This window comes from Teleopsis dalmanni, chromosome X (assembly GCF_002237135.1).
Source record: "Teleopsis dalmanni isolate 2A chromosome X, ASM223713v2, whole genome shotgun sequence".
Taxonomy (NCBI): domain Eukaryota; kingdom Metazoa; phylum Arthropoda; class Insecta; order Diptera; family Diopsidae; genus Teleopsis; species Teleopsis dalmanni.
Genome location: NC_051848.1, coordinates 37,946,554 through 38,018,642, shown reverse-complemented (window position 1 = coordinate 38,018,642; position 72,089 = coordinate 37,946,554). Strand labels below are relative to the sequence as shown.

The window sequence follows — 72,089 nt, the reverse complement described above, 5'->3', positions numbered from 1 at the left end:
AATACACATTTCATTTATAAAAATCTTACTATATATCCTTATCTTATGCAAGTTGCTTTGGTTAACAGTACTATATTAATGTATAATATTAATTATTTAATAAAAGACCAGGTAGGTGAAAATTCAATTAATTATTATTTATTATATATCTTTAATTCAATGAAATCGTAGACTTTTTTTGAAGAGAGTTTCTCTTTTGGTTATCAACGGATATAATGAATGATTGACTGGTGGAAGGAAGCACATACAATATTTAAAAGCAATTACAATGAAAGCATATACCTATATACATGTATATATACATGTGTGAAAATTTATAGTACAAATCTATAATGAAAGTGAGTAGTACATATATGGTATATCGAAATCTTCATATTATGCATATGATTTCTTTTGTATTCCCTAGAAATAACCCCAAAAGAATTACTTTAATTAAAACTCTCAAGTGGATCAAAGTAAATCTGTTGAAATCAATTAAGCATATCACTTAAGATATGTGTAAGAAAATATTAATATATCTGATTTGATGAAAAATTATATTATAACTTATGAATTTCAGATACCTGATGATTTTACAGGATTTATTTAAGCGATCTTTTATGGGATCATTACTTAATTTGTGTTAATTAACTAATTAATATTAGTTTCATTTGATCATGATAAAAACTTTCTGAAAAATAAATTTAAAATAGATATACGTATATTTGTCAATTGTTTTACTTTGATTTTTATAATATGGTGGTTATCCCGTATAGATTTGCATTTTTAGGTCCTGATATTGCTAATTTGAGAAGACACTTGTTTTGGATTCTGCGACACCAAAAATTGTATGCTTTTCTGATACCATGATATTTACTATATTATAGTTGTCTACTGTTTTTATAAATATTTGATTAGAAAAAAAATTTCTTGGCTTTAAAATTCAATCCATCCGATGAAGAATAATGTAGGAGATGCAATTTCAAACTCACCAGTGATGAAATAATGAGTATACTAGTATTAATTCAGTTACGATTAACTCTAACCACAACAAAGCAATATTATTGTCTATTAACAAACTAGTCAATTTACCAGTTCCAGAACTCTAAAATCGAACACGTATAAAGTAGGTTACGAAGAACCTAGTATTATAGACTGTCAAACTAGTAAAAAATTTACATTGATTTTAATGTAATAGCAATACTACACGATTAAGTGATTACGAGTATGAAGTTTAAAATAAAGCTTTATAATCTTTACATATATTGCGTGAAAAGGGCACATTAACTACTGACGACATTGATGTGGAATGTAGAACAATATGAAGTCAAGAACTCTCTAGATATCTGAAGAAAAACTAAAATCAGATTGAGGTTTTAAAATATGTTAATCACAACAAGAAGAAGGTTTATTTAAGGATAAATAATAAATCATTTAGATCGAAAAGAATAATTATATAGTAATCAAAGTAGACATAAATTTAAAGAAACTGACTAGTAAAATTAAAAAATAAAAATTTTTGTTTTTTCTAAAAATTCTAGCGTTAACTTCAAAATTTCTTGTTGTATCAATCTTGGTCGTATTGGACACTAGGACACTTGGACATTAAAATGTAGCATCCAAATAATTATAACAATTAAGTTTGTTATATATATTATATTTCTGTTGATTTGAACACATCTCACATCATCACAAATTTTAAAAATAAGGTGAGTAGGAAATTATTTCAGAGTTGCGTGGTTAGTTGCGTACTCAATACGAGTACAACGGTTTAAATATATATATCAGATTTTTTATTATCAAAATCTATATCCACTTCTTTTTAAACTTTTTTCAAGGAGGCACCATTCTATCCATCCGTGCCAAAAGAATAGGAAAACTATACCTCAATTTTAAACCATATATAAACTTTCATATAAACTAAGTTAAGAAAGAGGTGAGTGAGATTATTAGATTATCTTACACAAATTAATTCCAAAGATTTCATTAAATTATAATAGCATTTCGATTTAAGATTCTTTCTCTATAAAATTTCTTTACACTGGATAAAAATTTCCACATATTAAAATGGAGTGAAGTTAAGGATACGTGTTGTTTCATTATACACTACTATAGATAATGATTCCTTCGACTTCGTAAATTTTTATAATACACATTTCATTTATAAAAATCTTACTATATATCCTTATCTTATGCAAGTTGCTTTGGTTAACAGTACTATATTAATGTATAATATTAATTATTTAATAAAAGACCAGGTAGGTGAAAATTCAATTAATTATTATTTATTATATATCTTTAATTCAATGAAATCGTAGACTTTTTTTGAAGAGAGTTTCTCTTTTGGTTATCAACGGATATAATGAATGATTGACTGGTGGAAGGAAGCACATACAATATTTAAAAGCAATTACAATGAAAGCATATACCTATATACATGTATATATACATGTGTGAAAATTTATAGTACAAATCTATAATGAAAGTGAGTAGTACATATATGGTATATCGAAATCTTCATATTATGCATATGATTTCTTTTGTATTCCCTAGAAATAACCCCAAAAGAATTACTTTAATTAAAACTCTCAAGTGGATCAAAGTAAATCTGTTGAAATCAATTAAGCATATCACTTAAGATATGTGTAAGAAAATATTAATATATCTGATTTGATGAAAAATTATATTATAACTTATGAATTTCAGATACCTGATGATTTTACAGGATTTATTTAAGCGATCTTTTATGGGATCATTACTTAATTTGTGTTAATTAACTAATTAATATTAGTTTCATTTGATCATGATAAAAACTTTCTGAAAAATAAATTTAAAATAGATATACGTATATTTGTCAATTGTTTTACTTTGATTTTTATAATATGGTGGTTATCCCGTATAGATTTGCATTTTTAGGTCCTGATATTGCTAATTTGAGAAGACACTTGTTTTGGATTCTGCGACACCAAAAATTGTATGCTTTTCTGATACCATGATATTTACTATATTATAGTTGTCTACTGTTTTTATAAATATTTGATTAGAAAAAAAATTTCTTGGCCTTAAAATTCAATCCATCCGATGAAGAATAATGTAGGAGATGCAATTTCAAACTCACCAGTGATGAAATAATGAGTATACTAGTATTAATTCAGTTACGATTAACTCTAACCACAACAAAGCAATATTATTGTCTATTAACAAACTAGTCAATTTACCAGTTCCAGAACTCTAAAATCGAACACGTATAAAGTAGGTTACGAAGAACCTAGTATTATAGACTGTCAAACTAGTAAAAAATTTACATTGATTTTAATGTAATAGCAATACTACACGATTAAGTGATTACGAGTATGAAGTTTAAAATAAAGCTTTATAATCTTTACATATATTGCGTGAAAAGGGCACATTAACTACTGACGACATTGATGTGGAATGTAGAACAATATGAAGTCAAGAACTCTCTAGATATCTGAAGAAAAACTAAAATCAGATTGAGGTTTTAAAATATGTTAATCACAACAAGAAGAAGGTTTATTTAAGGATAAATAATAAATCATTTAGATCGAAAAGAATAATTATATAGTAATCAAAGTAGACATAAATTTAAAGAAACTGACTAGTAAAATTAAAAAATAAAAATTTTTGTTTTTTCTAAAAATTCTAGCGTTAACTTCAAAATTTCTTGTTGTATCAATCTTGGTCGTATTGGACACTAGGACACTTGGACATTAAAATGTAGCATCCAAATAATTATAACAATTAAGTTTGTTATATATATTATATTTCTGTTGATTTGAACACATCTCACATCATCACAAATTTTAAAAATAAGGTGAGTAGGAAATTATTTCAGAGTTGCGTGGTTAGTTGCGTACTCAATACGAGTACAACGGTTTAAATATATATATCAGATTTTTTATTATCAAAATCTATATCCACTTCTTTTTAAACTTTTTTCAAGGAGGCACCATTCTATCCATCCGTGCCAAAAGAATAGGAAAACTATACCTCAATTTTAAACCATATATAAACTTTCATATAAACTAAGTTAAGAAAGAGGTGAGTGAGATTATTAGATTATCTTACACAAATTAATTCCAAAGATTTCATTAAATTATAATAGCATTTCGATTTAAGATTCTTTCTCTATAAAATTTCTTTACACTGGATAAAAATTTCCACATATTATTAAAATGGAGTGAAGTTAAGGATACGTGTTGTTTCATCATTTATTATAATATTAGAAAGACTAACTAAAACGAAAACTATTAGAACTATTATGCTTTTAACCTTATCAAAATCTTATATCCACTTCTTTTTAAACTTTTTTCAAGGAGGCACCATCCAATCCATCCGTGGCAAAAAAATATGTTAGGAAAACTATGTCTCAATTTTAAACCATATATAAACTTTCATATAAACTAAGTTAAGAAAGAGGTGAGTGAGATTATTAGATTATCTTACACAAATTAATTCCAAAGATTTCATTAAATTATAATAGCATTTCGATTTAAGATTCTTTCTCTATAAAATTTCTTTACACTGGATAAAAATTTCCACATATTAAAATGGAGTGAAGTTAAGGATACGTGTTGTTTCATTATACACTACTATAGATAATGATTCCTTCGACTTCGTAAATTTTTATAATACACATTTCATTTATAAAAATCTTACTATATATCCTTATCTTATGCAAGTTGCTTTGGTTAACAGTACTATATTAATGTATAATATTAATTATTTAATAAAAGACCAGGTAGGTGAAAATTCAATTAATTATTATTTATTATATATCTTTAATTCAATGAAATCGTAGACTTTTTTTGAAGAGAGTTTCTCTTTTGGTTATCAACGGATATAATGAATGATTGACTGGTGGAAGGAAGCACATACAATATTTAAAAGCAATTACAATGAAAGCATATACCTATATACATGTATATATACATGTGTGAAAATTTATAGTACAAATCTATAATGAAAGTGAGTAGTACATATATGGTATATCGAAATCTTCATATTATGCATATGATTTCTTTTGTATTCCCTAGAAATAACCCCAAAAGAATTACTTTAATTAAAACTCTCAAGTGGATCAAAGTAAATCTGTTGAAATCAATTAAGCATATCACTTAAGATATGTGTAAGAAAATATTAATATATCTGATTTGATGAAAAATTATATTATAACTTATGAATTTCAGATACCTGATGATTTTACAGGATTTATTTAAGCGATCTTTTATGGGATCATTACTTAATTTGTGTTAATTAACTAATTAATATTAGTTTCATTTGATCATGATAAAAACTTTCTGAAAAATAAATTTAAAATAGATATACGTATATTTGTCAATTGTTTTACTTTGATTTTTATAATATGGTGGTTATCCCGTATAGATTTGCATTTTTAGGTCCTGATATTGCTAATTTGAGAAGACACTTGTTTTGGATTCTGCGACACCAAAAATTGTATGCTTTTCTGATACCATGATATTTACTATATTATAGTTGTCTACTGTTTTTATAAATATTTGATTAGAAAAAAAATTTCTTGGCCTTAAAATTCAATCCATCCGATGAAGAATAATGTAGGAGATGCAATTTCAAACTCACCAGTGATGAAATAATGAGTATACTAGTATTAATTCAGTTACGATTAACTCTAACCACAACAAAGCAATATTATTGTCTATTAACAAACTAGTCAATTTACCAGTTCCAGAACTCTAAAATCGAACACGTATAAAGTAGGTTACGAAGAACCTAGTATTATAGACTGTCAAACTAGTAAAAAATTTACATTGATTTTAATGTAATAGCAATACTACACGATTAAGTGATTACGAGTATGAAGTTTAAAATAAAGCTTTATAATCTTTACATATATTGCGTGAAAAGGGCACATTAACTACTGACGACATTGATGTGGAATGTAGAACAATATGAAGTCAAGAACTCTCTAGATATCTGAAGAAAAACTAAAATCAGATTGAGGTTTTAAAATATGTTAATCACAACAAGAAGAAGGTTTATTTAAGGATAAATAATAAATCATTTAGATCGAAAAGAATAATTATATAGTAATCAAAGTAGACATAAATTTAAAGAAACTGACTAGTAAAATTAAAAAATAAAAATTTTTGTTTTTTCTAAAAATTCTAGCGTTAACTTCAAAATTTCTTGTTGTATCAATCTTGGTCGTATTGGACACTAGGACACTTGGACATTAAAATGTAGCATCCAAATAATTATAACAATTAAGTTTGTTATATATATTATATTTCTGTTGATTTGAACACATCTCACATCATCACAAATTTTAAAAATAAGGTGAGTAGGAAATTATTTCAGAGTTGCGTGGTTAGTTGCGTACTCAATACGAGTACAACTATTTAAATATATATATCAGATTTTTTATTATAATATTAGAAAGACTAACTAAAACGAAAACTATTAGAACTATTATGCTTCTAACCTTATCAAAATCTTATATCAACTTCTTTTTAAGCTTTTTTCAAGGAGGCACCATCCAATCCATCCGAGGCAAAAGAATAGGAAAACTATGTCTCAATTTTAAACCATATATAAACTTTCATATAAACTAAGTTAAGAAAGAGGTGAGTGAGATTATTAGATTATCTTACACAAATTAATTCCAAAGATTTCATTAAATTATAATAACATTTCGATTTAAGATTCTTTCTCTATAAAATTTCTTTACCCTGGATAAAAATGTCCACATATTAAAATGGAGTGAAGTTAAGGATACGTGTTGTTTCATTATACACTACTATAGATAATGATTCCTTCGACTTCGTAAATTTTTATAATACACATTTCATTTATAAAAATCTTACTATATATCCTTATCTTATGCAAGTTGCTTTGGTTAACAGTACTATATTAATGTATAATATTCATTATTTAATGAGAGACCAGGTAGGTGAAACTTCAATTAATTATTATTTATTATATATCTTTAATTCAATGAAATCGTAGATTTTTTTTGAAGAGAGTTTCTCTTTGGTTATCAACGGATATAATGAATGATTGATTGGTGGAAGGAAGCACATACAATATTTAAAAGCAATTACAATGAAAGCATATACCTATATACATGTATATATACATGTGTGAAAATTTATAGTACAAATCTATAATGAAAGTGAGTAGTACATATATGGTATATCGAAATCTTCATATTATGCATATGATTTCTTTTGTATTCCCTAGAAATAACCCTAAAAGAATTACTTAATTAAAACTCTCAAGTGGATCAAAGTAAATCTGTTGAAATCAAATAAGCATATCACTTGAGATATGTGTAAGAAAATATTAATATATCTGATTTGATGGAAAATTATATTATAACTTATGAATTTCAGATACCTGATGATTTTACAGGATTTATTTAAGCGATCTTTTATGGGATCATTACTTAATTTGTGTTAATTAACTAATTAATATTAGTTTCATTTGATCATGATAAAAACTTTCTGAAAAATAAATTTAAAATAGATATACGTATATTTGTCAATTGTTTTACTTTGATTTTTATAATATGGTGGTTACCCCGTATAGATTTGCATTTTTAGGTCCTGATATTGCTAATTTGAGAAGAAACTTGTTTTCGTTTTATTCTTTTTTAATATCATACTATTTATTAATTTACTCATCATGAAGTGTGCTGTAGATTTATATTTCAGTTTTTTGCAAGAAAATATCTCTGTGCTGGAATTAAAATGAAGTAGTGTGATTTAAAAATATAATTTTCATTAACTTTAATAACAATGATGTATATGGTTGAGATTTTAAATTGGTATTAATGTAATGTTTAATATAAAAATTTTTCATCCGTATAGTTTAATTATAATCTCATATGCGTAACATTTTTACACTAATAAAATCAATCAATTTACTTATTATGAATGCAACTTAATTCAATCTTCCAAATAATATGGGATTAAACTGTCTACATCATCCGATAATACGATAATATATGAAATCCTCGCTGTGTTTTGAAACTGTTTTTTACATTTTGAGCTTTGTGTAACATATACATATAATGCTTTACGTTAAAGAGATAGTAATGGAGCTATTACGTAGAGTATTTACGTGTTGTTTTATTGTATATTGTTATTCATACCGAGTGTGTTTTAGGTAATGTGGTAATTAGGGACTTATAAGAAGGAGATGTTGTGAAAATAATTTGGGCCAGTCGTTTACCGGGCAAAAGATTAAAACATACATATTGTCTTTAATCTAATATTTACGCTTTTTCTGATAATCTCAGAGCATGAGCAGATAAGGTTAGGGAGTTTCTTTTTGTATTTCATGTATTTTATGTATCTCTTCGTATTTACAGATGTCGGATTCTTTAAGTTTCATCTTTGATCTTAGATCTTATCTTAATCTCATTTATTCAGAATGAAAATAGTTTAATCTCGAGAGAATCAGGCTGTTATACAGCAGATGCTTCAGAGTTTTTTTTGAATATGACTCGTTGCATTTTAGCTTTAGTTAATGCGCAAGTGATGTGATCAGACAGTGACCTGTCAATATACAAATTAATATTCTACAGTTCCTTCGGCTAGATGATATAATATCTTCGGTGTGGTTTTCCTCGTATATGTGTCTGCACATGATCCTAGCTATTCTACAGGTGCTTAAGTTTCGTCACTTTTCCTTTGCTCTCCTTATGTGCTCGTCCAGAAGTTTATGTATTTGTATGTATTTATTTCAGAGGTCTGAGTACTTCGGTCGTTTGTTCCTTTAAAATTTTTGCGCCATTTTTACCAATAGTATCAGCATCAGCATCAACTATTTCATTTCACTTTATGCCTAATTAATTTTTTTAATTAAAAATTATAAAATATTTTTATTCAAAAATATTATTGTAGTAAATTATATATATATTAATAGATTTATTTATATTTCATTAAATTATTTTAATACTAAGGTGTCATTTTTTTAATAATTTGATTAATTTCTAAAATTTTAAGCAATATATTAATTTAATAAATATATTTTGACTTGTTTATATATTTATCAACAGTAAAAAATTTCTATAAAGGAACGTCCCAATTTAGAATATTAAATATCTGCTATATAAAAACATACATGGTAGGTTAGGTTAGGTTCTTTTAGTTAAGAATTATAGAATATTTTTATTTTAAAATATTATTATATTGAATTATATATTGATAAAATGTCTATATAATTTTATTAATAGATTTATTTATATTTATATTTTATATTATTATTATATTGAATTATATATTGATAAAATGTCTATATAATTTTATTAATATTAATATTATTTATATTTCATCAAATTTTTTTTATTATTAAGTTGCTTTTTTTTTGTTATAATATATCTCAATTTATAAAAACAGATATATTGAATCAAAAGGAATTAAAAACAATTTTAATAATTTATTTGTTAAAAGTTATATTTTAATACAAAAATATTGCTAATATATATAGTTTCTCGCTATACAGATATTTTTTAATTTTATTAGAGAAATTTTTAAGAAAAATTTGTGAGTAAATCGGATGTGATGAAGTATCTTTTTGTAGAAATTCGTACAGTTTGTAAGTGAAGGATCCATATTTATTTATAATATTTCGTTATTAACATTTTTGTTTTGTGTGTTCTTAACGTTTGTATTTATATACCTATTAAGATAATATATTTTTTTAATTTTTCATTTTTAACATTTTTATTTTGTGTATTATTATCGTTTATATTTATATATGTATATATTTGAACAATACATTTTATTTTTAATTTTTCCTTTTTACAAGCAATTATAACAATATTCTTCTTCTGTGAAATAGTAAGGATAATTCACTGCTACTACAAAGTATAAATCAAGAAAAAAAAAAAAATTATAAAAAGACTACTAATTCTATTAAATTTTTTTTTTATTCACAGATATTTTTATTTTGCTCTGGTTGTCTTATATTATGGCCACTTTATAAGAAATATAATAAGCACCAGAAGCAAAAAATTGTCACAAGTCCCTAAAGAATATTTTCAGTTTGCGAACAGCCGTAATGAATTTTCCTGCTATTTTCTTATCTTTGTTTTTCCAATTAAAAACTCATCAAAGGAAGAAAGATGTACGGTCCAAAATTAAATTCTATTGCGATTGCATGGAAAATAGTTGAGTAACAGCTGTTTTGCTGTTCTGCTGTTTAGCTATTTTGCCGGTCGATAAGGAGTTATGGCCCAAATGAGCAAAGCAACCAAGTCGCCGTTGTAATTCCATAAACACTTGTGTACACATTTAACTGTAAATCCGTTTGAAGTCTCTAGAAATCCAGCTAATTGGACTAAAGAATCAAGTTAAATGTTGATTTTGTTTAACTCATCGCAGCCACGCACACAAATCTATGCAGTCAGTCTATGGCTAACTGAGTGATAATACTGTTCTTGCGGATACTTTAGTTTTTGCCTTATTAGGCTTACATCGCTGCAATTTTCGAACCATTACAGCCAGCATTCACAATTCATGGTTGCATATAATTTTCATTAATAGACCATAATATTGTATATAAAATAAATGAGAGTATTACTCTATAATTGCCATAGATCAACCAGTAAATCATACGTAAATCATTATACGAGTACGACAAAAATATTGCAGATAGTCTAGAAAATTGCATATCGCAAAGATAGTGCATTATGTAGCGCTATTATTTAACCGTTGAGGACTGCTTATATCTAAAGAAACTGTAGCTTTGTGTTTATTGTGTTTTGGTAAAATTTTGTAAGAGCAAAAAACTTGAAATGTTCTCATTAAAAAAGCATCATTAAGCTTGTTTTTTTTTTTTTTGCTTTGCTTAGCTACTTAAGCCGTTTTTTAGTTGCTGTTGTTGCTGTTGTTGTTGCTGTTGTTTCATTTGGTTTCATACAGCATTTTTTTGCCGATCTTATTAAATTGGTTACTTGGTCATATTGAATGGGAATGCGACAAAAGTGTAGCAACATAAGACAAGCAGAAAAACTTGTCTTTGAAGTTTCTGCGGAGAATGTTTCGTGCGCCTACGGAAAGCGCAACTTCACGCAGAAAAATGCAATCCCAGAAATCCATTTTCTTACTTCAGTTTTGTTGACACGACGATGTTGGATTATTTTGTAAAAAGAGACTTTTTTATTTCGCTTCTCGTTGCTGCTATAGCTTTTCTCACATAAGTAGAATTATTTACGCAAGTACTAAACCAACAACAATCAATACTGATTGCAGTGCTTAAAGCAGTTTCATAAAACTGTATTGATTGCAAAGAGATGTGGTTTGCTGAGATCAGAAAGATTCTAAATATGCAAAATAAAATACTAAAAATAAAAACTTAAATTATTAATTTATTTTTATTAATTTAATAATACAAAAATCGTGCAATAAATTATGTCCCTGCAAAAGAATAGTGTTGAAATTTATCATTTAACAATAAAAATATAATTATTTAATATAGAAGTTTTGAAAAGTAGTGAACTACAACAACAAAAAATCTTTTTATATTATATTAATTAATTGAATTTATGCACTATAAAAAAATTTATATTAAGAAGACTTTTCAAAGTTCCTTGGTACATTAGGACGAATGACATCCTCAGGGACCTCAAGATTGATCCCATCAAAAAATACATAAAGGATAGAGCCCTGAAATTATTTGCGAAATCTGACAGACTTACTAACACTGCGTTATCAAATCTCAGAATGGTTACAGGCTCCTCGGGGAGATATGCAGATCTGAGGTTAATTATTGCTTAGTCTAATGAAGTGATAAACAATAATCCAGTCAAGGCGCAAAGAGGGGTTTTGTAGACACCTCGCAGTTAATAGAGAGTAAAAGTGCTCAGGTGCACTGACTCAACTCAACTAGCCCCAACATAGTAGTAGTAAATACAAAATTAACTAAATATATCAGTAGTGATGTTTCAAACATTAGGAACTACAACAAAAACAATTCAATTCATATTATTTTAATTAATTTAATTTTTGGTTGACCATACAGCTGTTTCGTGTATCGTCAAATACCCTTCATTAGTGGAAATAATTCTTTTATTTATTCGAAATTCGAAAATAATTTTTTAAGAGTACAAATATCAGGAATCTAACTCATGCCCTGCCAAATCTGAAGCTCAGAGTCAGCGCTCATTAGCCAACCGCATTGAACCCGAACCCGTACTTGACTTGTATTGTACTTGAATCATTTAATCCAATTATTCTACAGCTGCTATATGATTTCATTCTAATATGATATAGTACGTGAATTTGTACATAATTTGTTACAGTAAATTATGAAAGCTCTAAGTTTGAACATACAAGACATGTATGATTTTAGGTCAGTTGGCTAATAAACACTAATAAGTGCTAATAAGCACTTGATACTTACAGTCTCAAGAAGTTTTATTTGCGAATAAATATATATACGAAATAATTCCAAAGTGGCCACTGTTGATGAGTATATCACAATATTCGAAATTAATTTCTTTAATACTATTGAAATAAAAGTTAAACAATTGCAAAAAAAAAAAAAATATATTGCAAGAAATTGTTCTTTTATTTATTATTATTGAAATAAAAGTTTAATAATCAAATAAGATAATAAATTTTAAGCAATTAAATCAAATAATAAATTGTGAGAAATTATTAAGAAAATATTCTAACAATAAATAAGGCAGTAACGACGCGTGCCCTATCTAGAAGGGTGTGCGACAGGTCTTCTACAATATTGTTTACACATGTACCGTTTAAATCAAAAATGATAAATTGAAATAGATGCGATGTTTTATTAACAATAATCATGTTACATTATATATATAGGTTTATATATAACAATATATTCCAATATAACGTTTTACAATTTATTAGCAAAATAACGTATTAAATTATATTATTAATTTATATATATAAAAATATATATATAATGGATCTATTATATAAATAGGAAAAGAACAGAACTTTCAAAATATTTCTCACAACATCAAATCAAATTTTTTTAAACAAAAAATCAAATAAAATCAAATACACTAGCAACGTATAAATGTGCGGCCAACTATTGCGCACATCTAACAACAGAAATTCGTTGATGCTACTGCTAAAAGAGTACAGACAAAATGTGATAGAAATGTACGGTGACGAGAGCTGCAAACTTTAGCGCACTTCGACCATCAAATAGGTGGGATAGTAGGGTGTGATAAAAATAGATAGTTGAGTCACCTCACGACTTAAACCGACTTACAGGACAAAAATTTGTTTAGGAAGGATAGGGAACAATCTATATACCTAGATGAATAGTTAATGGCACGATTGTTCTTTTGTTGTTTGATGTCAGTTATGGTTTCAAGTTGCCAAGAACCTCACCCCAAAATTACCGAGCATACCGGGCCTGCCACCGTGCCATAGTAAGCACTTTTTTTGCGAATTTTTTTTCATTTCCTTCATTCTACGCCTCTCTTTGAAATAATTTCTGACTTACTTTTTGTTCCATATTGGAACAATAAGAACACATTTTAATAAATTTTACAAGTATAATAATATTTATATAAAATGAAAAAAACAAATATATTAATCTAGAAAATCTTTTCCTTACTAATATTAGGAAAAAATCATACCCAACGTTACGAAAACGCCTGAACGCACTTAAAATATTTTATTTTATTAATAAGTAAAAAAAAAATTACTATAAATAAAAACTCTATTTTATGAATTTGGATATCATATTTGTAATAAACACTAAGAAAAAATGTACCTTCATTTATAATTTTCTGAAATGTTGTTTGAAAGGGATTTGCCAGCACTAAAAAGTAAGTTTTTCTTAATAGACCAATTTCCAATAAAAGAGAGACAGAACTTTGGCTAACTTGTGCCAAAGCAAGTAATTTGTAATTAACTTAGGTATAAGGTTTTTCATAACCTAAATCCCACCAATTTGAAGAGTTGGTCTCTAAGTATAATTGCAAATAATATTTAAATTTTGTGAACCAAAAGTTCCTGATTACTTTTCCGAAAGGATATTGCCAAACTAATAAGTAAGTATTCGAAAAAGTTATTGGGTATTACTTTTCTACTTTTATATTTTTTTTAATTCACATATTAAGTAAAAATAGTTCAAAATAGATTTAAATTTTTGATTTGATTAATCTGAAATCAGAATCTTTTAGTAATAAAAAACTTAGAACTTGAGCAAGATTGTGAAGCCTTACTTATTAAAAAATACGATTAGTTATCGCTTCTAAATTGACAGGTACGAGATCAAAGCATGGTACTTGTACTCCAAAAAAATTATATCCGGACTATGATCAAAAAAAACAAATTCGAATATTTCTTTCTTGGAAATATTCGAAACTGCTTTGTATGGTTACCAAACTTTCATTAAATTAAATAAAGTTTTTATTGTTGTGTTTGCATTTTCTATTCAAACCCTTCTAACTTTCGAATAGCTTTTTTTTTCGTCATAAGACGCGTCAGTTTAAGATTTTGACACGTGTCATTATAATCATTCAGTACTGTCTACAAATCCATTGACCCGAGCTAGGGAAATAGAATCTAGCTCTTTTAATGTACTGAAAAAGTGTGACTCTAGGAGTCGGAGAGTCTATGTCTTGTGAAAGCAAGACACTGTAACAGAAGGTGTATTGATCATTCCTCCTCGTCATCCTTCATGCAGTGTCTATAGTGCAAGGAGGTCCTGATTTTAAGCCTCACAGCATGTTCTTAGTTTATATGTAATTGCTCACTGTTGATTGTCTTCTCCTAAACATCCGGTGTACCCATAATGTTATTTGATGGCGACAGGAAGCAAGTGGCATACTCACTTTTTTTTTCCAGAAGAATTTGTGCGGTCGTACCATGCCTTACTAGTTCATTTGCCTTACAGCTGCCTTCGATGTCCCTGTGTTCATGGACTCAAATAATCCCTATCCGTAAATATTCAGCCAACACCGTGAGTGATGTAAGACAATTCAGTACTAATTGCCTAATTATCAGGAAATATGTTTATAATATTAACGGAGTTAATATTATATTTCAGCTAATCTGAAACTTTCCATATAGCAAATATTTCAGCTTGGAAAACGCAACAGTGATCTGGTAGCCGGAAACTCAGACTTAGATCTAATTCAGGGCAGTATACTCCTGTTCTTACTTGTTTGTCTTACTTTGAGCCATTTGAAAAAAGTAAAGGCAATTATCGTTCTCTACAGAGTAGCGTTTTCATGTCTCCCTGGAAGAAATAAATAATTCAAATTTTTTGTCCACAACTGTGATCGTAGTACAGTAATCTGTGGTCTCCGGAATGAAATCAATTTATAGTTAAGATATTGTAGAAAAAATATTTTTGGGTTAGTATTAAGATTCATTTAATAAAGGAAATATTAAGTTAAGCCTTAAGTTTTATTCAATTAACATTACTCCCGGAATACAGATAACTAAAGCATTTATTAGAAAAATAATGGATTTCTTTCATGATATTACTATACTTAACATATGAAATTGAATCTTTTTCTAACAATAGGTGGTAATGCATTACTTTTTATTATGATAAACTTTGATGGTTTACCATTTATTATGATATAGAGTAACATAATACGATATGTCGAATTTTAAACAATTTGAATTATAAATGCGAAATATGTTCGATGCTTCGTTTATGTAAGTCATTGTTAATTAACAATGAAAAGATAATCTAAATAGTCTAAAACCGAATAATTAAAACAAGAACAAACATTTATTTTTATCATAATTTAAAAACTCAAGTTTTATTTCAAATAAAATCTTTTCTAATATTTCTGAGATTTTATCTTGACAATGAAATTTCATATTTAAATAAAATTATTTATATAAGCCAAAGGAATTACTTGAAATCCAACTCCGTAAAATTTAATTAAAACATTCCTTGACCACATATCATTGCTTAGGTACTCTTAGAAGTAGGTGTTCCTACTTCTTTGGTACAGATTTTTTACTTTTAAATAAATATTAAATATTTTGCTAAATGTGGCCTGCCTGCCTGGCTTCTGCCAAACAGTCCGTTTCTATTTATTTTATATAAATATATTATTTCACAGCAATTTGCAATGTACAATAAAATCATTCGTGTGGAACTCTGGCAAGAATGTAAATATCATATAAATATTTTTAATATTTTTTACATAAAACATTCGCTTTATTCTTAACATAAAATATTTTACACGATGCCAAATTTTTATAATTTGGCAAGCCATCAAGAATTATAAGTCATTTTTTGTACATGAAGAACAATAGGTTTTGAGGTAGAAAACAGCTATCAAAACTGTATGTTTACTTGAGATATCTTAAGTGAAATTTCTCTTTTTTTTTTTTAATTTTAAAAAGTTGGTGTTATGCATTCAGAAAGAATAGGCATTCATTAAAACAATTGGGTCTTTAAATGAAAAAAAAAATTGTATTTAAGCGTTATTGGGATGGTAATGGTAATGACTATTCATAAATAGTCCTTCGATTCGAAGAAGGAATCATGATATGAATATCAATAACAAACTCATATACGATATATTATATAATTGTGATGATTATATATTATAATCACCTTTTTTTTTGTGAAACTGGGGAACAAAAAATGTCTTTCTGTGGGTAGTGCGTGGTTCACGCTAATCGCTGACACGCTAAAAAACTCCCCTTTCCAAAATGAAGTACATATGATCCGGAACCATCACTAGGTATTGCATCACTTCAGGTTATGCACATTCTGATTGTAAGATTTAATCTTACGCTGCTGCTGTTCTACCTGCGTTTAGGCGCCTCTTTTTTGCATGAAGTACTGCCTGCACATGCCTCGCCTTTTGTAATAAGACTGATCCAAAAGTTTTGTGAAACTGAAATTTGTCTGATAGAATAATTTGTTGAAATATTGAATATAAGTTGATTGGGTGTACTCTTTTCAAAAATGTAGAAAGTGTTTCACAAATAGTCAGTTTTGATCGTTTCAGAAAATTGATTATTTATCATCGTTGGAGTCTTTTTGTGGAGTTACCATTTTTATATGGATAAGCTTGAACCAATTGATGCTGTGAATATTAGTTGAGTTATAGTCGAGTTATTCTCAGCTATATGCCACTGAGCCGTCAGGTTTTTGAAAATTACTATATAAAAATATATATATATATTAGAATATATATATATATAAAATGTATACTATATAAATATAGTATAGTAATATATCCCTTCAAGTCGGATATAGTACTGCAAGATGTCTTGTAGAATACATTTATGTGATGTGTTTTATACCAGGTGGAAAACATCGAAAGCCACAGTGTGAGACTTGAACTTAGTGAACCATCTCTTTGGAATGAATGGAGAATATTTTCACAGCAATGTGGAAACTTCATTCCAGTAATCAGGGGACATAGATGTGAGCGAGAGGCTTAAAATCTACCGGACTAGGTTTATTTAAGCATGAAAGCATACTCGTAACACAGTTAAAATGGTTGCATTAACGATTATTTTAAAAAAAAAAAAAACAGCGTTTACCCTGTATTATATATAACTCAGTATTAGGTGTCGGTCTCCTTAATTACTGAAAGAAAATGAAAGTGTAGATGATTGAAGTCAAATAATTGATGTTAAAAAAAAATAATTTACTACTACTTTATATTCTTAAATAGTTGACATAACCTTAATTGATATTTTATAGAAGAAATAAATAACAGTGAACTTCAAAAAAAATATCTTTATTTTGAGTAAATTTTTATTTAAATGAAATTCAATTAAATAGACATAAAGAGGTTTTCGAACAGAAGTGAAACAACAACAAAAATTTATTTTTTTTAAATTATTTTAATTAATTGAATTTTTGGCTGAACATACAGCTGTTTCGAGTATTGCCAAATACCCTTCATCAGTGGTCTTGGATATAATTCTTATATTTAATTATTCGTAAATAATTATTTTTGAGACTGCAAGTACCAGGAATCGAACTCGGGTCCTGCCAAATGTGAAGCTCAGAATCAGCGCACCTTAACCAACTGATCCAAAGCCGTACTTGATTTTTTTATGTTTGCATATTTTTGCTGGAGTTTTGTTAAATAGACATAATTTTTTTTTTTGCTGCAATCTATGAGACACTGAACTATTAAAATGATTTTCGAAATGTGTACTAAAATTTGTTGGCCGTATTAAAACCTTGGCATGATTTTTCAATCCAATCAGTAGTTCTTGATACTTCAGTTAATGAACAATATTCATTTCAGTGTCGTTGCGGTCAATTGATGATCCTTAGCGGTTTTAATTGGTTCAAATGAAAATTTATTAGGTCCATATGAAGCAAATTCAAATTTAATGCTTATTTCATTTAATTTATTCAGCAGGATAGAACACAATCTCACATAATCAACACCATACACGCAGTTTGTAGAGGCTCTGCTTCTGATGTGGTTTGCGGTTGTTCAACACATTCCTCCCACTTTCATTAATAATTCAGAAGTGTGATATTAGAGCTCATCACCACATAACTCATTTCTCTTAAATACAAATTATTTGTATTTATCTTGCTATGAAAGAGACCTAACCTTAAAGTCTTCTTTAACTGTACTCATGTATGAAACCAACAAAAAGAAAAAACAAATAATTTTTTTGTAAAAATACGTATTTTTCTTCAATGGAATGGAATTATTTCAAGACGTTTGGTATAATACTACGGTTTTTTTTAAATAATAAAAAAAAGCAGATTTTCTTTGATCGTCAGTTTTAGTTACTGACGAAGTCTCACGAAGTATAACCAGGTACATATAATATAATTCTATTCTATAAATACAATAGCTTGTCCTGTTGGTTATTTGAGTTTCTTTTTCGATAGGTTCTGTAACCTATGGTTCTTTCAAAGAACTTTTTAAAACAATCTCGAAGTTTTATTTATTGTGAGTGGGATCCATAGTGGATATACAATTTTTTTTTGGATTTCGATTACTTCTGTGTCATTTTTACCTATTTTGAAACAGAGTTTAGTATTAGTTAAATTATATTAATATTAAAATAATAAAGACTATATTAATATTTAATATTAAAAAGAACGGATATTAATTAAAATACTTTATTTTTTAGACTAACATATGATATACCATAAACTGTCGAGATGCAGCATAATGTTAAGCGGAGTTATTCTTTTTTTTGTGCAGTAGGTGGAAAGCATCGAAAGCGATAGTGTGAGACTTGAACCCATCAAAACCACCTTTTAAGAATGAATGAAGAAAATTTCTACAGCAACTTGGAAACTTCATTCCAATAATCAGTTAGTTATGTTAAGCCTTTTCCGAGTTAGTATGTTACATCTGGGCACTTTTACTCTATGATAGCTGCGGGGATTCTGCAGAGTCCCGCCCATCTCACTGACTAATTTGAGTATTCCTGATAATCTTCGTAATTATTCAATGATTGATCTAAGACCTGCGTACCGCCCCGTGCGTTTAGTGATTACTCTGAGATTAGATAGTGCTAAGCAGGGCAGCCTGTCGGTTTTCGCATATAGCTTCAGAAGTCTGTCCCTTATGTATTATTTGACCGGATGTATTCTAAGGTCTTTTAGCATATTTATTCAATTTTTAAAAATGATAAAGTAAGTGAGGTATTTACTATTCACTAATAAACATTCATTCAGGGATACTGTTGCTCTATGAATACTGAAGAATGAAATTACTTTCATTGGATATGGAACTTATAGCGTTACAAATACGAATTAGTTGATGAGCCGTAAATAAAATTTCTATGAAAAAATAGTATAATCAGCATGTTCTGACAGTGAAATGTTTTTAATTTGTTTAATTTGATTTTTTCAGTAAACCTTTCTTACAAAAAAATAAAAAAATTAAATATCAGATATAAAATAAAAATAAAAAATGCTGTATTAGTACTGTAACTGTTTCCGTTATAGTGTTATATCCGCTTCCGAATAACATCCGGCATATAAACAGTTTGTTCTCAACAGTAGTATCAATAGACTAATATAGTAGCAGTTGTTTGGAGGGACAGCCAGATAGACAGACAGCATATCTGACAATGCATTTTCGAGTCAGATAAACAAAATGTCAATTAAATACGCTTAGAGTAAAGATTGATACAAAATACATAGAAAAAATAATAGAAAATACATAGAATTTTGTTAAGATTGTAATGAGAGGTAAAAACAATTTACCTTGCAAATTTTCAATTCTTATTAATCAGAAGTATAGAGGTCCTAAATTAACTTAGTTTGAATAATCTAGTTTGAATATAATTTTAGTAAGCAACCGCTAAGTTAAGTTCAAATAACCTTTAAATAACTCCAGATAAAAGCTAAACATTTTAGACAACTTCTAAAGTGCAATGGGGGGTTTTCTTTAATTATTTTAACTTCTTTCTGCAAAAACAATTCAACGTAGTTATAAAAAGTTGAACTCCCCAAAACCCTTGACTGCATTTGTGAAGCATGTATATCCGCAATTTGGCATTAAGGAAAAGTTGCAGCCATGACATTCAAATGTATCTACAACTGAATGCACAACAAAGAATGAAACCTTTTCTATGCAAGTGACCCGTAACCCAGCGCATTGTGATACCTCTGATCTGGCGAAGTAATTGCTGCTGGTGGCAACGTCATGAAAGCGTCATTGACAAAAAATCCGCTTGAGCTCATCCATTATGCAGCATAAACCCGTGAGCTTTGTAACTGAATTTTGTATGAGTAGTGTGAGGTTAACACAATTGTTGTACCAAAAACTCTAGATACTTTTCCCTTTTACAACTCATAAAATTTGTAACCATTACGAAATCCATTGTACATCATTTAACAGTGACTTTCTAGTAAACTGAAACGCGGGTGCAACCAAATTTTTTTTAAATCATGAAATAAAAATTTTAATATTGGAATATTTTTCGCTTTAAGCGAATTTATATGGTTGAGCAAGTTGAGAAAATTTATATTAAAATAGTTTTAAAATAATCACTTACAGAGGAAAAGAGTAATAATTCATTTGGTTCTGATTCTGAGATATGAAATAATTATATCATTTACGAAAACTATTTTTAAAAAATGTCTAGGCAATATCAAATAAAGAGAAACTGCTTGAGAAATCAATTGTATAAAAATTCGAATAAAAAATAATTCAAATTAGTTGGAGATATGTAAGAAATTGCTTTATTATAACACTTTTCCAAACAATTATGTGCATTTCTCTTAGATATTTATGTTGATTTTATTGTAAAATTAAATCTTATTCAAAACTTTATCCAATTAATCCAAATTTGTAATATGTTACATATATGTCACATTTATATTTCTCTATTGCTGATTAGCCATGATGCGATACATTCGTTCTCATTTTCTATATGCCCCAACGCTTCCTTCATCACTTAATGCTACCACACACCAGCTGACTCAGTCATTCATACACACTTCTTTATTCATTGCGATAGCGCCCTCTGCTTCTGAGTGAGAAGCACCAACGGTACCTACCTGCGAGTAACGACCACATCTAAACACACTTGTTCGGCATCACTACCGACATATATATATGTCATAATAATTCTCAAAGGATGTAGTGACGTGGTGATATAATTCCAAATTATTCGGGGTATCTGGACAATGTTGAACAGAAATTTGGAAAAAGAGTACATATGAATGCACCACTGTTGACGCATAATTATTTCCATTTAGAGACCTTACTAAATTTACACCATATGTACCTTTCAAACCGACTAAATATGACATTAAAATTTACATCAAACGCCTATCCTTTATAACGTTCCATTTATACTGGAAAACCAATAGATATTCCTTAACGAGTGAACGAAGTGTGTTAAACTAAGTTCGTTTGTATAAAGGATCTAGAAGAAATGTCGTTACCAACAAGTTTTCTTTAGATCGGGGTTAGACATTGAACGTCTGAAGCATGTCATTGGAAGAAAACCAAGACGTGATTGACAAAATGTTTAGTGAATACAAGAACGGACGACGAACGTTGCCTTGACATCTGCGAATGTTCTACAACACTATTAATATCACTGGATTGGCATCCTATATTATCTATAGAGAGCATTAACCAAGGTTCAAAATAAAGGCACAACGAAAGAAGTTTCTCAAAGCGCAGTAGAAATGCTACTTGGACGATGTATTTTGCTGCCACTAGAACGAGGAACTAGTGTTGAAGTGCCTCATGGCAGACATGAAATCCATCGCAATTGTTGGCAGCTGTTATGTTTGTCAACATCTGAGTTGGAAGCAACGAAAGACTAGAAAGTCAAGTGTGGTTTGAATGAGAGCGATTAACATAATACAACATGTGCTTCATGCTAAGAAAATCGATAAAATAGATTATATCAGCGAATTTCCATTTCTTATAATAAGATTTTAATTTTTCTAATAATAACTTGTCTTGAAAAAATGTTTTTTCTTTCAATATTTTGTACAAAACACATGAAGGTAGAATTGTACCTAAGACGTCTTTACCGAGAGTAAAATTAATTCAACTTCATATCTTGTCAATGGTCAATGGTATGGAGGGGTTTTGGGTTAGACTAAGGCCCCTGTGTACTGTGACCAGCTTGATCTATTGTGCACCCCTTTGTATTTAGACATTCAGTATCTCGAGGAATTGAACCAGCCTCTTTTTTGGCATAAAGGTCCGCCTTTTTGTTGCTTTTGTGTCCTTCACGTCCGGGTACCCAAATCAGAGAGACCTGGTTGCAGGTTGCCAATTGATTGAGTGCATTGTTACACTCTATAAGGACTTTTGATGTGAATGTGTAGCTTGTTAGAACTTTGAGAACTGATTGACTGTCTGAGAGTATATTAATTTTAACTCTTTTAAGTTCTTTTTTGGATAAGATCCCCACGGTCTTTATTATAGCATAGAGTTTCGCATGGAAAATTGTGGAGTCTGTAATTATTCTAATTGAATATTGTGCTCTGGGTCCGACTATTCCTGCTCCGACACCTTGAAGCTTTTTGGATCCATACCATTTTTGATAGTCGACATGTAACCCTATTGGGTTGGCATTCCACTATTACTGTATCTCTTGGTGAAATTGCCTGGTCAATTGCCTGGGTCATATATATTTAATATGTACAACTGTACCTAAGACGTCTTTACTGAGGCTAAAACCAATTCAGTTTCATATCTTGGACATATCATGTCCAATTTTTTTTCTAAAATTTTAAAATATATAAAAATAAAGCAAAAATGTAGAGAACTTCTAAAATTTCAGGCCGTCGCGATATAGGTAAAAAACGATATAGGTTGTTACAACTGGAAACTGCAAGAGTTGTAATTGTGCCTAACCCGTCCGAGTAGGGTTAGTATCTATTTAAAGTTTGAAAACATTTAAGTATTATTAAAATAATTAAACAAAATATAAGGAAATTGATAAGCAATAAATGTCTTGAGTGAATATTTTACTTTTCCTTCGTTATCACAGTTTTTCAGATGTAACTTTATATGCCAATAAATTCCAAATAAAATTTTATTACTAAATTTAAATTTGAAATTTAAGTCCGCAGTTCAATAAAGCAGTGGATTTAATGCTCTTTAATGAGATACTAAAAACCCCATAAAAGCTGTGCAGGACTTTTTTGTAGTGAATGTGCAATAAGTGCTGGACAATTAAATTTTTATTTTCTGTTTCACATCCCATTTTAGGGATTCCTTTAATGGGTCGCGTGATTCGGTTATCATATTCTTGCGCTGGATTTGGACGTGTATCCTTCAAATCCGTACTATTATTACATTCACCTTTAGGAAAGCTTTACTAATATTTAGTGTATTAAATTAAGTGAAAATCCAGTTATTTCAATAAAACTTTTCGGCAGTCGTATTCATTAATCATCGAATCTGTGCCGAGCTTGAGCATGCAAATAAAGAACGTCGACACCGTCACTTTGCAAAGTTGAAGTGACAAACACAAATTGATGATTTGTCAAAGCTACGGAAGTGTAACAACTTTCCTGAAGACTAAGACCACAAGTTTTCCATATGGCCTGGGTAATGGGCGAGTGAAACTTTACATGAAGTTTAGAGTTTAGTGTTTCGCAACTTTTGGAGTTCATTGAAGTTGTAAAAGTTGTACGAAATGACAAAAAACCAATTTGGTGATTGACTTGATGACTATTTAGATAAGAATTGAAAACATTTTCATTGGTGCTACATTGGTGTATGGAGATTAACTTGCTAAAATTAGTTTCTGACTTTCCGGGGCTGTATGCTGTTATTGTTGCAAATGTAATTGGTATTTCATTCAATAACAATCTGGGGAGCTGATAAAATATTGCTTTGGTGATGAGGGAATTTACAGTACTTTGCAATTGATTAAAGAGTTGATTCTTTTTTGTTTGTTTGTCGTCTCGTTTTTCATGTTTTAGTACTTATAAGAATTTTACTTAAAATTATAAATTAATATTAAAATACATTTAATGTAAATGTGAAATATGTAAATTGAATACGTATATCATATTTATTAAATGCACTAAAATTGGTAAAGCGAAATGTACAGTTTTGTAAAAATTTTAACTGTCTATAAAAATGTCAATAAAATAAGATTTAAATCTTAAAAGGGTTTGTATAGAAATGAAAAGACAACAAAAAAAATTTAATTAATTTATATTATATTTTAAAAGTAGCTTTGCATCTAGTAAATAGACAATAACTATAGTAACTTTATGGTCGAGTTCTAAGTTAAAGTTAAGTTAAGTTAAACTGCACAAAAAAACACATGAATTAAATATTGTTAATTATTTATTTTAAAACAATTGTTACAAAAATTATTGTTTATAATAAAACATTCATGGACTTACATTTTTATTTTCAAACATACAACATTAATTTATAGCGTTAAATTAATAAAAAAATATATTCTCTTTAAAAACTCCTAATTGAAGTCGCTTCAACAGTTCCTTCTGCTACTGCAGGTTCAGGGTTGCATTCGAATGGCTCCTGATCGGGCGATACTCTGTCTACTACATGCTTGCTAATCAAACCATCTGCGCCCAAATAACATATCGAAAACCCATCATACCATGATTCCTCCTTTTGGAGAATATCTTTTAACTGCAAAAATTTATGCTTCCAAATATGCAAAACTAATTTCATTCCTGATATGCCACGTACGCGCCAGCGAATTTTAATGGTGTAATCTTCCTTGTGTTTAGTGATTTTCAATACTTCGAACTTGATGTACGCGTACTTAATGTGGCCAACGGTACGAAATAGCGCAATTTGGGTTACATAATGAAAGAGTCCAACTGTATAGGTACCAGTAATGTTATTTTGAAAAATGAGATTTGGACTATAGATGGAGTAATCCAATGGTTGTGCAAACAAGCCCGGTAAATTTTCCTCCAAAGTACGAAATACACGTTCCAAATCCTCATTTTTAGGTCCTTCCGATTCAGATGTAGAGAAACATCGACATTTTGACATTATGGGACTCAATTTTAGATTTGCATGAAAGCAGCGCTTGTAAGACATGTTACGAATTGTGGTAATGGCATATTTGTTCATTATGGAAACCATTGGTGCAACTTCATATAATTTGACTAAATTCATACCTTGTGCTAGTCGACTCATCTTTATCAGACGCCACAAATAAAAAGCTGACATTTTTTTAGATCTTTAAGATTTTAGCGGAAGATTTTCTATATATCCAATTATAATAAGTTGTAAATGAGTTCTATCTGCACGAACTTGTAAATTTAATTGAAAAAAAAATTTTTTTTGAATTACATTGACATTTTATTTAGAGTTGCCAGACTACTGTGTTTTGATTATTTTCTAAGTGAATATATTGATTGCATCGCACTTACACAAGTCAAAATAATGAAGCTATAAAATATAGCTTTCTATACGAGAAGGAAAGTTTATATTCGATTTAATAAACGTGGGCGCACAGTAATTAATACCACAGACAAATTTACTGGAAATGGGCGGGATTTTCCGTTTCGAGTTACGAACTTTAAAATAATGGATAATATTGGAGTAAAGAAAGCAAAAAAAGGGAGGGTAAATGACGCTTTAAGTGTCTCTTGTGTCGTTAGTCTTCATCATCATATTATATCACAATCCTTAATTGGACTTTAATTAGAATCAACTGTTTACACTAAAGCAATTTTATGTAAAACATATATAAAATATATGTAGAGTTAGAGCATATCTCTGCATAGAATAAAATTCCCAATAATTTGGTACGATATTATAGTGATAAGCAATAGATAGGTCGCATTGGAGACCGACTATAGTAAAATTATGCGTCAAAGAAAGAAAGTTCTTCAGCAAAAACTGTATTTAATATAATAAAGTATTGAAATAAGGGAAATGAATAAAAAAATTTTAGAATAAATTTGAGATAAATGAAATTTTGACATAAAATGAACAAAAGTTTTTTGATGAATAACAAATTTTTAATGAAGTTAATTTTAAATTTCATATGAATTTGTCGTCTATATTCCGTAAAATGAATTATTCATTAGAGAGAAGAATAAGAATACTTTTGATGTACTCCAAAACTATGGTATAATAAGCACAGAGATAAACCAACTGACAGCTTGACGAACGAAAACGTAACGATACACAAAAATGATGTGGCATTCGTTAGGAAAAGTTAAAATTTAACGAAAGATTATTAGCTTTCATTTGTTTTCGTTGAATAATTTTTGTATCGAAAGAAAATGGAGGAAAGAATGTAAGTTTGATATATTTTTTAAAATATAATAAAACATTTTATTATTTTAAATTTAGTTTTTAATGTCAATTATGACGAAAGAGACTACCTTTATTAGAAAGGTATTTCAAATAGTAATGAATTACAACAACAAGACTATTGTTCATATTATTTTATTTATTTAAAAAACAACGATTATAAACAACATCAACCATTCCTTGTTCAATCGAAAATCAATGGCAAAAACAAATCTCTTGAGCCTATAACCTTTTCCAAACAGCAGAAAATCGACATAAAATAGGCGTTGCCAATAGTGAAAAACACATAAAAAATGTTGAAAACGAAAATCAAAACTAATTGACTTTTGATTTTGTAATACCGTTACGACATTTGTTTACGCAAAAACCGTATCCAGATAAAGAATATGCTATTTTTTCCTTATCCAAACTCAAACTGGTACAAGGAATCAGTTTAAGTTTGGATCATCCAAGGATCATCCAAACTCTGGTACAAGGAACGTTTTACGAAAAAGGCTGTTAGAAAATGACATTTAACGTTCGTTTTGATGAAATGAACTTAAATCGTAATATAAACTATTGTTTTCAATACAGTGGTTTTTATCGAACAGTAGTGAAATTGCAACAACAAATAGTTTTTTTATTATTTTTAATTAATTGAATTTTTGATTAACTATCCTGGTGTTTACAGTATTGTCAAATACCTGTCATCATTTTTGGAATTATTTCTTATATTTTATTAATCGTTAAAGTTTTTGTGAGACTGCAAGTATCAAGGATTGAACTCGTACCCTACCAAATTTGAAGCTCAAAGTCAGTGTTCATTAGTCAACTGACCCAGTGTCGTACTTGACTTATATGTTCAAGCACGCAAATGTGAATTTTTTTTTTTTTAATGCTAATGAAAAAATTGAAAATGATAGAAAGAGAGGAATTAAAATTTGGTGACGGTGACATGGCTTTCTGTTGACTACAACAGTATTGTTCAGTGGTACAGTCAAGATACCTTCTTTAATTTTGCCAAAAGTAATGTTGGGAAAGAAAGGTGACAAAACTATCTGACACGGTTCAATGAGAGCTTTATTTGCGATATTTTGACTTTCTATTGTGTGATCTTCTCTTATTTTCTAAGATAAATGTATGATATGATCCTTTGTTGCTTTGCTTTCCCATAAACACAGAAAACAACAATATTTCATAAATCCACAAATACAGAAAAAGTATGTATAATTTTGTTTTAATAATTATTATTATTTACAGTCAAGCATCTATATAACGAAGACTTTGGTGCATGGAGAAAACTTCGTTATAGAGAGGTCTTCGTTATATAGAGAGGTTAACTATAGAGAGATTAGCTATAGAGAGGTTTACTATAAAGAGATTCAAGTATATAAAAACATATAATAAATCGCTGTGTCAACAAAACTTAGCTATAGAAAGGAATTCGTTATGGAGAGGTCTTCCTTATAGAGATATTTGACTGTACTTATTTATCTTGAAATAACATAAATTGTCTATATTAAAATGAATGCAAAATCCTGGTTTATAATTTTTAAAGCATTTGATATAAAATGTAATAAAAGTATTGAATTTCACACTTACATATATTCAGTTCCTCTTCCAGCTCCTCTTCAAAGTGAGGAGCTGTGTGTTTCAGTCATTTTTGAAAAAGCCAATACAGGATGTATGTGCGAATGGTTCTCGTGTTTTATCAAATAATCATCATCAGGAGCGCTTGTGTATGTTTCGGAGCTTAAACCTCTTTTTTACCTCTACGGCATGGCATGAAACTGGCATGAAACTGGCATTACACCGCAACAGTTCGAAGGCATGAAGGCATCCGAACGAGCGAGGATGCCATGGTGGGAAGTGTTTTCAGTTGATTTTGTTTTAGGCAAAATACTTAAGCTCCTTGCAAATTGCATACTTTTAATTGAATACTAAATTGAGCGAATTCAGCGTATAAATCGCGAAAAATTGCTTTGTTGTTAAAAAATTCGAGGTTGTTTTAGGCAATCTTTTTCCACAGAAGCTGCTGCCACATTTTTGCTGTTGTGGTTTTGATATTTTTTCTGCTTTGCTGCCTGCCATCAGTAAAAAGACAAGATTTATTGCAAAAATGTTATCAGGCTTATAGGTCCTTGCCAAAAGACCATTTTGTTTTATACTCAATTTTAAAGTTTACTTCACTTTTTTATTCTATGTAGAGACAAGGAAATTTGAGAAATGGTGAATGTTTAGTGCAGATTTTCAACAATTCGAAATTAAGTGATTTTTAAGGTGAAATCTTAGGCAACTTAAACAAATATTTTTGAAACACAAATTTTTCTACTATTATAATAATTAATTTAATATTAGATGAATGAAAAATATAAAAAAATAAGTCTCAGAATTATGATATATCTTTGCTTTATGCATATAACAAGTATTTGCAATGCTCACTTAAGTGTCAATTCGAAACACTAAGTGCCTGTAAGTACTCGTTGACTTAAGGGCTACTAACTAAGGAACTGAAATAAAATAAAAGACAATTTTTAAGTAAAAATAAATTGAAATATTTTTAATGCTGATAGCTTAAAAGTTTATCAATGATTATAATATTTGTTATATCATTGATAATACTACTCTGCTAACTTCATTTGACGACCAGAAAAAGCTATAGCTAACAACTTTATTGTCTCCAACAATAGATAGGTTAGAAATGGATAAAAAATTTTTTTATAAATGAAAACAACTTAAAGACTAGTATTTTTAATACTAATATATTTTACAATTACTGAAATATTACAATTAAAAATAAAATTATAATTAATTAATTGAATTATTCTACAGCTAGTTTATGATTACGTTCTAATATAAAACACAGCAACTGCATTTGTTAATAAACTTTAACAGCAAATTAACAGTTAATTGGTCAGTTGATTAAGCAGCGCTGACTCTGAGTTTTAAATTTGGCAGGGCACGAGTTCGATTCCTGGTACTTGCAGTTTCAAAAAAAAAATGATTTACTAATTATTAAATACAAAAAAGACCCCAGATAATGGGTATTTGGCAATACTCGAAACAGCTGTATGGTGAGCCAAAAATTCATTTAATTAAAATAATATAAAAATAATTTTTGTTGTTGTAGTTCGCTATTGTTCGAAACCTCTCTACTAATATATTTAGTTAATTCAGTAATTAGTTTTTTTTATAAAATTAAAGATTTTTTATAGTGCATAAATATTGTTGAGTTATTAAATATTGTCCATTTTGGTCCAGAACTATTTTTATAGCAGACTCTACGCTCATATAATTCTTGGGCTGGCAAATATGCAAAACTGGCAAAAAAATCTTTGCTGGCAAAAAACTGATTCTGATTATTTTTGGTGTCTGTATTTGAAGTAAAGATTTCAAATTCAAATTATTTTTGTAGAAACCGAAATAAGTAAGAATCAGATGGTATCAAGAAAGAATATGGTAGGTGTAGCAGTAGATCGCAACCAAATAGTACAGCTGTTGGCAAAACACCAAACATGTTTTCTGTTGGTCAATTCTTACTTTTGCTGTTTTATGTGCATCATGAACAGCAGACGGAAGTAGATTTTAAAATTGACTTACTATATACATTTTACTATATACTGCTTACACTATATACTATTTATAATATGTAGTACGTATAGTATATACTATTTGCACTATATATTATTTATACTATATGTTACTTATACTATATTCTACTACGAAACCAAAATATATATTAATTATTCTATACCTATACTATATAGTACTTATATTATATTGTGCTTATACTATATACTACTTTTAGTATATACTACTACTAAACCAAAACTTACGCGGATAGGATGACTGCATTTATTACTTTCATTGGTTGTGGAATTGCATTATACAACCGGGTGCTATTTCCCAAAAATCAGCAGAGGTGTTAAGTGGAGCTCGTTTTTTCCCAAGGAGGAAATCAATTCAAATGAAAACATTCAATTGGTACCGGCGAAATTCCTTGAAATTTGAATAGGGGCGTTTATCGTTGCATTATACTCACCTGTGTGTTAAGAACACCGTGATGTTGTGCCTTAGTGGTGGGTAATTACATTAAAAAAACATTGAACTCTGTTCAGATTATCCATAGTACACTGTATAGTAGTGAATTCCGAGAACTTAAAATTGTTGAGTTTAATGTTTCTGTTAAGAGTTCCGTTCAATTGTACCGAAGATGAATGTAAGGCATTCAGAAAATTTTATATGTCGCACATGTTGTTCTTTTCGATTAGCTCCGTTTAACCAGTTTAATTTTATATTTTTTGGATTTTTAGTGTTGTTTGTATATATAAATATTTACACAAATTCATATCGATGAACTTCATCAGTTTTTATTAGCTACGTGTTGCATAAGAAAACGTGTGTCGAATGCAATTCAGAATTGCGAAAGCGAAACGTTACAAATCTACAAAGGAAACTCAAACACGTGGCAAAAGGATATTCGGTGGAATTGACAGTCAACGTTTAAATTATTAAATAAGAGTAACTGCTTCAAGATGTGCGACCACATTGCCTTACATTTCAGTTGCGGTTCCTTGATATTTGTACATTCAGTGTACATACAGTGTACACTCAGTGTACATACAGTGTACATTCAGTGTACATACAGTGTACATTCAGTGTACTTTCAAATAAACACTAATAATCTCAAATGGTTTTACGCGTGCGTTTGAATTGTGTTGAAAACATAAGATACGATACTTGCCGTATCTAAGAAAGCAAAAAATGTAGTTTACTTTAATTCTTGAAAAAGGATGAAAACATACAAAATTTAAATTATTTCGCAATAGAAATTGCATTGATCTAAATACCGAATATCGACAAAATTCGTGTGGTCCCGCTATATAAATACTTAACATCGGTACCAGTTTAAAAGAGAACCTTTTTAAGTGCTTTTCCTTCACAGTTAATGTATGCAATGTGATGTACTCCTGCTGTAGACACGTAATCACAGTCAAAGCACGTACATAAATGTCTCTGAACTTTCCAAATATTTTGCCAAACTTCAGTCTTTGACGTTTTCAATTTTATTTATGTGGGTTCCTCTCTGTTGATTGAAAATGGCAACTCCCAATGCGAGGGAAAAACAAATTGCTTATCATTTTTAGTGGCACAAAAAATTTTTATTTATTACTTCAAATGAAACAAAAATTAGTATAATAATAATAAAGTCAACACTTAAATGCAGGAAAGTATCTTCAGGGAAATTATTTTCAAATGCTAAATTTTCGAAAACTTATATTATTTAAAAAATTTTATTTAAAAAATTTTAAGCAATTGAGAACAATATTAATACCTTCTTAGTTAGTTAGTTTGTTGTGGTGAAGGGAGGACGAATCCATCTCAATTAGCTGAAGAGCCGTTTTGAATTCACAAACACCTCGTAATAGTGGGTAGTAGGGAAGAGGTCAGACTAGAACCAGGGCACTTACGAAGGTAAGAATCTGGCCTAGAAACTTAAGCCTAGTTCTGGCCAGACCCGGACAAAGACACATCAAGTGTTCTGGTGTGATTTCTTCGAGAGCTGGCAGACACGCACTGCAAGAGGTACCATAGGGTAGACCGCGTCTAGCTCCATGCCGACCAGTGTCCTGTAAAGACACATATTAACCTAGATACCACTGATTTGCTTCTGCAAATTAAGTCAGAGGTTCTATATTTGGAATAGATTGGTCAAGTAGCTTTTGACTTTGCTGCTAAGGCGGTAACGTTCCTCTCACTATTTGCCTGTCACAAAAAATGGTCATAGAATACCTTCTTGTTCTAGAATAATTTTAAGCCTATGAAAGATAATGTGTTTAACTTATATTAAAAATAAAAGGCAGTATTTTAGTTTTAAATAAAAACTATCGTATAATATAGGTGATTATGATATGAATAATTTAGAAACATTAGCATATATCCCCTCGACTTTCTAAACTCTAACGGTTTCTATTATTTATAAACTTCACATGTTAATAATTTTTAAACTATGGATTAAGAGATCAGCTTAATTAAAATGCGTATAATTAAAAATTAGTCATGATTTAGGATACGATTAAATTTTCTAGTTCACTTTCTTATAAGCAGTGTAACCAAACAGTAGCAAATATTGTGGAGTTCCAGACGCTATATATTGTTTGATTCTGAATTTTTTTACTGAATTTTTATACAGTTATGGCTTCATTTGTCTGCTTTCTTCACACCCCAGATAATGGTTTAACGTTCCATAGAGTTGTTTTGTAGTAAAATTGTTTAGTGGCATTCCAAATAATCAACTCAAATGGTTATTTAAGCTAAGGTTAGAATCCCGGCACTGCTTGGAGTGTAATTGATAGTGAGTGATTTTTCACTTACGTCACCTGGCTGAAGTTATGTATCCGGTACCGCGGGGATCAGTGCCCACAGCATCAACTGTCCTAATCATATGAGATTGGCAGTGTCGCGGCGGCTGTGGTTAAAACCACAATTTACGCGGGAAGAATGATTGTATTTATTTGCTTTCAGTCGGTATAGAGTTGCGTTGTCACACCAGGTGCTGTGACTCAGAAGTGGAAGTTATGGCAAACACATAATTCCAATTGGCACCGATATCTGATCAATTCAATACTAAGTTGTTGTTCTTGATATTAATTGTCATCGTATGATTTTACATCTCTTATCAACGTCGTCAGTATTTAATCCACCTTTTTCGAAAACTTGTGTACAAATTATAAAGAGGAATTTTCAACTTAATAATCACTTATTGGTAAAACATTACTTTTATATTCAAATCAATGTAAGTTTTTCATTACTATCTTTAGCTGTCTTTGGTTCTCCACTCACGTGTTCATCCGTTTGACAGTCTGTAATACTAGGTTCTTCGTAACCTACTTTAGATATCTCAATTATAGGTTTCAATTATTCAAGCATAACACACCTCGTTACTGGCAAGTTTACTAGTTTGTTCATGAAAATTAACATTGTCTAGCTGTGGTTGCCGTTGATTATTTCATCAGTGATGAGCTCAAAATTTCATCTCCTACATTATTCTTCATCGGATAGATTGAATATTAAAGCAATAACACTTTCTTTCAGATTAAATATTTATAAAAACGGTAGACAATTATAATATAGTAAATATCATGGTATCAGAAAATCATACTATTTTTGGTGTCGCAGAATCCAATACAAGTTTCTTCTCAAATAAGCAATATCAGGACCTAAAAATGCAAATCTATACGAGATAACCACCATATTATAAAAATCGAAGTAAAACAATTGACAAATATACGTATATCTATTTTAAATTTATTTTTCTGAAAGTTTTTATCAAGATCAAATTAAACTAATGGTAATTAGTTAATTAACACAAATTAAGTAATGATCCCATAAAAGATCGCTTAAATAAATCCTGTAAAATCATCAGGTATCTGAAATTCATGAGTTATAATATAATTTTTCATCAAATCAGATATATTAATATTTTCTTACACATATCTCAAGTGATATGCTTAATTGATTTCAACAGATTTACTTTGATCCACTTGAGAGTTTTAATTAAAGTAATTCTTTTGGGGTTATTTCTAGGGAATACAAAAGAAATCATATGCATAATATGAAGATTTCGATATACCATATATGTACTACTCACTTTCATTATAGATTTGTACTATAAATTTTTTTATATGCTTTCATTGTAATTGCTTTTAAATATTGTATGTGCTTCCTTCCACCAGTCAATCATTCATTATATCCGTTGATAACCAAAAGAGAAACTCTCTTCAAAAAAAATCTACGATTTCATTGAATTAAAGATATATAATAAATAATAATTAATTGAAGTTTCACCTACCTGGTATTTTATTAAATAATGAATATTATATATTAATATAGTACTGTTAACCAAAGAAACTTGCATAAGATAAGGATATATAGTAAGATTTTTATAAATGAAATGTGTATTATAAAAATTTACGAAGTCGAAGGAATCATTATCTATAGTAGTGTATAATCAAACAACACGTATCCTTAACTTCACTCCATTTTAATAATATGTGGAAATTTTTATCCAGTGTAAAGAAATTTTATAGAGAAAGAATCTTAAATCGAAATGCTATTATAATTTAATGAAATCTTTGGAATTAATTTGTGTAAGATAATCTAATAATCTCACTCACCTCTTTCTGAACTTAGTTTATATGAAAGTTTATATATGGTTTAAAATTGAGACATAGTTTCCTAATCTTTTGCCACGGATGGATTGGATGGTGCCTCCTTGAAAAAAGTTTAAAAAGAAGTGGATATAAGATTTTGATAAGGTTAAAAGCATAATAGTTCTAATAGTTTTCGTTTTAGTTAGTCTTTCTAATATTATAATAAAAAATCTGATATATATATTTAAATCGTTGTACTCGTATTGAGTATGCAACTAACCACGCAACTGTGAAATAATTTTCCTACTCACCTTATTTTTAAAATTTGTGATGATAGAAATATAATATATATATAACAAACTTAATTGTTATAATTATTTGGATGCTACATTTTAAAGTCCAAGTGTCCAAGAGTCCAATACGACCAAGATTGGTACAACAAGAAATTTTGAAGTTAACGCTAGAATTTTTAGAAAAAACAAAAATTTTTATTTTTTAATTTTACTAGTCAGTTTCTTTAAATTTATGTCTACTTTGATTACTATATAATTATTCTTTTCGATCTAAATGATTTATTATTCATCCTTAAATAAATCTTCTTCTTGTTGTGATTAACACATTTTAAAATCTCAATCTGATTTTAGTTTTTCTTCAGATATCTAGAGAGTTCTTGACTTCATATCGTTCTACATTCCACATCAATGTCGTCAGTAGTTAATGTGCCCTTTTCACGCAATATATGTAAAGATTATAAAGCTTTATTTTAAACTTCATACTCGTAATGACTTAATCGTGTAGTATTGCTATTACATTAAAATCAATGTAAATTTTTTACTAGTTTGACAGTCTATAATACTAGGTTCTTCGTAACCTACTTTATACGTGTTCCATTTTAGAGTTCTGGAACTGGTAAATTGAACAGTTTGTTAATAGACAATAATATTGCTTTGTTGTGGTTAGAGTTAATCGTAACTGAATTAATACTAGTATACTCATTATTTCATGACTGGTGAGTTTGAAATTGCATCTCCTACATTAATTATTCTTCATCGGATGGATTGAATTTTAAAGCCAAAAAATTTTTTTTCAAATCAAATATTTATAAAAACAGTAGGCATTTATAATATAGTAAATATCATGGTATCAGAAAAGCATACAATTTTTAATGTCGCAGAATCCAAAACAAGTTTCTTCTCAAATTAGCAATATCAGGACCAAAAAATGCAAATCTATACGGGATAACCACCATATTATAAAAATCAAAGTAAAACAATTGACAAATATACGTATATCTATTTTAAATTTATTTTTCAGAAAGTTTTTATCAAGATCAAATTAAACTAATGGTAATTAGTTAATTAACACAAATTAAGTAATGATCCCATAAAAGATCGCTTCAATAAATTCTGTAAAATCATCAGGTATCTGAAATTCATAAGTTATAATATAATTTTTCATCAAATCAGATATATTAATATTTTCTTACACATATCTCAAGTGATATGCTTAATTGATTTCAACAGATTTACTTTGATCCACTTGAGAGTTTTAATTAAAGTAATTCTTTTGGGGTTATTTCTAGAAAATACAAAAGAAATCATATGCATAATATGAAGATTTCGATATACCATATATGTACTACTCACTTTCATTATAGATTTGTACTATAAATTTTCATACATGTATATATACATGTATATATATGTTTTCATTGTAATTGCTTTTAAATATTGTATGTGCTTCCTTCCACCAGTCAATCATTCATTATATCCGTTGATAACCAAAAGAGAAACTCTCTTCAAAAAAAATCTACGATTTCATTGAATTAAAGATATATAATAAATAATAATTAATTGAATTTTCACCTACCTGGTCTTTTATTAAATAATGAATATTATACATTAATATAGTACTGTTAACCAAAGCAACTTGCATAAGATAAGGATATATAGTAAGATTTTTATAAATGAAATGTGTATTATAAAAATTTACGAAGTCGAAGGAATCATTATCTATAGTAGTGTATAATGAAACAACACGTATCCTTAACTTCACTCCATTTTAATATGTGGAAATTTTTATCCAGTGTAAAGAAATTTTATAGAGAAAGAATCTTAAATCGAAATGTTATTATAATTTAATGAAATCTTTGGAATTAATTTGTGTAAGATAATCTAATAATCTCACTCACCTCTTTCTTAACTTAGTTTATATGAAAGTTTATATATGGTTAAAAATTGAGACATAGTTTTCCTATTGTTCTGCCACGGATGGATTGGGTGGTGCCTCCTTAAAAAAAGTTTAAAAAGAAGTGGATATAGATAAGGTTAAAAGCATAATAGTTCTAATAGTTTTCGTTTTAGTTAGTCCTTCTAATATTATAATAAAAAATCTGATATATATATTTAAATCGTTGTACTCGTATTGAGTACGCAACTAACCATGCAAATGTGAAATAAGTTTCCTACTCACCTTATTTTTAAAATTTGTGATGATGTGAGATGTGTTCAAATCAACAGAAATATAATATATATATAACAAACTTAATTGTTATAATTATTTGGATGCTACATTTTAAAGTCCAAGTGTCCAAGAGTCCAATACGACCAAGATTGGTACAACAAGAAATTTTGAAGTTAACGCTAGAATTTTTAGAAAAAACAAAAATTTTTATTTTTTAATTTTACTAGTCAGTTTCTTTAAATTTATGTCTACTTTGATTACTATATAATTATTTTTTTCGATCTAAATGATTTATTATTTATCCTTAAATAAACCTTCTTCTTGTGTGATTAAAATATTTTAAAACCTCAATCTGATTTTAGTTTTTCTTCAGATATTTAGAGAGTTCTTGACTTCATATCGTTCTACATTCCACATCAATGTCGTCAATATATGTAAAGATTATAAAGATTAATTTTAAACTTCATACTCGTAATGACTTAATCGTGTAGTATTGCTAACATATTACACTAAAATCAATGTAAATTTTTTACTAGTTTGACAGTCTATAATACTAGGTTCTTCGTAACCTACTTTATACGTGTTCGATTTTAGAGTTCTGGAACTGGTAAATTGACTAGTTTGTTAATAGACAATAATATTGCTTTATTGTGGTTAGAGTTAATCGTAACTGAATTAATACTAGTATACTCATTATTTCATCACTGGTGAGTTTGAAATTGCATCTCCTACATTATTCTTCATCGGATGGATTGAATTTTAAAGCCAAGAAATTTTTTTTCAAATCAAATATTTATAAAAACAGTAGACAATTATAATATAGTAAATATCATGGTATTAGAAAAGCATACAATTTTTGGTGTCGCAGAATCTAAAACAAGTGTCTTCTCAAATAAGCAATATCAGGACCTAAAAATGCAAATCTATACGAGATAACCACCATATTATAAAAATCGAAGTAAAACAATTGACAAATATACGTATATCTATTTTAAATTTATTTTTCAGAAAGTTTTTATCAAGATCAAATTAAACTAATGGTAATTAGTTAATTAACACAAATTAAGTAATGATCCCATAAAAGATCGCTTAAATAAATCCTGTAAAATCATCAGGTATCTGAAATTCATGAGTTATAATATAATTTTTCATCAAATCAGATATATTAATATTTTCTTACACATATCTCAAGTGATATGCTTAATTGATTTCAACAGATTTACTTTGATCCACTTGAGAGTTTTAATTAAAGTAATTCTTTTGGGGTTATTTCTAGGGAATACAAAAGAAATCATATGCATAATATGAAGATTTCGATATACCATATATGTACTACTCACTTTCATTATAGATTTGTACTATAAATTTTCATATATGTATATATACATGTATATATATGTTTTCATTGTAATTGCTTTTAAATATTGTATGTGCTTCCTTCCACCAGTCAATCATTCATTATATCCGTTGATAACCAAAAGAGAAACTCTCTTCAAAAAAAATCTACGATTTCATTGAATTAAAGATATATAATAAATAATAATTAATTGAAGTTTCACCTACCTGGTATTTTATTAAATAATGAATATTATATATTAATATAGTACTGTTAACCAAAGAAACTTGCATAAGGTAAGGATATATAGTAAGATTTTTATAAATGAAATGTGTATTATAAAAATTTACGAAGTCGAAGGAATCATTATCTATAGTAGTGTATAATGAAACAACACGTATCCTTAACTTCACTCCATTTTAATATGTGGAAATTTTTATCCAGTGTAAAGAAATTTTATAGAGAAAGAATCTTAAATCGAAATGCTATTATAATTTAATGAAATCTTTGGAATTAATTTGTGTAAGATAATCTAATAATCTCACTCACCTCTTTCTTAACTTAGTTTATATGAAAGTTTATATATGGTTTAAAATTGAGGTATAGTTTTCCTATTCTTTTGGCACGGATGGATAGAATGGTGCCTCCTTGAAAAAAGTTTAAAAAGAAGTGGATATAGATTTTGATAATAAAAAATCTGATATATATATTTAAACCGTTGTACTCGTATTGAGTACGCAACTAACCACGCAACTCTGAAATAATTTCCTACTCACCTTATTTTTAAAATTTGTGATGATGTGAGATGTGTTCAAATCAACAGAAATATAATATATATAACAAACTTAATTGTTATAATTATTTGGATGCTACATTTTAATGTCCAAGTGTCCTAGTGTCCAATACGACCAAGATTGATACAACAAGAAATTTTGAAGTTAACGCTAGAATTTTTAGAAAAAACAAAAATTTTTATTTTTTAATTTTACTAGTCAGTTTCTTTAAATTTATGTCTACTTTGATTACTATATAATTATTCTTTTCGATCTAAATGATTTATTATTCATCCTTAAATAAACCTTCTTCTTGTTGTGATTAGCATACTTTAAAATCTTGAGTTTTTCTTCAGATGGTTAGAGATCTTGACATTTATATCGTTATCTCCACTAATGATTTATATTATATGGTCAGACCCTAGTGTACACCTTCCCGATAATTGATACATTTTTATCTTAATCACGACCGAAGTAGAAGCATTTGCTGCAATAGCTCTAACATTGCAGTCCCTTCTGCACAATCTTTGTGATAACGCTACATTATCTAGATTTGAGGTGTTCATTTTCTTTCACCATTCATTATATTTAAATTGGTATAATTCCTTTCCATCCTAATTTTACTGTTTTACTTCCATCTTAAAAGTAATTATTGGATAAATCGATTTCGTTTTTGAAAATTTTTTGACCGTATTTAGAATGAGTGAAGGTTGCTTTTAAGCCGAACCCAAAAAAGAGACACATTCAAGCTCTAATGCTGTAATTGAAAAATCAGCTGATATTGCTTATATCTTCTAAAATCATTCTCATTGATGTATTCCTATGCAAACATTATTTCCAGTCCTGGAATACTAATTACATTAATTCCTTATATTTTAATATATTCATAAAATTAAATTATGAAATAATTTGTAATATACTAAGTTGTAATATTTTAATCATTTAATGAATTTATTAAAAAGAGTGAAAATATATATATATATATATATATGCGTATATATATAGATATATATTTATTCTTCTTTTTGTAATTTAAGTTTGTAGTGTGAAATACCATCGCTCCGTTATGTGAAAGTCATTTTCTTTTTCCAAGTTTATTAGTTAAGTTAGAGGAGAGAGAGGAACTAATCCCCCTCAAATAAGCAAAGAAAGCCATTTTGAATCTACCATTCCTTGTAATAGTGCATGGAAGAAGGTCTAACTGGAACCAGCCAGAAGTACTAACGAAGGCGAGAGTCTGGTCAATGCTAATACTGAAGATATCGCTGAGTGTGTTAAAGAGAGGAGGGGCGCCCAAAAACCTAATACTGCTTTTTCGAAACTGCTTAAACACTGAGTTGCTAAATGTTCACTGAACGTTTGTTGATAACTTTAATTAGTTTTGCATATATAGTATATTTTTATTAAAGAATTTGTTATTTTTCAGTTTATTGATTGCCTAGTCAAAATTATTATTTCAGTAAAATATGCTCCTTGAAAGAAGATTTCGATACTGTTTATAGTACAATGTTAAAGCAATTTTTTTTATAAATAATTTAATTTTTATAAATGTTGCTGAAAGTAATTAAATAATTGGTGAACATATAAATATATTTCGATAAATTATTACTGTTGAGAAGATGCTCCAAGTGACCGACTGCAGCATTTTATTCAATTAGTTCCATTCGTTTCCGCTTCCTCTCATTCAGATGCAGTTTCTTAGCAAACTTGCTTCGTTTTGGCTGCGTTCCAATGTCATCGTTTACCTTGGAGTGCAGGTGTGCAGGTGTGAAATATTTTTTTAATTTCTCTACGAAATACTGTTTTCCCCTTCCCCCTGGGCTTAATGTTTTTTGTTGTTGTCTTGTTGTGAATGAATTGGGACAAATATTTATTTAACCTAAAATATTTATTGTAATTGTTGTAATATGCAATTCTGTTGTTGCTCCTCCGTTATGGTTATTGCTGGAAATGTTTGTTTGGTATATAAGTCCAACATTCACCATCTACCATCCACCGTCTGTTCGTCCGCCTGTCTGTACAGTCGTCTGCATATACGTATACATTGATTCGCATTCTTCGCATAAGAATTTCAAGTATGTTTTTTTTGCTTTTGGTGGAGATTTGCATCAAACACACATATTTACATATGTCACATGTACCCGAATGCGTATATATTCGCATATATGTCTACGTTTGTATGTAGGCTGAAATATGTGTTTAGCCAACAGATTTGTCATCATTATCATCTCCTCTTATGAAAGCTGTTGACGTCATTTCGCTGGGAGCGCACAAACTTGTGTTATCTGTCTTTAACGTGCAAAGTGGCTACGTGTCAACATTGCGCTTCCGCAATTGAGCAAAGTTCACACGGAGCACATAAATAAACCCGAAATTTCAGACACTCGCACACACTTCGTTCACATCCAGTGAACTTCAGTTTATTCATCCCAGTATTCTCTCCAAAGATATTAACTATTCGACATGACCAAAATTCCAATATTTTCCTAGAATATTTTGTGGAATTTTACGATGTAATAATTTCGGAAAATTTCGGAAAATTTATTCATTTAGTGTTTCTAGTTTAGTTTGAGTTTTAATTTTTGTGGATGTCGGTTTGTCATATAGAAACAAACATAATCAAAACAATAACAGTGAACTAACAATACTTCATATAGTGATTTGATACTTTAAATATATTATATCATTATAAATAAATACATTAACCCTTCTTTAACTTTGGAAGATATTTAAGAATTAAAAAGTGGTAAGGTATTTTCCTCAGTAATACGACTTTTCTCTAGTAATACGATTTTTCCCCAGTAATACGATATGGCTATAATGTCAATAAAAAAATTTTTGCTGAAGCTACAGTCTGATCAGTCTCTGAAATTAACACTGTCTGCATCTATATATTATGCTTCAACAGTGATTCATGACTGGCTTAAATCAGTGATATAATAGCCGGTTTTTCTCATCTGTTATTGATTTACACTTTACAATCCTTCAAAAAGATTGTCAGTAATGTCACATTTTCTTAATTGGTCAAGCTTTTGTTAAATCTGCCGCCTACTATTTTCCGATAAATTATCTGATCTGAAAGATCCACTTAGTCTTATTGGCCCATTATTTTATTAAATATGAACTTAATATTTTAAAATTTACCTGGAACCGTCACGAAAGTCTATAATTCACTTTAAAGAGAGACTCTGGGGCTGGCCAAGATCCTTAAAAAAGTGAACTCCAACAAAGTCAATCAACACCGCGCATACGCTGGATAGTAATAAAGCAGATGTGAGGAACTTTAATCATCTTTTTTCCAACAGTGACTAAAATGTTTAAATAGGAGACTTAATTTTCTACCATAATTCCCTAAAAAGCTGCGAAGAAACCTACCACAAGACTAATGTTTCTACGGGAATTAAATAAAATAATATATAATAAAAGAAAATAATATAAACAAAAATAATATAAAATGAAATTAAATAAAATTAAATTAAATAAACTAAAACGAAATAAGAAATCTTATTTTGATTAAATAAAAAAAAAAAGAAAATCAAAGTGTAATAAGATTATATAAATTAAATAAATTAAAATAGTTTATAATATAAACTAATTTAAATTAAATTAAATAAAATGAATTAAATTAATTAAATTAAATTAAATCAAATTAATTTAAATTTAATCACATTAATTTACATTTAATAAAAAAATTAAATTAAATTAATTTAATTAAATTAAAATAAATTTAGTAAAATAGTATAAATTAAAATAATAAAAAAAATGATATAATAAATAAATAAAAAAAAACAAATATTAATAATAAAATAAAAAAATTTAAAATAATATAAAAAAATGAAATAATATAAATTTAAATTAAATAGATTGAAATTATATAAATTAAATAAAACTAAAATAAGATAAAAAAATAAAATAAAAAAAAAAATTAAGATAAAATAAAATAAAATAAGAGAATATAAATAAAAATAAAATAATATTAACTAAAATAAAATAAAAGAAAATAAAATTATAAAAAATATATAAAGCTAAAATCAATAAATTAAATGGGCTCAATTGCAAAAAAAAAATTGACTGCTTTAATTTATTTTTATATGATTTTAGTAAAATATTCTAAACCCATGCTTAAAAAAAAGGATGAATAGAGAGGTTGGCGCCCAATTGTACATAAAATCAATCTATGACTACATGTGTATAAAGGTCAATTCTTTATTAATATGTCTTAACATGACTAAGTGGTAAACAAAAGTATAGTCAATATAGCATTTTATCTGAAAGTATGTCTTGGATTGAGTTTCTGGCTACAGTTCTGTCTAAAATATTTAAAAAAATAACCTTCATAAAATATTTCAACCGTCCTAGACGTATGTTGTTAAAGTTAAAGAATTTATAAGAATTAAGTTAAATTGCATACAAAAAGATGTCTAGAATAGAATACTTCATTTTCGCAAGATGGTGCTTTTATTCCATGTTCCATGCTCATGGTGTCTAAAATGCTTCGTTCGTCGTTTTAAAATTGAGTCCTGTCAAAGAAATTGAAAGCAGCGAGCGATAACGAGTTTATATTTTCGTTTTATTGTTACTAATTTTATGGCGAATCCTATGAATAAATGGAGAAATTCATAAAGGTTACCGGGTACATAATTGACAATAAAGAAATGTTATAACGACAAAACTGGCGACGTAATTAAAAAGTCAATTGCAGAAATGCTAACAATAAGAATTGAACAAGAAGAAAAGAATAAAATGGCAAAAAATAAAAAAAAAATAAAAATAATAGAAAAATAGAAAAATATATTGTTAGACGATTCACTTTCGATTTGAACTGCGTTGAACCTGTCCTATGTGTGGATTTTATCGTTGTTACTTTTAATGCGAAATTGAATCCTTCTTAGCGATTAAAAGAAGAAAAGGAATGGAAAGGAAAGGACACAAAAAAACAATCACAATAATAATAATAGTAATATAACGATGAACAATAAATAATAACTTTGTAATCGTAATCGAAATTGGCACAAACAAACAACCAACTGAAGCAGCCAAATTAACTCAGAAATACTGGAGTAACTGGAATAAAGGGGATGGATCTGAATGAACCAAAGGACGAATGAATGAATGAAATGTAACGAGTCGTAAGGACATAATGAAAAATTATTAATTTGCTGGTGCGTGAAGAAGTTGATAAATTGAAAAATGCCTTTTACTACAATTTTTTATTATTCTCCTTAAAAAAAAAACTCAATTCAAATTGTGAAAAATTTAAAATTTAATTGAAGAAATTGTGGTGCACCTTCGAGGTGTGTACAGTATAATGAGCTCGTTAGACAGTTGGGAGTGCTGCTAGGAAGATTTAAAAAAATTAACTCAATTTGTGGGATTTCGAAAAATAGTTTAGTGGGTGAATATGGGTGACGTACTCAGGGATGTTTGAATTTTAAAGTTAGTCACTTAACTCACAACTTAAAGAAAGTTACACAGTAATTGCTAATAGAATCTTTGATAATAATATATCTATAACACATAAAATCGATAGCATTTTTGAATTTACTATAAGTTAGACACTGAAGCTCTTTAATCAGTTCAGAAACGTTGCTATTTTCTTTTTACCTGTAAAATTACAACAAGTATATTCTTCTTCTAATTTCACAGGTACGAGCTCTCAGCCTCGCATTTGCAGTTCAAATAAATTATATACGAATTATAAACTATTTACGAAATTCGAAAATTTCCTAAGACCATTGATGATGAGTACTTGGCAATACTCGAAATAGCGTTGTATGGTCAGCCAAGCATCTATGATCACTTCAACTACAGTAATTTCAGCAAAATTAAAATTTTTGTTATTTTCTTTTCATTTTTATTCGAACCCTTTAGAACAAGAGTCTTTAGATGAGCTTTCAGTCTGACCGTTGCCAGAATACGAAAGAAATTTCAATTACTATTGCATGATTTTTCCTTTAAAAAACTACTGCAAATCAATTTTTTATAAAACATTATTTTATGTGCAAGTGCATTGCCCTTATTTAACCATTTTTATTGAATATTTTGAAATCATGATAAGAAGTTTATTTCCAATTAATAATTAATCACATTGGCTTTATTTCATATATGCCCAAAAATCTATAAATTGTTAGCTATTTTCAATTAACAAAAACATTCACGGAAGGAAAGTATTCATGTTATTTATTTTTTGGTTTGGATTTCATTCAAATGCCAAAATCTTGTTATTTCGAATACCCTTAGCCTTGTCAAAATTTTGCTTTCTAATTGCAAATCTATGTCGTGCTTATCTGCTTTACATGGCTCAACACTGGCCACTTCACTCACCCCAGAAATGTAGACGGAGGAATGTAGACGAGTATTAATAATAGAGCTCAAACTATTAGTTGTATTATATTTTATTTGCTGAGCTTTTACTTTTGCTATACATAGTACATGATTTTTAAAAAGCATCTATTGTTATTATATCTTCAACTTAATAAGGTTGCCATAGATGTAAACTTTAGAGGTGGACAATCAAAACGAAGTACTCTTAAAACAACATAAAATCTCTATAATCGATAAATGATGTAAAAGGATATAGACGAAATAGGATCAAAAAGGTTTGCAGTCTTTATTTGTGAACACGGTTGCCACTTTTGGTACTTTAGTACCAAAATTGGTACTTTTTTTTTTTTTTTTTTCGTTTGGTACTCTGGTACTCATGTTCAAAAAATGGTACATTTTTGACGACCCAACTTTATTGTGGATATTTTCAATTATGTTTTTTTATAAATGCAACTTTGCACTATTTTATATTTTGTTTATTGGTAACACTATGAAAAACACAGAACGAAAAAACAAAAAGGGTATTTCCATATCTGACGTTTGCAACGAAGACTTAAAAAAACTGGATAATTTAATAAAATAAAATAAATAAAAAAGTTCATAAGGAAAAATGGAGAAGTAATTGTATTTATTTATTAGCATATTACAGATGTATTTAATAATCACATCATTGCATAGGTTTCTTTGTAAAGGAAAACCGTCAACCGATACGAGTAATACTGGTAATATACGTGACGCTGCAAGTGTTTCAACAGATAGCGATGGCAGTGTCCAGAAGTAAATAAAAATTCATATACGCATATGTATTATTGAAACTAATATAATTGTATATATTGATTTAGTAAAAATATTGCGGCTGCAAAAGTTAAAAGAAAATTTCGATTAGAATGGACTAACACATTTCCGTGGTTGACAAATAAAAATGGTAATGCTTATTGCACTGCATGTCATAAGATTATTATTAACCACTTATCGCATATAAAACGACACGATTCAAAACAAACCCATATACGTAAAATTGCAACAAAAAAGGGTCAAACTAGAATTGATGAATTTGCGGCAGAATGCAAGAACAATAACTTTAATGAACAAGTACGTGATGCAGAATATGCGCTTATTATGTTTTGCGTTATGCACAATTTGCCGTTTTTATTAATGGATTTTTTACCTAATCTACTACGCGTATGTTGTCCGGATTCTGAAATTGCGAAGGCGATTAAATGCAGTCGAACCAAGGCAACACAAATTACTGAGCAACTTGCATCAATGTCAAATGCACATATTGTAAAGCAGTTAAAAACATCAAAATTTTCTTTAATTGTTGATGAAACTACTGATGTTTCATGCAGAAAAGCACTTGTTTTAGTTGTGAGATATTTTGAAAACTTAGCTGGCCTAGTTAGAGACAGGTTCTTATGTCTCATAGAACTAGAAAAATGTGATGCCGAGTCTATTTATCAAAATATAAAATCGTTTTTTTTAACTAATAACATTCCAATCCAAAATTTAATCGGACTTGCAACAGATGGAGCAAATACTATGGCTGGGCATTTAACTGGGTTAAAAACTAAATTAACTAAAGACACCAATTTGTTTTACCTAAAGTGTACCTACCACTCTTTACATTTGTGCACAGCCTATGCCTGCAAAAAATTACCAGGTGAAGTTGAATCATTGTGTAGAAATATATATTCATATTTTTCATGGAGTCCTAAAAGAGTTCAAGAATTTAAAGAATTTCAAGAATATTGTAACATAAAACCTCACAAAATATTAGGTCTAGCTTTAACGAGATGGTTATCATTACAACATGTTGTTTTGCGAATTATTGAACAATGGGATGCGCTCCAGCTTTACTTTTTATCGCAGTGTATTGAAGTCAATGATATAAAACCAAAAGACTTAGCAAATCTTATGGCAATGCGAGAAACAAAAGCTTACATGCTTTTTTTAACGTATATTTTGAAAATTGTGAATGACTTAAATATTGAGTTCCAATCTGATAGCATTCGACTGCCTTTTTTATATAGGAAACTAGAAGCGGTTGTTCAGTTAATATTAACCAATTTTATGTGCTATCAGCACGTTAAAAACGTGCCATTAGAATCCTTGGAATTTAAAGATTCTAATTATTTTTTGCCCATTGAAAAAGTTTTTATGGGAATAAAAGCAGAGACTTTTACAGATAATCATAATATAGAAAAATCCAAAATATGTGAAATAAAAAAAAATGTACGCTGTTTTTATATTGAACTTGTTTCACAAATTTTGCAGCGTTTTGATTTTTCAAGAACTGATATAAAATCTCTTGAGATTATAACGCCGTCTAAAATACTTTCTGATGATGAACTTTCAATTGCACCGCTACTAACTCATTTTAGTTATTTACTTGAGTGCGAACCGGATGAAATTATATCGCAATGGACATTATTAAGACTATCAACAAAAAATATAAAACATTTTGATAATATCAATTTATTTTGGGAGCAAATTAAGAAAACAAATAATGGTTTCAACGAGCCAGCATTTAGAGAATTAAATTTATTTGTAAATAATTTAATGGTTTTGCCACATAGCTCTGCAGTAGCAGAAAGAAAATTTTTTGAATTAAGTCTAATTAAAAATAAATTGCGAAATAAATTAGAGTTTAAGACCCTCAACAATATTATGTTATGTAAAGAACTTTTTAACAACAAAGATATGCACTATGTATGGTCAAAAAAAGATAGTCCAAATATTTAAATAATAAAATTATTATACATAAAAAGACTTGTATTGTTTTATACTTTTTGTACATTTCATATAAATTGTATTTTCTTATAAAAAGACAATAGGAAAATTTTGGACCCTTTTTTACAGAAATGGTACCTTATTAAACCAATTTTGGTACAGAAAAAAATTTTCAAGTGGCAACCGTGTTTGTGAAACAAAATAATAGATTTTATGATGAACGTGAATCCCTTCAGAAAATAGTACTCAAAATGATATAATGGTTTTGATTGATGACAAAAGATGCAGACAAAGAAATTACTACTTTAAAATCACTAAATAACCGAATGGAAAAATGCATATCTGTGCTGTTTGTAGTACATAACATTATTTATAAATTAAAATAAAATATTTACTTTTTCGAATAAAATTGAAAAAAAAACGAATATTAAGAAAACAATTATATTAAAATGAAAACACTTTTCATTATGCATGTGTTATAGTTAGATTAATTAATGTATGAACTTAATGAGAATTATAAATATTTGAAGCGTACAATGTAAGCTTTATAGCGTATTGTTACTAATTATGGGTGCAATATATGAAAATATATTTCTATGAAAAGCTAATACATGTCTACTTTTGTTGATATAGTTATTATGTATAATTATTTTTACTTTAAACCAATATAATCCAGATAAACCTAAAAAACAATATCACTGTATAGTAGTTGCTTCAACCAGTTGCATTTAAAAAAATTATAAAAATCGTTTTTCATTAATATTTTTATATATCTGTTTTTATAGATATTATTCTAATTGTTTTACAATAATTTATAGAGATTGCTTTCAAACTAGGTTTTTATTGGAAGAAAGCATATGATATATTTGTGTATAAACAAAAAACAAGACTACTTCTTTTGTAAAATGCGATCCTATATAAAACTGTAAGTGATCACATGAACTTCATTGTAAGAAGTTACAATTTTCAATTTAAGTTAAATTGACTAAAATATAATTATATATAATAATATATATTCTTAATCACTTATATACATAGGATTGTACTTATTAGTTACTAGTTTGAAATTAGTTGAAGAAATATGTACCATACTTTGGACCACGCATTATTTCTTTGGGTTCGAAATAAGGTGATTTCGTATTTTTATTGCTGTTAACGGTCATCTACCTTTTCTCGGTGTTCTTAGCACCTCATCATCTATATAATTTTTCTGTAGATCCATAATTTAAAAGATTTTAGTTTATTTGTATATGTAACTCAGTTCTATATAAAAGATATGAGAGAATGTAACATATCACTAGAAATGGTGTTAACAGTAGCTTTAGCTCTCTGTGGGATAGTAATTTTTACTAATTTTTGCTGGTCGAGAAGACCAGATAGTAGAAGTATTTAAGTTTGTTCCATTTACCGTTCGAGTACAGTTCTAATTTTGTTCCGTATATTTATTCTGTATTATATATTTCGACCGAAACACTCTTTTGTTTTCGTAAAATTGATTTCTAGCAGTTCTTGAAAGAAAAATTCAAGCAGCAAATAATATCTTTAATAAAGAAAAGTATTGAAGTGTAAAGAAAATTTTGTTAAATTTCAATACTAGGTATTGAAGGTATTTTCAGCTCCATTTTTCTTTCAAACACTGCAAAAGATAAAATAAATAAGGTGGCCGTATGTAGAAAAAAAAAATATCAAACAAAATATACCTGTGGTTTTTTCTGAGTATTTCTGTAAGTGCTTATCACTAAATCATGTTCATATTCATATCCCTGCTCAACTATAATTTTTCCTTGGCTATACTGTTAAGTGTTAATTTTGAAAAACTAAATAGCATATCAGGTTAATGTAGTGTTCTGTGTCTCATGTCAGCATATTGTAAGTCTCTGTTGATAACAATTATCACCTTTTTATTAAATTTTAATTCAATATCCTCAATTATCTTGGGCGATTCAAACTTTAATCTCCATAAGTTCTTTGGAAATATTAGAAAAAGTTATAAACTTCATAACATCATTAGAACATCATTCGTTCTATTAGATTAGACCGTCTTAGCAGATCTGACAGAATTGAAATGAATAAATATACAGTTACGGAAGTGATCAATATCATTCAGTGACTATAGTTGATATTTAAAGTCATAAGGTGCTAAAAATACTTTACTAAATCACAGTCGGGTAGACCTGAATTTGACAAGAATAGATCATATCATACTTTAGAGTTAGGAAGAAATTCATGCCATAAATCAGCATTTAAGGATTTTCTATTTATGTTTTTTAATGGGTAACATATTGATGATTAGGATTGGGTTAAGTCTATGTATTTTTTGTTCATGTAGTAATAGTTGTGGGTGGGGATTTAGCAAAAAAATATGTTTTTGTCTAAAATTTATGTATTTTTTTTCTAGTCAACACTCTTTTGGAGATTCAACAGAAAAATTTATTGTTGTCCAAAATAAAAATATATTTGCTTTGTGTTAAAAATTTTTATTAAACACATTTGTGCTTTATAAAATCAATTTTTTTTAATTATACTAAATGACAACTATAAAAAGCAACTAAATTGGATAATTTATATTGAAATAATATTTGGTAATATTATCAAATATTAGACATTTTAATATAATGTACTAAGTCTATGGTTTGATACTTTTTCAGTATTATATGACTTGAATTGTATTGATGATATTAAGTTTTAAATTATCGAAGAAGAGAACGATATAATTTGGTTAAAATAATATTGAGCAAGTGAGACCCATTTTTATATAAATTCGCCGGAAAATTCTATTTTATGAATTTTTGGTATTTTGTGTCTGTAACCAAAAGTTATTCGTTGTGTGATAACTAAAAAAATTTGATTTATTCAATAAAAATCTATGGGAAAGAGAGATATATAAAAGAAAATCTATTTAATTGAAACTTCTGCCAAAAAACACTCAATATCTAAAAACGAGTGTAATCCAATCAAAGCAATTTTAGCACATTATATATCTTTTAGTATGATGCCTAATATGTTATAAGATTAAAAAGGGTTCTGGAATGGAGTTGATTAGAAATCTATTTTTTTTAAATATTTTGGGTTGTTTAAAAAATTCTTATTAGTGTAAAGTTTTTATAAATATTTTTTTAGTTCCTTTTAACTATAAATATCTTATTTATAGTTAGACATTGTTACAAGAAATTATTCATCTATAATGCTCGGATGCTAAAGCAAGCTACTAAAAGCAAGCTCTTCTATCGGTTTTTTCACTAAAACCGCACAAATTTGTAGAGGAAAGGGTTTAAGCATATTTATGAGTTTTTAAGTTTAGATTTTAAACTAATAGCGAGAATAAAAGCAGTTTAGATATAAAATTAAAGTATGTTATTTGGACTATAATTGCATTGCTGGAAAAGTTAAGCATGGATGGATCAGTTTTGAGTTTTGAATAGTTTTGCACTGAATATTTTTATTAATATTTTAATATTATAAATGGATCTCCGTTTCTTTTTATTTCTTTGGTTAATGAATAAGTTTCCATATTTGTGTCTTTTTTCTAGAAAATTGATTATTATTTTAAATATACAAAATAATTATCCTACTTATAATTTGCTTATAATTTTAATTTACTTATGATATGAATAGGATAAATTAGTAGAAACTTGAATGAAATTAAATTCTGTTCTATTAAACTACAATTTATTTTCTATTTATCTACTTATTTTTAAAAATTATTTGTAAAAATAATTCTACATAAATTAATAATTTCGCACGGGATTTATGTCAACAAATCGACGCAAATTCATTTCTATGGCGTTTATAATATAAATAATCGAACTTATTAAAAGTAAAAGTTGCAATTAATGTTTCAAATGAATTCAAATGTTGATTTAATGTATGTTGGCATATTTAAAAACTAATTGATTATTCATATTTCAATACAGCAGGACATCAATGAATTTACCGACAGTGATAAAACTCCACAATAGTTGCACTAATTACAAGTATATGAATGTCAGTTCATCAAAATCTATATACTGATATGAAGCACCCACATATTGAGCGTGACTTTAATTTTCCAAACAAAAAAATTCATTTGCAATGAAAAGAACTTTCATCAAAAAAAATGAACTCATGAAACCCATAGGAATTGATGTAATAATATGCAATAATCATGTTTTAGAGTTTTTGCCTATCTGATCGTCCATCCGTCAAAGTCACAACTGCTGACATAAATTAAAATGATGCATCGAAAATTACGAAACTTTGAGTACGTCGAGTGCGAAGCGTAAAACCAACCGCACAGTCAATCCATGTTCAAATGTTGCAACAAACTGAGGCCACACTGGCTTAACAATCGCAACGCAACAAACTACTTGTATGAAGCCGTCTTGCAAACAACAACTAACATGCTTGCTTGTAAAATTGCCCAATAGAAACGCATGTGGCAAGAATATTCATTTTTTTCTTTTCGTAAATGCCTTGAAGTGCGCATGTTTGATGTTGCAACGAACTTCAGTCCTGAGTGTTCAACTAAAATCACTCATCCGCAGTGTAGTAAATTTTGAGCGAAACACAATATTGAGTGTTAATGTTAAATTTGTTGATTACTACTAATGATTGCAAAATATTACTTAAGAATAAAAAATTCTTGTGTTTGTTTTATTGGGTATTACCCAGTGAACTGCTCTCTGGTCCATTTTTGTTAGTCTTAGATGGTAAAATATATAAGTTGTATAGCATCAACGATGGAGTTCGGCGGAGAAATTTTCTGTGACTGTTGATTGATAAAAGTGGTGGCGCTACACAAGTTCAATTTTTTCCCTCCTTATTTATTTATTTCACTTAGGTCTGAATCCAATTTCGATATCTTATTCTGTTAACAGATTAACAAATAACAGATTAAAAAATATTTTTAAATGTGACCAGTTAAATCCTATGGACACAAGCTTTGCTAACACCGACCTTTTCCATGTCTAATTTTCGTTTACCTTATTACTCTATCCAGTGTGGCTCTTGATATGTCAATAGGGCTTTTACTGAGTGTGTGCTCAATCTATCTCCAGCGTGTTCTTATTAAACAGTATTTAATTTTTAATATTCTGTGTCAGGCTAGAATATTTTTCAGATAATCCGTTCGATTCGCCAAATTTCGCAACAATATAGCACTACAGACTTAACACGTGATGAATAGATTTTCTGTTTTCTTGCTCCTGCGATTTGATTTCATTTGATATTTTTTTAATCGACCAAAAACTTTTGTTGATTTGCTTACTTTGACATCTATATCCTCATGATGGAGTCTAGATAATTAAAAGAACTAACAATTTTCTGGACTAACTGCAAATTCAACTACTACTCTCCTACTTTTGTAAAATTTTTTTCGCTTCGGTATTTAACACATCGGCTGATAAATCCGTAATATATCCAATAAAACAAAAGCTTTTTGGTAAAGTTCGACTTTATTCATCAACGCTGTGTCCTTTAAAAGTAACACAATCATTTCAGCGTATCTCTATTATTTCAAAACCTCTCTTGTTGAATGATTCACCCTTGGCTTTAAAATATGACTCAGTTTCTATATTAACTTTTTCCTCAGAGCCAACTCTCTTCCTCTTGTTCAAGGATTTTTATGAGGTTTGTGAACAAGTATTAAACGCTGCGGTTGCATTGGTTTGGTGAAACAGGACTTTTTCTTCTTCATATGAAGAGAATATGATAATAAGAAATTATGAAACTTTACCTGCCAGCATTAAGAGAAATGGACTAGAGAGTAGCTGGCTGGAAATTTATCAACAAAATTTTTCAAAACTTTATCCTTAGATAGTATTTTGCTATAGAGTCATCAAAATTAGAGTCCAGATAGTACATTTTGAACATGCGTAAATAAGCAACCGCAAAACAATAGCTTTGATAAATATTTCTTAATACCAGAAAACGTAGAAAAGTTAATGTATATTTAGTATAAAATAAAAAACTTAACATCTGTATTATTTATTATATTAATATAATAATATTGTCATTTAGTCGGTGTTTTATGATCAAACGTATATACTTATTGTACTAAAAAGAATTTTGAATTTTTATATTGCGAATAAAAATGCTATCACTTGTCACACTTTATGCGTTCATAACATTTTTATAATAATTGTATACGCGTAGTTCAGGAACAAATTCATACAGGGTCGTGTTAATGCTGGCAATTCTCCAAACTTTCGACTCCTTGACAATGTGTATTTGTCAAATTACGATCGAGCTATTGTCGATGCGAGTGATCGGAAACCATGGGTCTTTCAAGTATTATGTAACGTGAAAAGAAAGAAGAGAGATTGCTTCAATAATGTAGAAATGTGACAATTGGATATGAGGCCCTCCGATTCATACTTCATATTTATTTAATACTGCGCTCTGTAATTGTTTTAAATTTTATATAATTAATAATGTCGAGTGTTTTTTTTTTAGCTGCATTAGAACTATCGATATCTTTAACTATGGTTGGACAGCTGAAAATGTTAAACTGTGTTGATATTTCTGTTCAGTAAGGTTTGGATCTTTTAGATATTTTCCAATATCATCATCTTTTTTAGCCCATCGAAGTTTGTTCGGCCGCATTTAAGCTTAGCAAACCACTTCTCTAGCACTTGTGTCGAAAGAACAGAGTCCAGGTAGTATTTCTTAAGTCAAGTTTTTGCTGTCCCGATATTTATTTTTTTCAAAAAGTAATGATAAGTCAAGACACTAAATTCCATTGTTTAATGCTACAACAACGCTTCCAAATTGTAGAAATTTATTTTGAAAAATATTGATCTGTCCACGAAGTTTATAAAGTATTTCGTCGAAGATTAAATGGCTACGTCAATAAGTAAAATTGTCGTTTATGGAGCGAAGATAATCCTCGTGGCTTGAGTTAGTATCATCATCGGTCTTTATTTCTTTGGAATGAAGAAGGAGCTACCGTTACAGTGAATGGTGAGCGCTACCGAACCATGTCGACTGAATTTTTGTTTCCAAAAAAAATTAGCTAAACAACGACGACATTTAGCATTATTTCAAACAAGACGGTGTAACTTGCCATGGGGCGCAAAGGTTCTTTCTCACTATATTATTACTAAATGTTCATTAATATTTTAAGTACAAAGTAAATAAATATACTTATTTTGTAATATCACAAAAATCTAGAGGTTGGCGTTACTATAAGTAGGGAAGGTATTATACAAATCTGTGGCAATGTGTGCTATAGGGGATATGTAGGTTGCGTATTTCTTTAATGGTTTCTCATCTCAAACGGACCCAGTACTAAAAGATTTTTCGTTAAGCACAAAAGCATTTCATTAAGTATTAAACAAAAAATAATGGTTATAAAAAGTTGATCAAAGTATCCATCTAAAGTGTATTTTAGTTAAGTTTACTTTCGAATTACAAACTGAATAACCCTGTATATGAAATTTATATACTTTTATCTAACTTTAGAAGAATCCATGTATATTTTGGTTTGTATAATATATAAAAATGTCATAAATAACAATAAAAACTGCATGTAAACTTAATGCAGGTTGGATTATTCTTGCATTTTAAAGGTGATTGTAAAAATCATATTAAATAAATTTAGATTCTTAAACGTTTATTTCATCATTTTCACATAACATCGATTTTTACATAAATTCATATATTCATTGAATGTGCATATTTCTATTACATTTTTAAACACAACATTTGGCAAATCTTTCGTTTGGTATTGAAATTGTCAATCATTAGGTCTCTAATATTCACCTATTTAATTGAAAATATTAAATCAGAACTCTACATAGACGTATAGATACGTAGACATACCTATATATATATATATCGCAAATATTAATTATCAGTGTTCTTTGAAAAAATTCATATAATTCATAAAATGACGTTTATTTCATCATTTTCACATAACATCGATTTTTACATAAATTCATATATTCATTGAATGTGCATATTTCTATTACATTTTTAAACACAACATTTGGCAAATCTTTCGTTTGGTATTGAAATTGTCAATCATTAGGTCTCTAATATTCACCTATTTAATTGAAAATATTAAATCAGAACTCTACATAGACGTATAGATACGTAGACATACCTATATATATATATATCGCAAATATTAATTATCAGTGTTCTTTGGAAAAATTCATATGATCCATGATTGTCCGTATATGGTTTTTAAACTACAACTGTCAGGAAGTTGTATCCTATCAGCTTTCCGTTTGCGTTGGCTTTGCGTGTTAACACATGGGTCCAGAATTAAAAGTTATCAGATTTTAATTTCCTGACAGTTTCTGATATTTGCAATCCAAAAAATTATATATGAATAATTAAACTAATAGAAGTTTTAAAAAACACCGATGCTGATTATGTGCCATTATCTGAAACTGGTGTATGGTCAACCCAAAAATTGATTAAAGAAATTTATTCTGGTTTTGAAAATTTCTCCACTATTAGCACTACTTTCCATTTGAAATAGATGGCCTACGTTACCAGATAAAATTCTTAATTAAAAATACAATAATTTTTATAAAAATGTGGCAGTTTTGATTTCAGGTTTTGAAAATTTTGATGAGAAAATATTGTGAAAATGTTTCGGTATGTATAGCAGTCCTAATAACGTGAAGAGACATTGTAATGAGGCACTAGTATATGAACTCAGATAAATAATATTAAAATTCCATTTTCGAAAAAGTATTTGTTAAAATAAATAAAATATTGAAGTCGTTTGGGTAGAGTGTGACTGCGTCAGGTCGTGTGAGTAATGCGAATAAATTATTTAATTGCGTGCTTTGGTTGACGCCGTTTCACTTTCCGGAATTTCGAAAGCCTATAATTCATATTTTTTTATACTAAAACATGAAATCTTAATAATTTGTTCTAAGTTAAAGCGAAAAAAATAGGAGACATGAAATATTGTCCTCTAATAAGTGCTGGAAAAATTTTAGCGTTCCATTTATAAACGTTAGTAACATTTGAATGGAATATTGTTATGATATATACATCCCAGATTTATTATTCTAAATATACAATTAATATGTCAAAGTCTTAATAATATAAATTTATTAGGAATTCTGAATTTGTACAAAAACAATATAATAGTTTATTTTTAATATTCACAAGATAATTATACTTGTGCTTAATGTAATACAACATATATATGGTATAATATTTTCGATAATAATTTCACAAAGAGATATAACGATAGATATAATATATATAGTAATTGTGGGGGAAGGTACAATGTAAGACTCTAAAGGAAAGACTATTGTTACAGCTCCTTTCGATTTTTAGAACTTCACAGGAAATAATGTAAGTCCACTTCCCCAATCACATTGCTTATTAACAAATAAATATACAATATATTATTATTAATATTATGTTGAAGCTGTTTTGAGTTAGTGCACTTAAGCACTTATACTTAAGTGTTTATCACTTCATCAGACTAAGCAATAATTTACCTCAGATCTGCATACCTCCCCGAGGAGCTTGTAACCATTCTGAGATTTGATAACGCGGTGTTGGTAAGTCTGTCAGATTTCGTACAGTACTTACAAAAAATTTATAGAATTTTACTTTAAATCTATATTGTTAATACCATATTTGTTATGTGCCAGAAAAAAAATATATATATATATCAATATATCATATATATTTATATATATACAAAATCATATTACTAAATAAATATAAGTGAAAAATAATTAATAATAATATAAATTAAATGAATTAGATGAATTCAATATCTTTTTGGACAGAGTGTTTATAATAAGTTAGGAATTAAAAAATGCTCTAAAGATATTGCAAACCAAATAAAATAGTTTAAAAATAAGAACAAAAAATTAGTTGATTTTTAAATGATATTTTTCGTTATATAAGTGTTCATAGTAAATATGTTAATTTTGTGTGAAAAATAACCGGAATTTTTGTCTTAAAAACAAGTACACATCTGATATTGCATTGCATTGTGTTGCTCTTTGAATTTTCCATTCAATCTATATATTTTGATCAGTTATTTTTTAATAATGTTTTTGAGTCTTCGGAAATGTTTATGATAGAAATATTACTAAGCACTACTAAAAGATTCGGTATTATATATTTCATTGCATAGCTGGTGCTGAAAGAGGTCCATTTTGTAATAAAAGAGCATCCAAAACAGGTTCGATGTTCGGTACCACTCTACGAATCCCAGCTTTTAAGAACAATCCGTCAATTCTTGTAATGAATTCTCAAAAAACGGGACGAAGCGAAAGAAAAGCAGTTGGAAAATTAAAATAATTTAAGTTAACCATATAAGTGTATTAAAAAAGCTGAAAATTAAGTAAAATTTTAATATAAATCGGAATTTAACCTAAAAAAGAAATAAATTTTTTCAATGGTCAATTTTTTGATTTTGATGGTCAGCTCAGATAATTTTATAAAAAAGCTGAAAATGTCCTAATGGCAATTGCAATTTATTTTTTAAAATTATTAAATTTCAAAATTTCTTAGTAAGATTCAATAGTTATTTAATTACAAATAATTAAAATTATATATAAAAATTTAATAATTATTAACTTAATCAAATATAAGAAAAGAAAATTCTCATTGCATATATTCGAAGTGTTTTTGTTTTAAAATTTAGCGTTTAATATTAGTATTTAAATGTAAATAATTTGGATTATTTATATTATTTTTATATGATCAATTAATTATTTTTAGAAAGCAAAAATCTTTTCAAGTCTTTATTATTTACAGAGCTTTCAATATAGGTCATTAAAAAAATGGTCTATAATGCAAATGCTCAAAACCGACTGGGATGGTATTTCTTTGGAAGAAATTTTAAAAACTTTTTCTTCAAATAATGGTATTTTTGTTTTAAAAAAAAGCTAATAAAATTAAATTTCAACCAAATCGGAATCGATTTTTGTCTGCATCTGGTTTGCTCACAAAAGAATAACCCATATGTATCAGAGAACTGCATAAATTCCTCAACATCGCATCATACTCGAATCATTGACTGTGCTTTATTTCGACTCCACAGCTGACACCACTTATAATGATTTATACTCTGTTCAAATGATATTCATAAACACCGATACATCGACATAAAAATGATGCAAATGATTTATGAATAATGAGTAGTATGTCACAGTCGATTAAATTTTTTTTTTTGTTGTTCACTGTGCATATAATTTCCTACTTCAATAACACCTAATTCTATGGACATGAAATATTCAAGAACACAAACAAAATACATCCATTTACAATCCTAACAACAACAACACACACCAAAAGCATAAAACTAAAGACACAAAATTTTTTTACTTAGCAAACAGCAACGCTTCCACATAGCATGATTTGAGTTATTCATTTTCAATGAGTATATTCATACTCACTTGAGTATATGCTATGATTTATGAGTCATTTGCCATTTATGTTACTGTACTTAGAAATGTATACGTATTCTTATGAAGCTGATTCATTAGCACCGGCGTTTGCTTATGAGTATGCTTATAAATCATTTCTGTGGTGAATATGAATGCATATAAGTAATGTGTGAGAAAAACATTTTTACTCATTTATATTTGGTGTACTCTGAGTATTAAAATTATGACTCGTTGCAGTTTTCTGATATGTATACCTACTTTAGCATGAAAAATGTATAAAATCTAATGCAACAGATAATTTTAAGTTGAATTAATGAATTTTTTTTCATATATTTGAAATATTTTTATGTAAAAATAATTGTGAATTTTAGAAAATATCATAATCGCATTTGTAATCTCTTCGGGGATATGATAAACAATTATATTAGAGTAGAAAACACTAGACACTATACTACATCAAGCCTCAAAAGTAACTACAGAGTTTAAAATGACAACTCTACTTAAGGATTTAAATACTCCATTTAGAGTATACAATTTAATTACTCAATTCATTTCTTAAAACTTTTTACCACTTTTTTTTAAAATAACTTTTTATTTGTTCCCGGTGATTTGCATAATCCTTCCCAGCACATGCATTTTATTCATTATGGCAAAGTAGACATTATGTGTGCACAATATAAATGCCACTGACACAAAAGACGGCATTATTAAAATATCCTTGCATGAGTGCACAGTAATATCACAAAAGTGCACACGAAATTTAAAAGAAAAAAATTTTATTTGTACACACACTTATAAGGATAAGTGTGGGAAAAAAGCTCGAGTGTGGCTGCAAATCTGTGAAGCAGATGAATAAGGTACATAAACGTACTCCATGATAGTCCACTGACAAACCTCTCAACATATTCGTGTCGTTTACTGATACTTGCCGACATATGAAGTCAAAGTAATTCAGTGCTGCATCTCTCAAAGATAAGTTGAAAATAAATTTAAATAAAAAAATTTTTGAATTGAAAAAACTACTGGAAAAGGTCGTGATATGATGGTATTAAGCATAAAGAACTGGTACTAATCATTGAGGCATTTTACCGATATTCATCGATGCTATTCCGAAAAGTTCTTTTGTTAATTTAATACTATTTAAAAAACCATCTATCTACTGGCCATAGGAAAAGAATTGTTTATTTTCAGCAAACCTTTAGAGTTGGATCGGACATAGGTAGCTCTTAAAATTAAGAATGGACTTGTGATAATATATTAAATATAATGGATTTTTTGTGACAATTACACTGCATTACCTCTCAAATAGTAAGCATAACTTACTTATTTTTATTACTAATAGCACAACAACTTTCCAATGGAGCCTTACAAAACGGTGTCTTTGGGCTACTTGGAGAGATAAGAAAGATCTGCCGTCACAACACACAAAACCATAATAAGATTAACATCTCTGCAATTGTGGTTTTATGAGATAACGCTACCTTTGGCAAAGGTTAGCTCATTTATACCATATGTGCTTACAAATATCTAATTATCGATGTAAATAAATATATCTCAAATATAGTCAGTATAATATCATAATCAGTTTTTAAGGCATTTTGCGTATTGCTTTGTAGTAAAGTGTCTGACTAGTTCATCCCTCTTCAAACCGACAGATATACTTTTATCACCGTGAAGAAGATATATTGAATTATAATTATATCTCTTTAATATCCAACTTATACTCAGACTTATTTAGCAATGCTTCTTATATATTCTTCAATAGTTTTAAATAAAGTCTTTTTATTAACACAAAAAATTTTAAATTGTTGAAAAAGGTATGTAATCTTGTTCACCGATAATGTTGATTTATACTTCATTATCACTAAATGAAGATTTGTCATGGATACAAAACTTAATTATAAATAGTGAAAAATGGCATGTATTTATTTACCTACTCGTATTATCTTTTTTTTTACTTCAGTAGCATTAAATTAAGACTTTTAATCGAAACCAAAGTTACTTGTGAATGGTAAAATAAATTAATATTTTTTGTTTCATTTAATTTAAATGAAGCTACAAATGAAGTAAATTTCGAATACAAGCTTGTATAAGACAAATTTTTGTTGAAAATTAGTATAAGATAATAAAGGATAGTATAAGATAACACAAATAAAATAAACAGTATTAATGAGTCATACAAAATATTGAGATACAGTAAACATTGAAACAATGTTATGTAATTAGTTTCATTTAAGGCAGTGTGAACAGCTTTGATATGCAGTAAAACCTGGTTAAAACTTGGGACAATACCCAGATTATTTAAATAGCAGGAGTCATATAAAAAATTCAAGAAAAGTCTTATATATGTTTATATATTTATTATTACACTAACATAAATATATATCCACTGCTCAATAAATTAATTCATAAATTAAATGATAAATGAGAAAGTGTAAAGACAAATAGCAAACAAAGCTTTTACGCAATTTAAACATATAGATGTGTATGAATATAACTCATTAATGTGATTTATTTAACTAGATTATTGAGCTAATCGAGATAGGTTCAGATACGCCCATCAGTATTCCAACCAGACTACAAAGTACATAATGTATATTTTGCTTACTCTAATTTAGTTTAAATTACGAGTGAATCCAAATTACCGGAGATTTAGATTAGCTAAGATCTAGTGGATCTTAATTTGAATCACCTTGTAATGAAGATAGATGTGTGAATGTTGATTGATGCTCTTAATGTAAATTAGACTGAACCTAAGGATCGGCCTTGTAATTACCATTTATCTGATAAGATAAATATAATCCTAATAAAATTGTAGTCCAAGCTTCCCAAAGCACAACGCACTTTGTTTTAAAAACAGTTTAATGGCTTGAAAGTTGGACTGATTTGGATATTTATATTTTATTAGAGAAGATGTCACTATATATCCCTTAGTGCATCTTAGTGACTCTAAATATATGCTCAAAATCTTAAATTTAATAATTGTGAACTAGAAAATATGTAACATTTACTGTTAGAACATTTGAGTAAGAAAGAACATACTTTAACTTGTCATATGAAGTTTCTATTAATACATGGTTGACTGGCTACTCAGCAGATACTTTTCCCACAATGAACCATTATTTGCCATTTTAAGTTTATATTCCTCACAAGAAGCCCTTATAGATAACCTCAATCCATACGTTGGAATTGATGTAATTTAAAAAATATTTTGTCCTTACTCATAAATAATGCGATAGACATTCTAGTACTTCCCTAGAAACCTGATTCTTCTCTTAACACAAGTTGGGTAAGCATAACTAGAATGTGTAATTGTTTTTTCTTCGTCTAAATTTTCATATCTCTCAACAGAAGTATTATATGGATCATAATGCAGAAATTTCTATCTTGTTCTTGTAAATGCTGAACAGTAATATACGAAGTGCTTTGTGTTGTTCCCATCCATGAGTTATGATTAAATTGTTGGATCTGTGATGATACTCATAATAGCCATGTGGTACCCAGATGTGCTTTACCGTATAATTTTTCGATTATAACTCTAAGATCCTTCTATTTGAAATGTTGAATCTGTGATGATACTCATAGTAGTTATGTAGTCAACCTAATGAACGAAGTTTGTAAATCTGACATCGACAAATGTTTCTGTATCAATAGGCATTCTAGCAAAGCTTTCCTTAGCCAAGTTATCAACTAATTCACTTCCTACTACGTTAGACTGATTAGAAAATTTAAGACAATAATACTACACTGATTTTATAATAATTAATAGCGGTCCAAATTATTGTATTATTATAATTATTGTAAATGATTAGACCATTATAACCTAAAATTTTTGGACTTTTCAAAATTTTGGAATTGGCCTAATGTTATGACAGGGACAATTTGAAAGGGCCATCTTGGAGAAGAATATTTCTTTTCATTTAAAAAGAAATAAATAAAAGAAACAAGGAAAGTTAGGATAATCTATCAGGGCTAAACATAAACATAATCGCAAACAGATTTTCAATTTGAAATGGTTAGCAGGTTGTATGCTACTAAATAAAAATAATCCAAGAATCATATTTTAAATTTCGACATAACTGTACAACTGGAAACTTGTAGGAGAATAAAGGAGACCTCAAAACACGTACTCGGTATTTACCCTACACTTCTGCATAAATGGAAGAAGTGCTTAGATGGGCATCTCATATTAGATGATGATACAAAAACTTTGTAATGCAGGTTCAATACTGTAATTTACAGAAACGTTGGACTTGGAGAAATACTTGAAGCACATAAAGGGATAAAATAGATCGCTAGGTAAAAGTGCAAATTTATCAAATATAATATTAATCATAGAAAAATAACCTCATCTTATATTTTTCCCTAGCATTAATATTTATTCTTTACGATATGGCAATTAATAATTAAAGAAATTATCAAATCAAAATTAAATAAATTAGATACGAAATAAAGTCATGGAGTTATTCAACTCAAAATAGCATTTAATTCGTACTAAAAACAATGTTAATTTAGCTTGTAACACATTTTACGCACATTTTTGAATTTAATAGACATACGTAGGATTTCATTAAGAACCCTAACGAAAATTTTGCTACCGGAAAGACATATAACTTTGATATTAATACGCATTGAGTTAGAGATCCACAGCTCACATCAACATTCATGCTCCTTGGGTGCCGACACCTGACTACCGTACCATCTCCAACATTTCATAGTCCTACATACCACTTACCGCACAACGAGATGCACATAACGTCAGTGTACACAACCAGGCAGTTAAGAGCGTATGCAGTCCTTACGTACTCCATTTCGTATCAAATTTACGACTCATCCTCTTTAGTAAATGCAACAGCTCCAGAGTTTATGGCTACAAGGTTTTGCGAATATCAGCAGTAATCCCTACTGTTGCTTCCTTTATTTATATCTTTCTTATTTAAAAAATGTTTTTTTTTTATTTTTACCATTTTTGCTTTTGCCTTTGTTTTTCTTTTTTCGTTTTTGTTACTTGTTTTTGTTTCTCCCTTTCACCAAAATTTGCAGCTTGAGTTGTGCTGAATCAGAACATCGAAAGCAAACATACAGGAACAACAAAAATTTTTTAGTCCTTTTTTGTTTAATGCAATTGTAAGACTTTACAAACATACGTCTTCGTCCTGTTCAACGGTCTATGGACTGTGGGCTATGGGCTATGGGCTATGGCACATGGAGCAGCTGACAAACGTTAGGACGTTTCAAATGTTGCCACATGATTATCTTAGTTTGCAAATTTTACGCCTGGTCGAAACGCTTACAGAGTACATAAATCCATAAAGGCGCTGCTATTGTAAATTTACAACTTTAACATTTTTAGCAAGATGGAACATTTTTATTGCAAGTATTTTAAGTGTTTTGGTTTGTTTTGCCCTTCTTTTATTGCGTTTCTCTTGTTCCTCGTTTGGCTTTTTGCCTGCTTGCCTGTTTGCCTGTTTGTCTCAGTTGCTTTGTTGCTTTATTGCACTGTCTTCGGGACTTGAAAATGCAAACAATAGCCGCGCTTCACGTTGCAGCACATAAATCTTTACTTTGGCACTTTTGGTCATTGGAAACATTGGGTGCTATTGTGACTTCTGGCCTGATGCTTACATACACCGACCAATATGCAATAAAGATATACGTGAAGACTTCATCTGACCACCTCATCAATGGGTGCCTCTCCATGCAGTCGAGGTTTTGATTTTTTTTGCTGCATACTTATCTGTGGTCTGTATACTCGTAGGTCTTTTGGTTTTGTTAACTTCGTGTCTGTATCATTTGCCACTTTCTTTTTCTTTTTTACTCTTCTCTCCATTTTATTTCAATATTCTAATGCCTTGTACACTTTCCACTACTGCAGTTTTTATGCTATTTTTCATCTTCAACTTCATCTTGAATATTCTCACTTAAGAGTGCTTTCGATTGAATTTGTTATCCTTTTATGTTCCAAATAATACTTTACTTCACACTGCACAGGAGTTGACTTACACTGAAGAGAATATCATCAAAATTTAATTTAAAATTTAAAATCCAATATTTACAATAGGAAATAAAATAAATAAATAAATAATAAATAAAAATTAAATCAACAAATATCTTTTATGAATATCAGTTTATTCTAGATCTCGGTATTGCAATTAACCCTTGTTAGATGATTTTAATATATAGTAAGTCAGTCTCAAAATTATTCAATATTATAGTTTTGGAAGAATTTCAGTTTATTCTAGATCTCGGTATTGCAATTAACCCTTGGTAGGTGATTTTAATATAGTAAGTCAGTCTCAAAATTATTCAATATTATAGTTTTGTAAGAATTTGCGATTATCTTCGAACACTCCCGATGCTGCTTTATCACTATATTATAGCGTTAATAGTAATCTGCAATAGAGAAGTATAAGTAGGATGTATGAGCTATCTAGTTGGAGTTTTGTCAGTTTAGATAGACTTCCACAATTTAAGTGAGAGAGAGAAAGTGCTGTACACTAAATGCCTACTGAGACCATACGAGAACCTACTAGCAATGGTAGTTATACATCTATTCTCTAGGCTGACATTGTTGTTGTTGGTTAGAACCATACCATTATATGATGGTCGAAAGAGAGAAAGAGAGAGAGAGAGAATTTACATCTTAATTGCTAACTGAGTTCATAGTAGCAATGATTGACAATGGTAAATACTTTCTTTGATTTCTAGGCCGTCATTGTTGTAACGGTCGAAGGAGAGTTCACATTTTAATGGCTTACTGAGATTATAGTAGCATTATTAACAAAGATAATGCTTTCTTTGATTTCTGGGCTATCATTCTTGTTGTTTGTTAGGGCTATGCGAAAATGTATAAACTTCTTGATAGCCTCGAAAATATAGTTGATCATCGGAGTGACGTACAATCCTGACAGTAGCCAACATATACTTTATTTATGATAATAAGTAAATATTTTTATAATTTTTTTTTTTTCAAATTCTCATGCTTGTAGTTAAAATCCGCTACTGGGTTTTTACAACCCATTCAAATCGTCTTCAATAAAGTCGTAAGGCATATTATGACACAAGTGTTGTGGCAAACAGTGTCTTTTACTTTCCTTCGCGCTTTCAACAGCGTTTAAGAGGAGCAATTTAAAGTTCGTCCTGATTTTATTAGTACACATTTTAATAAATATTTTATTTCAATTGTTTCCATGCTTCCCTGCTTCCCTGCTTGCCTGCTCGCCTGTCTGCCAGTCGTCCTGTCGTCCTGTCTGCATGCTCCAATTTGTATCATATGCTATAATTTAAGCTCGGCATTAAAGCAAAATATTCAAAATCTATTTATTATAAATTCCTGAGATACGCCTCGCCGAAACAATTTCCAGGGTGCGGGCTTACGTACGCGCTGCCTCCCCGCGGTCTGAGTCTACAAATAAATTTATTTTGTTATTAATACGCAACGTTCATTTATAAAATCTGCATTAAAATTTCTTTACGTACGTGACTTGCTGCGTAGATAAAGACGTGTTTGTGTGTGTGAGCCCTTCTGAGGCAAAAAAAAATAAGAAAAAAAAATGGAGCTCTCTAATATGTACAAACACGTTCCTTCACGCGGCCTGCAAAGAATAACTTCTTGGCATTCTCCTGGGAATCGAGAGGGACACATTGAAATGTTTGTCGCGTGCTACAGGATTTTGTTCTATTTTTGCTTTTATTTTATGATTTTTATAATTTTTTTTCGCTTCTTTTATTTTCGTTTTTTTTTTTGTTTTTTTTTCTGATTTTCTCAGATTTGTTACTCCATTATCCTGTTATATTGTATACTCGTTCTTGTGAATATACACTTTGGCAATTTTTATTTCTTTACACAATAATAATTCTCGTCTGCGGTTTTATTGTAAATTTCTTTTTCGTTTTACGTTTTATAGTCAAAATTTTTATATATTAAATTTATGAAATTTGTACATGAAAATGCCGTGACGATTTCCCCGATAAATCAAAGAGACGGATTGTGATGATATCATTAAATGTGGGGAACTGTTATACATACTCGTTCTTGAGAATTTTTTCTTGTTAATTGGAAGTAAGTCATATATATACGAGTATTTATGTATATTATTTAATGAATCTGCTTTTTATGAACATTGTAAATGAATCTCGGCGAAACATACTAAACATGAGAACTCTTTTCGAAAACAGACTCAAGATATTTAATCTTGACATTACATTTTATTTACATTGTGGTGATAAGCTGTTCTGATTTGATAAGGATTAAGAGAATACCACCGATTTTAGAGTTTTTGCAATACCTCTTGAATAAAATGCTACTACAGGTAGGTAGGTTGGAGTGGCGGCCTTGTATCCCAAAAAGCCCACTTGAGCTCAAATGATGGCCCATTATGCTACCACAGGAATGGCGTTGGTATGTACGTAGATTTACATCAGTATACATGTACAAATGACACTACACCTCTACAATCTTTTTTTCATTTACGTAAAAAACTTTAATTCTTTTTCGTTTAGAAGACATCATTCAAATTCAAATGAATATATATTGGACTTGTCAAAATGTTATCGATTAATTGATATGTTCCGAGTAAATTTATTCAAGATAGTAGAAATTATTACGGAACACTGCCCAGTGGGAGAACATGCCGTTAGGCTCAATATCAGGACGTCCTTGCACTGTAGACATTGCATGGAGGATGATAAAGAGGAATCACCAATACAACTTCTGTTACAGTGTCCTGCCTTCGCAAGACATGAACTCTCCTACTTAGGGTCGCACTTTTTCAATTCATTAAGAGAGCTAGATTCTATTTCCATAGCTCGTGTCAATACCGGCTTTGTGGCCAGTATAGCGACACTTGTCAAATTCTTAAGGGTATCACAATAGGCCCCAGTAACCTAACCTAACTTAACCTTTGATATGTTCCGTAGGTGACATTGTAGTATTTGTATTTTGTAAACATTTAAAAATCCACTCGAACGGACGAGTTTATATTTATTTTTACACTAACAATAGAGTAAGTCTAAACATGTTTAACAACTAGTTTAAGAATTTGAACGGACTTAAATGTTCCACGGAGTAAAACCAGGTTCAACAAAGTCTAATTGTAAAGACTATTAAAAATTAACAATAATTATTTACATATTAAAACTACTTACAAATATTATGAACCAAAAATTAATATAGACAATTACAAGTTGACTATGTCGAGTAATACCTACTTATTTTACGGATGTCAACTAATTCATAACTGAAAGAATGGAAAGAAAAAATAGAGAGCAATATTTTAAAGAAAAAATGGAAAGAAATTATAGAGAGAAGGAATAGAAAGATGGAATAGAAGGAAAAAAATAATAGAAATGAAAAATAGAAAGAAAGCTAAGGGAAAATAATGGAAATAAAGACAAGAAAAAAAGATGAAACGAAAAAAAATAGAAACGAGGACTAGAAAGAAAGAATAGAAGGACAGAAAAGAAAGAAATGTTAACAACAAATAATAGAAGAAATAGGTAGAATTAAAAGAAAGAAGAGAAACATGTGATACATAGACAAAAAAAGAAAGCATAGAAAAAAGAATAGAAAGAATAAAAGAATTAAAAGAAAGAATAAAAAGAATGTATAAAAAGGAATAGAGGAAAGGCAGAAAGATTAAAAACAAGGAATAGAAAGAAAGAATAGAAAGTAAAAAGGAATAGAAAAAAATAATTGAAAGAGAGAATAAAGAGAAATAAAAGAAGAAAGAAATAAAAAGAAAGATTGGAAGGAGAAATAAAAAAGAAGAGAAAAAATAGAAGGAAAGATTAGAAGGAAATAGGTGCATGACCTGTAAATAGATATTTTTGCACTTGAAAAGAAAAAGAAATGGAGTGAAATAGTAAATTTAAGTAAAGAAGGGCAGTGATACAAAATCAAAACCAGTGATTTCAGATATTTCAGTTATTTATTGTTATTACGTGGCTCTACCTAATAAAATGGACTATAATGGCAATGTGATAATTTAATTTTTATGAATTCTGATATTACTACACGCACTTAGAAGTCTATATGGGTTTTTCTATTTTTAATTATCGATAGTTTATTTTTAAAAGTTTTGAAGTTTACATATATTTATTTTCTTTTTCATGGCAAAATATTATTACAGCAAATTGTGGAATCATAAAAATAGATTATTTATGCATGAAAATTTATCTATTTTCAAATTATTATTTGAAGGAGGGATTTGTCATACAAAGTAAAGTGTCTGATTTAAAGTATCAAATTCAATTATTTCACTTGGAAAATGCCAATAATTTAGTGGTTCCTCTAAGTAAAGAATATCTATATAATCATGGAAATCAAAATATTGGTTTTGAAACTTATATATTTTTCTCACTTATGTCTATATCTAAAATTTTAATTTAGTCAATCTACACTTTAGTGACAATTCTCAAGCGACAAACAATCGCAGGTTCTTAATTATTTTAGAGAAGCAACTAAGGTTTTCTAGTCATTAGTATTTGTATATGTATAATTTAAAGAACCTCTCAATGACACCCTTCATAAGCAATTTTTTAAATAAGCACTTATGTTTACGTTGAAATATACCGGGTGGCTCGTTTTGAAGTGATTTTATTTTGGAAAGTGCTACAATAAAGCAAAATATTTTTATGGGAGTGGTGAGACGATTCATTATTAATATTCACCGAGATCCAGGATATGGAATAGTTATATAGTTAAAAAAATGTTTAGTGACGACTCCTTCATATTATATATTAATACAAAAGATGGATGAAGATAGATAAAAAATTCTTTCACATAAAGTATCTGACAGATGATGTTACAATAATAAAGAAAGGCATTTAGCAAAAATTAAAACACACACAACGTTTTCTGTAAAATTCCCTACCTAAATATTTTTCAAAAATTTACTTTGTGGTCCACCATAATTTCCAAACCTATTTAGTTATAAAAGCTTTAATAGATTATATGAGCATTCTGAGATCTTGGTCCCAAACAATCGACTTTTTACTGATCGATTTTCAAAGATGAAGTTTTCTTCGACATTCTTTGTCCGAGTAAATATGGAATGAGAAATACACCATTCCATTTACTTTCATTCTTCCTTACTATTTGATGTATTTAGATTTTTGATTCAAAGCTTTTTAAAGATGGATTTTTCTTAGAAAAATTTTGATTTAATAAATATTAAATGTTGACCACGTCCTGTTATTTTCATTCTTCCTTTTTTCTTTAAATCTAGTGTGATAATTCAACTTACAGACGGTATAGCGGTCTTTCACACTCATTCCTCCTTACTATTCGATCTATTTAAAGATTTTTGTCTAAAACCGTTCCAAACATGAAGTTTCCTTAAACATTCTTTTTCCTAGTAAATATTGAGTGTGGAACACATCCGTCTTATTTCCACGCTTTCATACTTTTCGATGTTTTTATTTATTTATTTTGATTTTTTAGTAAAGCCGTTTCAAAGATGAAGTTTTCTTAAACATTCTTTTTTTTCTAGTAAATATTGAATGTGATCTACACCCCTCTCTTACTTTCATTCTTCCATACTATTTGTTGGTTTTCTACTAACCGGGAGTATGCATTAGTTGGAAAATGGCTCGACGAATAGTTGGGCGCAAAAGACAAACAGTGTTTTTTGGCATAGTATTCATAAATTGCCTGAAATATGGGTGAAATATATAGAAGCCGATGACTAATATTCTGAATAAAAAATAATTAATTTCACTTGAAAATTACGTGTTTTCTTCACAAAAAAAATGTAAAAATTTTTATACCAGGCTTAAGATATAAATCGCTGAATCGTCTCTTAGAGTGAAAGTACTTTAAAATGAAACACAACACACTGTATATGCTTTAATAAACGTAATGCTGAGCTGATTTTATTTTCCCATACAGTTTACAACTAAAGTATTTTAAATAAGATGTATACTGGCTACTTAATATGTATGTCAATGTACATACATTATGTCGTAATAGTCACCTAAACATAAACTAAGGAAACACTTTTTATATAAAAATAAAAAAATCTGTAAAAAAAAAGAAAAAATTCTAGAAAAAACTGTTTAAAATGTTATTAAACAAATAAAAAAGAAAAGAAAATTGCAACAGAAGTCAAAGGCAATTTCATACAGGACGTATCCTTAGACCATACATCACATCTCGTATTCATTTCTTCGCTCTAAAAATAAAATTCAAAAGCAAGAAGCTTTCACTTGTATTCAAAGTTGGCATAAATCACAGTCATATAACAGATCTTTACCTGAAATAGCTAACACATACACAAG

At 28.7% G+C, this 72,089-nt stretch overlaps 2 protein-coding genes and 6 long non-coding RNA genes across 16 annotated transcripts in view; 4 read left to right on the top strand and 4 right to left on the bottom strand.

Annotated features, from left to right (window-relative positions):
* The window catches only part of LOC119689085, a 1,375-nt gene extending 691 nt beyond the window's left edge, over positions 1–684 (top strand). The window contains exons 3-6 of the long non-coding RNA XR_005253370.1: positions 1–111; positions 172–338; positions 407–498; positions 560–684. The exon at positions 1–111 is cut by the window's left edge and continues 133 nt beyond it. This is a non-coding gene — a long non-coding RNA (uncharacterized LOC119689085). The remainder of the gene's footprint in view (positions 112–171; positions 339–406; positions 499–559) is intronic.
* An 802-nt stretch (positions 685–1,486) lies between these two features.
* Positions 1,487–5,315, top strand: LOC119689081. Of its 6 annotated transcripts, none has more exons than XR_005253359.1 (7): positions 1,487–1,688; positions 1,818–1,915; positions 4,120–4,419; positions 4,498–4,741; positions 4,802–4,968; positions 5,037–5,128; positions 5,190–5,315. It is a non-coding gene; the product is annotated as an uncharacterized LOC119689081 (long non-coding RNA). The 6 variants fall into 6 exon arrangements; XR_005253360.1 differs by having other exon boundaries at positions 4,106–4,419; XR_005253358.1 differs by lacking the exons at positions 1,487–1,688; positions 1,818–1,915 and adding exons at positions 3,613–3,814; positions 3,944–4,041 and having other exon boundaries at positions 4,106–4,419.
* An 800-nt stretch (positions 5,316–6,115) lies between these two features.
* LOC119689080 lies at positions 6,116–7,500 on the top strand. Its single transcript, XR_005253355.1, has 6 exons — positions 6,116–6,318; positions 6,508–6,605; positions 6,684–6,927; positions 6,988–7,153; positions 7,222–7,312; positions 7,374–7,500. It is a non-coding gene; the product is annotated as an uncharacterized LOC119689080 (long non-coding RNA).
* A 17,290-nt stretch (positions 7,501–24,790) lies between these two features.
* Positions 24,791–25,679, bottom strand: LOC119689077 (uncharacterized protein C6orf136 homolog). Its single transcript, XM_038103825.1, has one exon. The coding sequence runs from the start codon at positions 25,598–25,600 to the stop codon at positions 24,860–24,862; it is 741 nt and encodes a 246-aa protein (XP_037959753.1). The 5' UTR covers positions 25,601–25,679; the 3' UTR covers positions 24,791–24,859.
* An 8,296-nt stretch (positions 25,680–33,975) lies between these two features.
* LOC119689084 lies at positions 33,976–39,602 on the bottom strand. 4 transcript variants are annotated; one of them, XR_005253368.1, is made up of 6 exons: positions 39,403–39,602; positions 37,019–37,116; positions 36,697–36,940; positions 36,474–36,636; positions 36,314–36,405; positions 33,976–34,104 (listed from the first exon to the last, which is right to left on the bottom strand). It is a non-coding gene; the product is annotated as an uncharacterized LOC119689084 (long non-coding RNA). The 4 variants fall into 4 exon arrangements; XR_005253366.1 differs by lacking the exon at positions 39,403–39,602 and adding an exon at positions 37,300–37,501; XR_005253367.1 differs by lacking the exons at positions 33,976–34,104; positions 39,403–39,602 and adding exons at positions 36,109–36,252; positions 37,300–37,501.
* Positions 34,692–35,319, bottom strand: LOC119689089. The gene is made up of 3 exons (XR_005253374.1): positions 35,139–35,319; positions 34,852–34,948; positions 34,692–34,773 (listed from the first exon to the last, which is right to left on the bottom strand). It is a non-coding gene; the product is annotated as an uncharacterized LOC119689089 (long non-coding RNA).
* LOC119689086 lies at positions 38,266–38,809 on the bottom strand. The gene is made up of 3 exons (XR_005253371.1): positions 38,631–38,809; positions 38,471–38,562; positions 38,266–38,409 (listed from the first exon to the last, which is right to left on the bottom strand). It is a non-coding gene; the product is annotated as an uncharacterized LOC119689086 (long non-coding RNA).
* Positions 39,603–46,191: 6,589 nt separating the features above from the next.
* Positions 46,192–48,465, top strand: LOC119688316 (zinc finger MYM-type protein 6-like). The gene is made up of 2 exons (XM_038102994.1): positions 46,192–47,874; positions 48,208–48,465. The coding sequence occupies exons 1-2, from the start codon at positions 46,843–46,845 to the stop codon at positions 48,463–48,465; spliced, it is 1,290 nt and encodes a 429-aa protein (XP_037958922.1). The 5' UTR covers positions 46,192–46,842.
* Positions 48,466–72,089: the final 23,624 nt, after the last annotated feature.

Bases quoted from the DNA above. Each gene is read 5' to 3' on its own strand.
- LOC119688316 (XM_038102994.1), top strand. From the start codon at position 46,843: ATGTTTTGCGTTATGCACAATTTGCCGTTTTTATTAATGGATTTTTTA. The intron at 47,875-48,207 runs GTTTTTATGGGA...AATTTATTTTGG, and splicing joins ATTTTTTGCCCATTGAAAAA to GAGCAAATTAAGAAAACAAA.
- LOC119689077 (XM_038103825.1), bottom strand. From the start codon at position 25,600: ATGTCAGCTTTTTATTTGTGGCGTCTGATAAAGATGAGTCGACTAGCA.